The sequence below is a fragment of the Phoenix dactylifera genome, chromosome 16 (genome assembly GCF_009389715.1).
Source record: "Phoenix dactylifera cultivar Barhee BC4 chromosome 16, palm_55x_up_171113_PBpolish2nd_filt_p, whole genome shotgun sequence".
NCBI lineage: Eukaryota > Viridiplantae > Streptophyta > Magnoliopsida > Arecales > Arecaceae > Phoenix > Phoenix dactylifera.
The window spans coordinates 4,822,666-4,894,754 of record NC_052407.1 but is presented as its reverse complement, the minus strand read 5'-3'; the positions used below and the strand labels follow the sequence as shown (position 1 = coordinate 4,894,754).

General features: G+C 39.6%; 4 protein-coding genes and 1 long non-coding RNA gene across 5 annotated transcripts; 4 read left to right on the top strand and 1 right to left on the bottom strand.

Annotated features, from left to right (window-relative positions):
- Positions 1-13,812: 13,812 nt before the first annotated feature.
- LOC103713669 lies at positions 13,813-14,930 on the bottom strand. Its single transcript, XR_605089.4, has 2 exons — positions 14,805-14,930; positions 13,813-14,494 (listed from the first exon to the last, which is right to left on the bottom strand). It is a non-coding gene; the product is annotated as an uncharacterized LOC103713669 (long non-coding RNA).
- Positions 14,931-18,415: 3,485 nt separating this feature from the next.
- On the top strand, positions 18,416-19,073 carry LOC103713667 (pathogenesis-related protein 1-like). The gene has a single exon (XM_008800673.4). The coding sequence runs from the start codon at positions 18,473-18,475 to the stop codon at positions 18,959-18,961; it is 489 nt and encodes a 162-aa protein (XP_008798895.2). The 5' UTR covers positions 18,416-18,472; the 3' UTR covers positions 18,962-19,073.
- Positions 19,074-49,465: 30,392 nt separating this feature from the next.
- On the top strand, positions 49,466-50,286 carry LOC103713666 (pathogenesis-related protein PRB1-2-like). Its single transcript, XM_008800672.4, has one exon. It carries the CDS (start codon positions 49,513-49,515, stop codon positions 49,999-50,001), a length of 489 nt encoding a protein of 162 aa, XP_008798894.2. The 5' UTR covers positions 49,466-49,512; the 3' UTR covers positions 50,002-50,286.
- A 10,420-nt stretch (positions 50,287-60,706) lies between these two features.
- On the top strand, positions 60,707-61,618 carry LOC103713690 (pathogenesis-related protein PRB1-3-like). Its single transcript, XM_008800702.4, has one exon. The coding sequence runs from the start codon at positions 60,756-60,758 to the stop codon at positions 61,380-61,382; it is 627 nt and encodes a 208-aa protein (XP_008798924.2). The 5' UTR covers positions 60,707-60,755; the 3' UTR covers positions 61,383-61,618.
- A 2,232-nt stretch (positions 61,619-63,850) lies between these two features.
- LOC103713665 (pathogenesis-related protein 1B-like) lies at positions 63,851-64,763 on the top strand. The gene has a single exon (XM_008800671.3). The coding sequence runs from the start codon at positions 63,914-63,916 to the stop codon at positions 64,490-64,492; it is 579 nt and encodes a 192-aa protein (XP_008798893.2). The 5' UTR covers positions 63,851-63,913; the 3' UTR covers positions 64,493-64,763.
- The last annotated feature ends 7,326 nt before the right edge of the window (positions 64,764-72,089 follow it).

Below are 72,089 nucleotides of genomic sequence, written 5' to 3'. Positions count from 1 at the left end.
CATACAGTTAAGTTTTTCTGGCACGTAGTTAAGTAAGCTTGGTACATAGTTAAATAAGGATTGAACATAGTTAATCTAGTCTAGTACACACATAATATATCTTGGCACACATTTAATCAAAGCTTGCACATAGTTGATATCCTACCTAAACTTTACCTTGTTCGCACTTTTTTACATTGTTGATGAATTAGCAACAAAAATACAAGAACCAATATTTATGTTTGCTCAAATACAAAATAAAACAACCAGCTCCTCAACAATTTCATAAAGAAAAAATGTCGACGAGCTATAAGTTGAGAAGCAATATGATCACGCAGAATATCTATCTTACGGTTACCCAATATTTGCTTTGCTCTGCACTCAGTTCTTCCTATGGTTCATTAATCTCTAAACAATCAGAAGGGAATAGATCCTCATTATCATCATAAGGCTAAAATTTCAAATCTTTGATTGCATGATTTCTAATAAAATTATGAATAGCCATAGAAGCCACCATAATTTGGACTTGTTTATGATAAGAAAAGTTGAGCATGGTACTCAACATTTTCCATCTACTTTTCTAGCATCCGAATGTCCTCTTAATAGTGTATCTCAGGGAGGAATGTGCATGATTAAAGATTTCATACATACCCCTTGGTTGACTACCACGTTGAAAATCTGGTAAATGATACTTCTCCCCTTTGTAAGGCCCCATATATCCCGACATATGAGGATATATATATATATATATATATATATATATATATATATATATATATATATATATATATATATGAATTAGTATTTTACACTTATGCATGAAAGTTAAAAAAGTATACCTACGATCATAATATATTTAATTAATATGCATATATCTACATTATAATATATCTAATTAAAATGCATACCTCTAGGTGGGTGTGGAAATTGGAGCTCTTCTCTATGTATTGCATCTAAAAAAATATGAATATAATGAGCAGTAGCTTCCCATCTAGCACAAACAAAAATGAAACGCATGTCAAAATCACAACAAGCCATAACATTTTGTGTAGGAATTCCTTTTTGGCATATATATAGTACTTGTTTGGATAGAGAAAATTTTACTGGTATATGGATGCCATCAATTGCTCCAATAGAGTCCTTAAAATAAGGCCACCAATGACTATCATTGTGGATTTTAGTTGAAATATTTTTGAACTCTTTATCAAGCGGGCTAATAATATTCTTGGACATTCTTAAAACAACATTTAAAACATGGGTGAAATATCTACTAACTATTTCTCCGAAATGTTAAATTCTTTCTTGAACCATCCTATTCTCAAACCTATGTCCTAGAATCATCAAAAACATAGACACCAACTCCTCAATAGAAATATATCTAGAAGCCTTTAAACCATATTTGACTTTCAATTTCCTGCACAGATCAATAAACACATGTTTTTCCATTCAAAATTATTGTTGGCATCTATATGGATTGCCATGTAAATTTTTGATGTATCCGGTTTGATAGGAGGTCCTACAAGGCTCCTTCTCAATATATTTTGTATAATATTCGGTAACTGTACCAACAGTTGCAGTTAGTAGAACATAAAAATTATCATCATCAACTATCTCATCTTCACTGGAATAATTCTCCTCAGAACTATTGTCAATGCTACCCATACCTATAGAAAAAATATTATGCAAAAAATAAAACATCCATAACAAATAAAACAAAAGATATATAAATATGTAATGCAAATAGGACAAACAATATAAGAAAACACCAACACATAACATCTATAATATCCATAAAATCAATAGCATCCACAATCCATTATCCAAGAGATACCACAAATACACATAACTACTTCTGTGGGTTTGACATTCGCTTGAGCCATTCAATCTGAAGACAAATATCTTGGAGAGCCACAGCATCTCTCAATATTCTCTTTTAAGAAACACCTCAGTAGTAATCAAAAGCAGTTCAAGTTGTACTACCATCTCAGGCATCGCACGCACTACACCCATCACGTCATCGATACTACATCTAGGCTTATCAATCATCTTGGATGATACTGTACTCCTCTTCTCCACTGCATCAATAAGATGACTCAATTGCTGAGATAGTTGTGTAGCACCCTCTACCTTCTTGCATTTTTTATTATGCAAAGTAAGGCTAACTCTCTTTTTTCCTCTCTCCTCGATAGCATAAGATGCAAGAGTAGGGTTAACATTAAAATTATCAGTGGGAACGTCAATAATTTTATATGCAATCATATGAGGGTCCTTACCTGAGTCACCTAAGCCCTCAAACGTATAATTATTAACCCCATCCAACCTCTCATACACTCCAATTATGTTTTCAACATCCTCATCTTAGACATTTGTTCTTCTTACAATGCAACAACAAAGACATGAAATATTTTGTCAATCATAAGTCATGATTTCATCCATAATCATAAAGCACCTTGTAAAGCATATCTAAATATGTACAATTTACATACATATAGATTACGTACATATATATAACTTACTTTTTTGTTTTAGTTTGAACTCTTTTTTAACATATGGACCCTTAGAATCCTATATATTCATATATTAGTCATATTACTCCTTGTGGGTGAACCAAGAATCTACACATATAAATAAGATGCTATTGTTTAATTCACAAAACACATGTTACATGTCAATAGCTCTATGACTACGGTCAATAACTAAGATCCAATTTTTTGTTAATCAAGTATGATAATAAACAAAATCTAGCAATGCAGTCCACACATAAACGGAAACAAATAATATCTTGATTCGACATGTATATTAATTGTTTCCTAATAATTGAATAGCTTTACCAGTAAATATTATAGAGCCGATAAAGTAGGACATGGCCATATCCCCTCTCTATCTCTCTGTCTCTCTATTACAGAGTGTAACAGAGAGAGAACTCTCTCTCTGTAACAAGGAGAGATCCTCTCTCTGAAATAGAGAGATTTTTGTTATTATATTTTATTATGGATATTTTGGTCAAAAAAATAGTTTTCTGACGGGGCCTAAAAGTGCTTTTTTGAGAAGCTTCAAAATAGAGCTTCTCCCAAAAATCTGTTTTTAGCTTTCTAAAAAAGCTAACACAGTTTTCCAAATTTTTTACCAAATACATTTTTTTCTATCTAGAAGGGCTTTTGGAGGGCCAGAAAGTGTTTTTTGGCCCTCCAAAAACTCCTCCAAATGGGGCCTTAGGGATTAGAGGATCCCCATCGGATACTATCTGGCAAAAAGACTTCTATTTTTTCCATTCAATTTGGATCTGGTAACGGAGCAAGGGTTCAAGCACGATCTCCTCTGCCCAGCATCATCTCGGGAGCGACCAACGTTGGAGCTATTGCCACCCAAACACAACCACCACCACATCGCTATCTTAGAAACACATTGTGATTTTCAATCGAGCTTCACGATCTAAGCAGTTGATTGTCCGAGCTCTATCTCCAGCAGGTCAGCCAGCTTGGTGCCTTAGTAAGGCCGATTTCCAGTGGCAATAGATTGGCACTAGAGGAAGAGCTGTGATCTCATTACCTGGGATTTTACTAGACGTCAAACAACTTATAGCCATGAAGTCTCAACGAGCATAGGCAACACCCTCAACTGCCCAACAAGATGCACTGTAGAGTTTGATGGCTCTCTACATAGCCCTCGGAGAGCTCCGCCTCCTTTGGAGCTGCAGACAACAGCAGTGGTTACTGTCGAGCAATTTTAGCTTCGCATGAAATATCCTCATTATCTTCATTTGATGGAGCAGCAAAACAGCCACCCAGATTTATTAAGAAAGTAAAAATACAGGGAAGTTATAGGAAGAGGGGGGAGGTGGAAGAATAGAGGTTTGCAGGATCTGGAAACACTAAGATCAGAATAACAAAACAGAGGATCTGAAAACGCTATTGCAAGGCAAAAGTATACCAGTCTCTGAAATTTGGCTGAGTAAACATGAAGATCTAATTTCCTTTTACAGCACTGGATGATGCAATCAAGCGATCTTCATGTCATCTATACGACCTGTTAGTTAATTATTAACATGTTGTTTAAGCACACATTTAATGTTTCGGTCTATAACTCTTGTTACAATTGTTCCCTGAAATGTCTTTGTTGGTGCAAATCTCTGCGAGGAAGCAACTCACCTTGTATTCCTCCACACGGACTTAAAAAAAAGTCTATGGTTGCTAGCCATGCATCAGTGACAAGCTTTGTAATTAAGAGGTTTGCTAGTTCAGCTATTCCTATTGATCTCAGCTGGCCACCTATGACTTGCATCTGGGCTTATGCTATTAATATTTACTAGGTTTCTTGAGTTCTGACGGTACTATGTGTTTATAGATGCTTCAATAATTATGGTGCTAACTTCATGCTGCATTCGATTGTCTCAAATCCTTTCACAGGCACCAGTTCTGGATATTGTAATACAAGTTCGTTTCGTCGGTCACTTCCAATCCTAGAGCAACTTGGGGTCTACAGAACTTACACTAGGTCCCCTTGCGAATCTTCTTTCTATTTGGGAAGTGGAAACTTCACAGCCAATGAATTCTTCACATGGAAGCCGAGCTCTCCATGCAAGTCGAGCCTTATCTGAATCCACTGAAGTTGTTTCAAACCGTCCATTATCACCAAATCTGTCTCTAAAGAAGCCACAGCTGAGTGCAGCATATTCAATTCCACATTGTTTATTTGGAGCTGCTGTAGCATCCTCTATCTTGTTAATTCCTGCTGCTATGAAGTTTAGCCTTTTGTATGTTGTATGAAAGTCAATTTCTGAAGTTGCTTCCGAGAGAGCTTTTTCACAATCTGTTGAAACGAAATAACTGGATCTGTTTGCATATGATAAACCCAGGGAATGGCATTCAGACTGGACTTGTTCATGTTTTATTTGCAAATAACCATCCAGAATAAGTAGGAACCTGCTGCTAAAAATATCATTTTTCTAATTGTTTTTTCACTTTGGCTATTTATGTTTTTCATTGTGTTGAAATTAGATTGCACTCATTTTGTGAAAAACTTTGGCAATGCCAACAAGCGGATCAAAGTTCTGTTGGCTTTGGTCCACCCTTACCTTTTGCAGTTTTTCCCTCTCTAGATATGTATTCAGGTGCGGGGTTTGTGGGATGCAGGATATAAAAGTTACCTTGGCCCCAAGAATGGTCCACTAAACACTTGCTTGGTTTCCTACAGAGAGAAATGATCTGCTGGAATGCATTTCCATGACTTGAATTTTGAATTGAACATTTTGCTCGGAATTTTGAATTGAACACTCTTCTGGGGAAACTTTCCTGTGAAAACATGTTCATACTTCAGGAAGTCTGGTGAAATGGAAGCTTTCACTGCGTAAAATGGTTCTAGAAGAAACAATCGAGGCATCTGGTCATGAGAGAGAACTATGAGATAAGTGCTTTGTTCTTCCAGTATGACTGGGAAGTTGTTTTTGAGAATAACTAGTTTATATCCACAAACACTGCACTTTCATACTGCCATTTCTTTTAAATGCATGCTTATTTCTTTGAAATTTTGTGAAATGAATAATTGTTTTATTGGCTTTTTTTTTTTTTTTTTTTTTTTCTAGAGTCAGTGTTTCTTGTAAGCATGAATTTATAGCTTGGTGTCACCGAAAAGAGAATCCATCTATTGGTTCTCCATATTGCAATGCATCCATCCACTTTGCAAAAATTTCTTAGCAGCTAATGTCACGCCGTATACTTATAGGAAACTGTTCCCACAAGCATGCAAGGCATCCCAACATGATATCATAAATATGCAGCGGAACAATTTAATTAATAATAATCAAACTTTATTTAATTAACCAACTCAACTTACAATGTCTCACAATTCTAATATTAGTCTAAGGTAAAACATCAATTTAATAAACTCTAATATAAGATAACTTGTGCTATAGTTTTTTTAGTTACTCTCTCATATTAAAAATTTCGATAGGTTAGTTCTCTAAATTTGTAAAAAACAAAAGAAATCGTATAATGAGCTAGACAACCCAATAAGTAATGATCACTTTAGCTAAATAAATCAGGCAATCAGATAGATAATAATTTGCAAAAAATAAGCATTATGCAATACCAATATACGAATCATATTTTTCTTAAAATTTTAAAATATGTTCATGATTTCAAATTCTTCCAAATATTCATTTCATCTTATCGATCCTAAGTTATGACCACATTATTTTGTGGCAGGGTCATAACACGGACTAATCATCTTGAGATGAGCTATGCATCATCTTGCAACAAAGTCTTTCAGGACTGCTGATCTGCTGGCGATATGTCATTAATCATCCTGAACCCAACCTTTAGGACAAATCATATGCTAACATATTAGCCTCCATTGACGGAGTCCTCAACATAGCTAGGTCGAAATGCAAATAGTTCTACGTTTCATATTACAGTTCTAAAATCATGTGATGTAGAAATAAATCAATGATGTCCATTATAAGATTATATATCATTATAATATTTCAAAATAATATATTATATTGTAATATACTATCCATCAAATTCATGCATCATGAACAATACCATTCAAAGTTATGAATATAAAATAATTTAATGATTGCCGGTAAATTTAGAAAAATAAAATATTACTTATCTTGCAAACACAATCCAACTAATATATCCATTTAATTGCAAAAATTCTTTTGCGAGCCTAACATCCATAAATTATATTTTTTTCTTAGAATTTCATCATAATATATAAATAATACTTAAACTTTAACACCTTTACACAATTGACCAAGCGAGAGTGCCCGACACCCCAATTGGCCTAATCAAAGTGAAATTCATCGAATTATACTCGAACTAGGGCACATATGGTTCGACAAAGATCGGGACGATCAAATCTAATAGTGTTTGACAGAGGCAAGGGTAGGAGATAACACGCTGTCCGATGATCCTAGATCAGGACTCTCACCTAGGTCAATCCAGAATCACACAGAGAGGTACTATTCTAGATCCAACGCCTCTAGAGAGAGAAAGTTTAGTAGAGAGAATCAAGAGAGAGAAATTATGGCGAAGAGAGAGAAAGAGAGAGAACAAGCTTCTCTCTCTAACCAAAGAAGAGGAAGGAAGAAGGCCGCTGCAAGTGGTGCCTTAGGTCAGGAACTCACTACTAGCCAATAGGCGGCCGGTCATCGGCGGTGATTGGCGGCCGACAGTGCCAAAACCAACAAAATAGGAAAATCATTTGTTTTTTTGCCGTTGGCCGCTCATTAGCGGCCATTGCTTTACCGAGAAGGGTGTGTGAGAGGCCGGGGCAGTCAATCAAGGTTTGACATTAAGAGGCAGTGACGTCGATGGCCGGAAAAAAAACAGGCGGTTTTCACAAAAAACAGAGCATCCAATTCTTCACAAAAATCTATCGATCATCAGCCAGATTCAATCATTTAAGGGGTTCGAAAGAAATAGGAGAGGGGTAAATCAAAGGGGTCGGTTCTTTACTTGGTTTTCGGCGACATTGGTCGTCACAATAGTGCAAAAAGGCAGTCGACATTCGGAGGAAAAAAAGAATAAAGATTCCGGCGACGGCTCTGATCGAGGAACCTAGCCTCTCTGGTGAGATAAAAGAAAGGATTAGAGGGCTCTAAATGCGGTCGATGAAGACTGAAATCCAGCTCTTGGTCGGGTTCCTTCTGATGAGGTTGGGAGGAAGAAGACTCTCATCACACATGTTGAGCACACATGCGACCCCTTTTTTTTGGGCCAAAGTATACTTCTAGGCTGGTCAAATGGACCTTGCCCACTTCGTAATCAAGCTCTAAAAGGGCTTGGATTTTACAGCTAATCTGATGTCATTATTCAAGAAGAAACCCTTGAGACCTAGTCCATAGGCCTCCTAAGCTAACAATAAACCTGGTCCAATGACCGGCTTGGCTTGCAGCTTGGTGCCGGGGCATGGCCCATAACAGCTCATTCCTAAAGGGCAGAGTCCCCATTCAAGATGGAGATGGAGCCTCTGGCTCGCTCACTCGCTTCTCAGTTTTGTTTTGAAATTTTTGTCTCTGTTCTTCCTCCTTTTCGAGCGTTGCTTGGCCGCCGACATTGCTGTCGTCGATCGATGGCCTTCTAGTCGTGGAAGACCGACACCACCGGTCCTCCATCACTTCTTTTCCTCTCTCCTTTCTTCTTGTATGCTGTCACCTCAGTTGATGGTGGCGTCGATCTCCCCTCCTTGCCGGCCTCCTTCCCACTGAATAAAGAGGGCCTTCAAGAGGGAGGCCGATCTTGATCGCAGGCTCGAGGAGATGGACCGCCACCTTGAAACCTTGAGGCAACACCATGCCGAGCTCGGGAATGATGTTGAGTTCACTATCAAGCCCTTATTCTCGTTGAGGATCATCGAGGAGTCTCTTTCTTGTCGGTTCAAGATGCTGTAGTTGGAGACCTATGACTAGACTACCAACCTCTTGGATCATTTAGAGAGATTCAAAGCTCTCATGGGTCACCAATTTAGTCCAATACAGATCTTTCTTAGCTATTGTTTGGAAGGAAGCCCGGTTATGATATATCGGGCTCCAGCCAAACTTCGTCCATTCTTTAGAGTAGTTCAGTCAGACGTTTGCACCCTCTTCACCGTCAAAGAACGAGAGGATCTCTCAGAGGCTACAGTTTCAACGTGGAGGGGGGGGGGGGGGGGGGGGGGTGGTGATAATGAGAACGAGAGAGGCCGGAAAGCGAAGATAGAGAGAGAAGGAGAAGGAAAATAATGGACTCTCTCCTTCTCACGGACGCTCTTCTCCCCTCTTCCTTCTTGGGTTCGGTCCCCTCCCTTCCCCTCGGCCTCCGACGAATTGTTCCGGCCCCTCGCCCCGCCGTCTCACGGCGAACCCTCAGATTACGTTTCGCAGCTTCCGGCAGGCCGTCCTCCTTGGCCACGAACGGAGCCTTTGATGACCAATTCCATGTCGGTGAGTGGCCTCTGTTCCCTTTTACATGACCTCTTATTCCCTTTTATCTGTCCCATATTTCAATTTATGCCGTAGTGATAAATTTTCGTTTTTCTTTTTGATTTTATCTTTCTGGAATATTGGTTGTTGAACATTGGAATGATGCCTTTTGGACCGCCTTTGTTTAGTGGTTAATGTAACTTTATGAAAAAAATTGTTCTTTAGTATGATCTTGTGGTTTGGATGATAGCACTATATATGGAGAATGTAACTATCCATCACAGCTTTCTGTGATCAGCCTTTTTAGAGCAACGTATCATTCATAAAGTTTTGTTAATCTTTAATGACTAGCTAGAAACGTAACTTTAACCTTTTAAATTAACACAATACTTGGCCCGGGGAACTGTCCTTTTACTGTAACATAATTTAGGGTCATGTAGTTAGGTAATCTGTGTACAGCTATTACACTTCAAGGAGCACGTCTTGGTGAATAATATGCTAAACAACAGCATACTGGTGATGTTGAAATAATCGAGATTGTCAATGAGTTGAAAGTGGTATGCAGTATTAGGTGCATCGTTAACCTCTAAATCCTCGGATGATGCACAGGGGATCTATCAAGTGGGATATGATATTAGATTGGTGGAATTCTAGTTTGCAGACAGGCAGCAAGTATGTATGTGAAAGGATTGCAAGTAAATATATAGGCTTAGAGAATTGCAATGACCAACGTCATCATCTCTAATTGTGTTCATCAATTATTATATTATCTATGTAAAGAAGGCATAACTGTGAATAATGGTGGGGATGTACCTGACTTTATCATACTTTGCAGGAAATTAATTGATAATGTTGCTTGCTTCATTGATTTAACTTCTTAAGATGGGGACTGATGCAGAGAGAAGCGTGGGAAACAGATTAACAAGCGCCGAATCTGGGACAGAGTTCAGAAGAAAAGGAGATGCTGAAAATCACAAGCAAAACTCTGCTTGCTGAACCCGAAACAGAGCATGAAGCAGAGATGATGATGTTCAGAAAAACAGAACAAAGTTTTCTCTGGGTTTTCTTTTTCATTCCCTGGCGGCTGGAAAAACAAAACGATGAGCAGAAGCAAACACCCCTCAAACGATGCCTTATATAGGAGCGCATGAACACCCTAACAGAAGAAAAACAGTGGGACCCCAAACAGAAATCAATCCTAAATCAACATGGACTCCCTAATCCCAACTTAACTCGGAACCAAACATGAACTAATTTCAGCAATAAACAAAGACTCTAAACTGGCTTGATTAAACCAAAATCCAGAAGCAAACTAATCTGATTTGACTCTCCTTAAGCGTGGGATTGATCTCTCCTTGAATGGGATTGATCCAAACACCCCACGGAGAAGAGGCTTCAAATCTTCACGGCCGCAATTTCTTCACGGCTGCAATTTCTTCTCCCTGTTCCCCTGTTCCATGGCCCTGTTCCATGGAAGGGGACAAGGTGAGGAAGGCAAAGGTCGCCTATTGTGATCCACAAGTAAATTACACGAAGGGAAACGTTTTTATAACATGATTATATGGGTTTGCTAGCAAACCACCATGCAGTTGGTAATAGAATGCTTACTGTTTCCAGTAAGTGACCAAAGGTAAGTTTTCAGCATGATATGCGCCTTGCTCCTTGATTAAACTTTACACTGGTAATGCTGTGATGCTCAGTCTAGCTTAATGAGTGATTCTTGATCATGCATACATAATTACATGGTATGAGAACCTTACTGGTTGGGGAAGAGATCATAGTCAAGGAAGGCGCTGTTGCCAACGGCTAAATGCAGTCATGCGAGGAGGGTGGGGGTTTGCATTTACTAGGGGATAGAAGAAAAGGCGCTTAAAGAAATTTGTGCCATTAGATATTCGTGTTCAGTGCACGGGTGGATCATAGGATCAATATTTATTCTGTTCCCTAAGAAGATACATAGCCTAACAGCTTCATTTCAAAGGATGGTATTTATTTCTACTTTGTTTGTGAATGTTGTATATAAATAGGATTCAATATCCATCATCGGCAACTGAATGAAGACTGTAGCATCTGGTTACTCCTCTATATCTCTACATATCTGATTATGAATCTTTGATGGTACCCATATTTTTATCTTTCTTGATCTCATGGGCCGCACCTACATCCGTTGTGTGCGAGAGCCGTTGTACCAAAAAAAAATAGTACTCGGTGCCTAGTGCAGAAAATTTGCTCAGAGTCTCTTTCTTTGGGGACCAAAGCTGACTTTTTTTCTTTATCATTTTCCTTCATGATTTTATCATAGTTGCAACAGTGGGGAATGAATGCGACAAACAAGCAGAAAATGGTGCTAAAAAAAACAAAAAAAGGTGCAATGCAGAAAACAGGAAACAATCAGTATATAAAAAAATATAAAAATATATATATGAGAAGAAAACAGAGAAACCAAGGGAAAACCATCGAGAAATTTGTCATTTCGGAGCCCTATTTTATTAATTTTCACACATTTCATCTCTTTCATAAAATAGAAAGTTAAATCTACATGGCAGAGAGCTCTTCTTGTCATCATGTCTTTCAAAAGAGGACAAATGCCAATCCAACACATAACTCACAAAAAAAAAAAATACAACAAAGATATTGTGATCTTCTTATGGCTCACTTTTTTAATGGCATCAAACAAAATGCTGTAGCAGGGGGCTTTGGTGAAGTTATATATCAGGTAAGTAATGTTTTTCTTCAAAGAACCTTTCCCAACTTGGTTTCCTGAGAAACTCCCATTGGATTGGAAAACCTGTTTCTTGGCCTCTCTGGATTTTACTAAATGGCCTTCATTTTTCAAGTTGAATCCATGCATAACATGGGGTGGTGTTTTGATATTCTTGGTTTGTTGGTTTATAGCAAAGTGATGGCGTTTATACAGTTGGGGATTTTATGGCTGAAAAGGAAGATCTACAAGTTGTGAAGCCCACAACATCGGTTGACGAAGGTACCAAATTATATGTTACTTTGCATATTTGTAATTTTGATTAGTTTCTTACAATGCAGATTCATCATGACGCCAACAGCAACTCGAGATGCTAGTGGAGCATAGGATCACTGGCTTTCCTGTTATTGATGATGACTGGACATTGGTGTGTACTTTTTTCTTTTATTTCTTTCTATGGAGTTTTTTTTTTCTTGGCTGCTTAAACATAGATCTTAGTAACTTTTTCTGTTGCGAGCGATCTTGTATTGGAACTTTGTCATCATTTAACAGTTTTATTTTCTATATACTTTATAATTAACATGGTTATTGTGGTTATAAATACTATAGTTATACAGGCATAAGAACTTTTTGTTTGATTTTTTAAATCACTCTATCTCTCTTACCTGCGGTATTCAATGAACTAACTATATCATGAATATGAGAAACTAAGAATTTGGTGATATAAATGAACTATATCATTAGAGTATACAGAACTAAACAGTTTCACTGTTTCTTTTTATGTTAAGCTTGAGGAGAAATAAGGCAACCAGGTTGTAATTAATGGAACTAGATCTTGTTACATGCATAGCATGTGGTGGTAAGTTTTCCCCTTGAATATTGATGGAAGGTTGGTGCACTGCCAAGGCCCGGTGTTTTTTTTTCCTTTTTGGTTGGGGGTGTGGGGTGGTATTTATGGGGATGAACAACGACTGATGGGAGTGGCACCTAATTATCTTCCCCTTTTGTTTATAATTCTTTTATTGATCATATCGTGGCTTTTGCTTTCATAATACTAATCCTCCACTTTTTTTTTTTTTTTTTTTTGTGGGATTCTCAACCAAAGCACTAATCCCAAAATATAGAGTGATTCCAGTTCTCCCCGAACATTTGTTCATGAGACACTTGAGATGGTTGAACGTCCAAATGGATGCACGTTTGAGTTTTAATTATATATGGTATTAGGTGGATGGCCCTAGAAAATGAAGCCAGTTGCTCTGTAAAAATATGAACAAAATTTGCAGGTTTCATTGAGATTACGAGCATGACAATACGAACGGCATACAGCTCAAGAATGAGAATGAGGTCCTCCTTCAGTGGAGCTACTTTGATGGATACGCCAACAACTTGTACCATCGAGCCGAGACTAGTCAGGAGCAGCCTACTCTCAAGCTATAGATCGACACCAGCCATTTGCGGAGGTTATTAACACCATCTTGGATGGACTGATAGCTGGCGGAATAAGCTTGTTTGCATGAAGGACCTATGCTTGGGAAGCCCAGACAGGAAGCCTAACACCGAAGAGGTAGAGGATGGATAAGATCATCTCCTTCTCGGACTTCGATGCAGAAGGCGTGCAGACTCCTCATAATGATGCTATTGTAGTTTCTCTAATTATTGCTAAATTTGATGTAAAAAGAATTTTAGTAGATAATGAAAGCTCAATAGATGTCTTATTTTACAAAGTTTTTTGTAGAATGAATTACCGGTTGATTAGCTAAGGAAGATGGAAAGCGAGAGAAAGGGGAAGGGAAGGGTGGAGCTCGCCAGCTTGGATTGGTGGGCGGGGAGGAAAGGGAAGGAATGAAGAAAATTGGAAACAGGAGGTATGGCGTTGGCTGGCTTCCATGGCTGGCAGGGAAGAAGAAAAAAAAAGAAAGGAAGAGGATGAGAAGGAAAGAAGAGGGAGGGAAGGAGGAGGTATAGAGGAAGGGGCGCGTCTCACAAATGCTATTGAATTTTGGAGTACATCTGTAGTATATCTTGTAATATATCTTGCAGTCAAGGCAATCCTACAAGCATTCAAAAGTGCTTCAGGTCTGAAAGTCAATTTCCACAAGAGCCAAGTTATTTGCCCTGATGAATTGCTAGAAATTAGGGTACTCTTCCTCTTACTTATCTCGGATTGCCTCTGATAAAATATCCCAAAACAGTGTTGGATGCCTTTATTGGCTAAGTGGGCATAGAAATTACTAGCCAACTCTGGTACACTATGGTAGAACCAAATTAGAAGTGCTTACTACTCTAGAAAGAGATTTGGAATGAGAGTGAAGAAATGTCTAGTCAACCTATTGCCAATCTGGAAAAACGTAAGTAAGGAACTTGATCCTTTTTGGAATTGGACAGAACATCAATTTTGGGAGGATACCTGGGTTGGTTTGGACCATTTTCTCTTTTGTTTCCTAACTTATTCTCGAGAGCTGTGAAAGAGAATGTTTCAGTAGCATCCCAATGGAACTAGAGATCTCTTCATTAGAAAATTAAGCTCCAAGGACCACTCATCCAACAATAAACCATGCAATTGGAAAGTTTGATGGATCTACTCTCCCCTATTGACAAACTCTCAAGGATAGCCAAAATTCTAGTGTGGAAGCTCAACCTGTGATAACCGCCACGTTTTTAGGAGAAACGGGGGGAGAGGCCATTACCCCATCAATAGGCATCCGTAACCGCCTGATGGATGGCGGTTACAACTGTTCGTCTCCCCCAGCGATACAAGAAGCCCCGATTGGCGAGGCATTTCACCATCATCTTTCCTCTCCTCCACTGTCTCTCTGTCACACATTCCTCCCCAGTTGTCAGGACTTGGTATTAGGCCTGCGCCGCCGGAGCAAAAAGCCACATCGCCGAAGTAGGAGAAGAACGACCTCCTTCAAAGCAGGTAAAGCCCTTCCTCCTCATAATTTATTCTTTGTAGATCTAGCTTAGAGATTAAATCAAAATGGAAAGGAAGAAAATGAAGAAGAAAAGGGAGAAAAAAAGGGGGAGGCAAGCGTCGGCCACGAGCTGCGTCAGATGCAGGCCGTCGGCCACGAGCACAAGCTGTTCTGATCTCCCTTCCGCGGGAGAAGAAAGAAGGGGAGGAAGAAAAAGAGAAAAGGAGAGGAAGAAGAAGGGAATCGGGAAGGAAAAGAAGAAGAGAGAAAGAGGAAGAATAGAAAGAAGAAAAAAAATATTTACTGGTGGTTGATCTGTAGCCGTGGGTACCGCAGGCTGGCCGCCGGGCGTCTTTGACCGCTGCTCGTTCCTCCCGAGCCTCCCAAGCCGCTCTCCCTTTGCAGGAAATAATGAGGGAAGGAAAAAAATGAATGAAGAAGAGGGGAGGCTTTGGGAAGTAAGAAGAAAGGAAGCAGGGAGAAAAATAAGAAAGAAAAAGAAAAAGAAAAAAAAGGAAAAAGAGAAAGAAGAAAAGAAAAAGAAAAATAAGAAAAAGAAAAAGAAGAAAAGAAAAGAAAAATGCATAAATAAATAGTAAATAAATAAATAATGAATTAAGATAATAAATAAGTATAACTGAAATAAAATAATAATTAGCTCTATAACTGGACTTGGGCTGAGTCAAAGAAAAAACATATTTAGGCTACGGGCCTGATTGTAAACCTATTATTTAAGTTACTGGGCCTAAATAGAAACAAGCCCAATAAGTGAATCAGGCCAAGGGCTTGTTCTAGAAATAAATTAAGTTCCTGGTCTGAATACAAATGGACTCAGTAACTGAATTAGACCAGGGGCCTGATCCAGAATTGAATAAACTTTGGGCCTGAATGTAAATGAGCCTAGACCTAAACCAGAAATTTGGGTCAGATCTGAACTAGAAATTTAGTTAAACCTAAATCAGAAATTTGATTAGACTTGAACCAAAAAATTTGGGTCAGACCTGAAACAGAAAATTGGTTAGACCTGAATGAGGAATTTGACTAAACTTGAACCAGAAATTGAAATCGAATCAGGTTAGGAACCCGGAAATGAAATTAAGTCCTATGGATGGGTTGTAAATGGGTTAATTAAGAAAAGAGTATAAATAAATAGAAGTTGAACATACAAGTAACATGTAATTTGATGATATTGCTAGGTATTGGAAAATTGCCATCTAAACCTAGAATTTGGTGAGCAAATTTCTGTAAGTAACCATGGCACAATCTTGTTGATTTCAAATTACTGTTTAATTATAAGTATAAAATTATGAAATTGTATTTGATATGATGTAGTTTCTCAAAATTAGGATCAAGCATATGACTGCGTGTAATTTATGAATTTGATCAAATTGCATTCTTTCATGAATATATGATTGAGTATGAATTATGGCTATGATAAATTGTATGGAAATGATATTTGTGGCATAATCATGAATTTTATGCATAACGATGCCATTTATCATTTTTCAACTTATTTATGAAGGTATAATTTATGAAAAAAATGATTTATGAACTCTTAGATAGCTATGCCCGTCTTTAGAAATAGAGGCCAAACGACACCCTGGAGCTAGCATCCAATGAATATGACCCTCTGCTAACGGGTTAAAGTTGGTATCGAAAATGAATGAGTTATGAAACTTGTCGACTACGATTAAGAGGCCCTGTCACGGGATTATAGTGACCATATCCGCACATTCGTCTGAGAGCATGGTTTATAAAGTATGGATAAATGGTAACATTTTCATATGACTTGCATTATCATTATAAGTATAAACTTTCATGGATGGAGCATGCATTACTTTATAACCTGATTTGCGTATATAATCTATAAAATGATTTATTTTGCTATAATTGTTAGTTTCTTAAATACTGCATTGGCATAATTATGCTTGATCTAATAAGAAAGTATTTGGTTAGTTACTGAGTCATATAGCTCGTCTTTTTATTTATCTTTTTATTAAAGATGACTAAGACCACTAGAAGCAGGAAGCTTGATGTTAGGATTGGGGTAATTGAAATTGATATGTGATATTCAAATTTTAGAAGCTCTGTGCTGCTCCATGTTGAAGAAACATGAATGAAATTTTATAAATAAGATTTGTTCACTATTGATATGAATTCTAGAGCGGCTTCATGATATTGTGAGCAAAAGTTTGCAATAGCACGACCGTGTCATGGTTTGGATTTAGGGCACGACATTCAAATCCCAGATTCGAGGCGTGACACAACCTATCTAGCTCCTTGCAATGGAAATATACAAGTTCATTGATAGGAGTAGCTTGCTTTGCCCTTACTACAAGGTTATTTGGAAAGCAAGGGCATTGGAGAAGGTGAGAGTACATATGTGGCTCATCTTGAAGAATAAGCTCGACAAGGGAGAGGAGCAAGCAAAAAAAAGATGACCGATCAGTGGGAGTTGCCAACTATGTGGTTGTAATGTTGAATCTATTTCTCACCTATTTTTCAGATGCAGCTTTGTTAAATCTATTCAGCACACCTTGTAGACTTGCTTGAACATTTGCCGATGGCCAGCTAATCTGCTTGCCCTTTAGACTCATTGGAGATGTAAAAAAAATTAGCCACTAGTTAGAAAAGTTTGGGATCAGTCATTAATGGCTATGTTTTGGCACATTTGGTAAGAGAGGGAAGGTAGGATCTTCCTGTAAAGGAAAAGGTCTATTTACGCAGCTCGTCAAAAGATTCTTCCCACTTTTCGACTATGGGAGCAGCCGGATATCAAAAAGATTGTTCAAAGGCATAGTAAGATTTGGAGTTCCTTGTCATCCTTAATTTCTCCACAAACCCTTTAGATCATATGCTCCATGCCTCTTCTTCTTTTTATGCTGAGGTTCGTCTGGTTGGAATATATCAAATTAGGAATAATTTGACAGTTGCTGAAAATTATTTATCTAAAAAATAGTTGTAAGAAAAAATAAATTCTACCTCATTTGATTGGCGAAAAGATTACTCTAGAAAATAGTATTGAAAAAAATTATTATATTTGGTTGAAGGTAATCTTATATGGAAATATTGTCAAATTTTCAATAATGCTTTTGAATAAATAATTTAAATAATAATTTTTTTTCTCAGTCTATTTGTTAGCTATTTATGGCCTACTTTTATAAACGCCGTCAATATTGGCTGTTTCGAATATTCAAATAAATTTATATAAGTTAATAAATATTTTAAATTAGTTATATATATATTAGAAAATATTTTTCTTATTATAAATAAATTTAGTATATTTTGGTTTTAAATATATATAATTATTAATAAATCCTATGTTAGATCTATTGATAATCAATAAATATTTGTTAATTATTTTGTTAATATTTATTAATAAATATATTAATATGATAAATATATTATTTTTTTAAATATTAGTAATCAATATATTTATAATATATTAACATAATATTGATATAATCTATATTAATATAATTAGTATTAATTATATAATATTAATATAATACTTTTATATTACTTTTACTTGGTAATTCAGCGTAGAAAAATAAATGCCATCTTTCTTTGGTATTTGTTTTATCTTCTTCGTCTGAAAAATAAATATGGGACCCATCATTTATTTTACTATTTTTCTCGTCTATTTATTTTTCCATGCCTGATTAGCGCCACCCAACGTGGCGTTGAATGTGTCTTGAGGCATCCTTTACTTTTCTTTCCTTCCTTTTTTTAGTCGCATATCTTTCTCCAATTCAATAAATTGGTGGATTCCCCACCCAACCAAAAGAAAAAAGAGAATGCGGGAAGAACTAAAGAAGTTGGCGAAAATCAGTTACCTTAATTCCCGTATCAGGCTAATACGGGGGCAACACTTGCAGCTAGCTATAAATACCCCATTCACATGGCTCTTTCCCACCAAAGACTCGATCCGATTTCCGGAGAATTTCGAGTGTGAGAGCGAAGGAAGGCGCAATGGGGATGTCGAGCATAGCCTTATTTATGATCTCGGCCATGGCTCTTGCCATTGTCCCTATCAGCCATGCCCAGAACTCCCCACAAGACTTCATCAATCCCCACAACGCTGCCCGTGCTGCTGTTGGCGTCGGGCCGGTGTCATGGAACGCTACCGTCGCGGCCTATGCGCAGGACTACGCCAACAAGAGAAAAGCCGACTGCGAGCTCGTCCACTCCAATGGCCCCTACGGCGAGAACATCTTCTGGGGCGGCGGCCCAGGATGGACGGCGGCCGACGCCGTGAACGACTGGGTTTCGGAGAAGCAATACTATGACTACGCAAGCAACAGTTGTGCCCCATCGCAGGTCTGTGGGCACTACACTCAGGTAGTGTGGGCCAAATCGGTTTACATTGGTTGCGCTCGCGTGACATGCGATAATGGCGATACCTTCATCACATGCAACTATGATCCCCCCGGCAACTACGTGGGGGAGCGCCCCTATTAGTCTTAAACTTGCGCTGAATTGTTAGTAAGATGAAGGCTTGTGTTTTCTAAGCTCTGAAGTCTGCCGAACTTAAACATTCAGGGTTAATAAAAAGAGGCTTGTGTTTCATTAAGCTTTTCTTTCTGTTCAAGGGTTCATGCTTTCCCTTCTTCTTCTTCTTCTCCTCCTTCTGTTCTCATGTAATCTAGTCAGTCAGTGACTTTATTAGCTTAGGCACTCGTCCTTTTTGTATTGCTTTTCCGTCGCCTAGACAACTCCAGGGGGGCTGTGGTGATGGTGTGTTCCCTTGTACTAACAAGCCGTTGCCCCTATATATCCGTACGTGTTAAACTTGAGATGAATTGTTAGTAAGATGAAGGCTTGTGTTTTCTAAGCTCTGAAGTCTGCCGAATTTAACATTCAGACTTAATAAAAAGAGGCTTGTGTTTTATTAGGCTTTTTCTTCTGTTCAAGGGTTCATGCTTTTCCTTCTTCTTCTTCTCCTCCTTCTGATCTCATGTAATCTTAGTCAGTCCGTGACTTTATTGTCTTACGCACTCGTCCTTTTTGTATTGCTTTTCCGTCGCCTAGACAACTCCAGTGGGGCTGTGGTGATGGTGTGGCCCCTTATACTAACAAGCCGTTAATTTTGGAGCCTCACTGCTGGCCCGCCAATCTCTCTCCTCTAATCCCGCCGGAATTAGCGTCAACGTGTAATGGAGTCAAATGTCGTCTATTTGATTTTTAATTAATGGTCATCATTTTGCTTCTTGTGTTGTTATGACAGCTATAATTTTTATTTTTCATATTAGTAATTAGTAAAGTAATATATGCTAATTTGAGGAATGATTGTGAGCAGAAATTTTCGAGCAACTATATAAGGCACTATGTGCTTGCATGACACAAAATAGTAAGACAACTATTATATATGTGGGAGGACCCAAAATTATTTTCCGACTAGATTTTTTACATGAGGTTCTAAATTATGACAATATAATTCTTGGTTACATGATTAGCAATTAGTGTTATAAGTCAATAACAACTGAATAAAATAATGTAAATAATAGAACATAAAACTGGCACAGTATATATTAAGATTTAATATGATTTATCCAAAATCTAGAATGTAAAAAGATAAATACAAGAAGAGATATTTCTCAGAAATCAAATAAAGAAGCACGTCACCGAGAGACCGCCAAGATGGGGAGACCCAAAAACATAATTTTCTTTCCTCCTCTAACTTTTCTCCCTATTTCTCTGTAGCCCTCTTTTTCTTGTTCTTTTATCTCCATCATTGCTTACAGCCAAGTCATGGAACTCTTTCTTCACCCAGCTTTTACCACATGCCTCACCTCCCTCTTTTATAACAACAGAACTCTCCTATTCTTAATAGAAGTCTAAGAGAGCATCATCTCTTTTCAATGTAGGGTCTAAGGAATAGTGTCCTAAGCAGACTGTTCTGTTTCTTTTTCATGGTAAAAAGAAGCCAAAGACCCAACATTCTCCGCGTTAGCTTCAACTTCTAGGACAACATCTAGTTCAACTCCTAGCTCGTGATGGGCCCGGGAAATGCTCAAATTCACTCATATTGCCACTTGCAATTTTCTTCCGGAAACTCCTCGAGGAAAATCCGTTTGCAACTGTGGCAAAAATGATCCTACACGGCCGCTTGTCTCCGATTGCACCATCCGAAGCAGCATGTCTCGATCTCGTTATGCATACCATCGAACTCAACATATAACCATATGTTCATCTGCCATACTTCTCCTCCTTCATTAGTACCATGATGCCATATGCCACCTTCAGAACTATACCTCATGCTGAACATGCACATATAACCTTCGGGGTCCAGTATACTAAGCGAAATCAAACTCTTGGACATTTTTGGGATATTCAACACCCTTCTTGGTGTATAAACTGCTCCATTAAACATCTAGATCTTCATTGTCGCTACACCACCAATCTCAAAAACTAAACCATTAGCCAATTTAATAGTGCCTTCCTACCCCCGAGAGTAAACATGGTAAGAACTACCAGAATCCAAAATTCAAGCACCATTAGAAGTATCCATAACTTTGAAGATTGTAAAATCCTCTCCGACATCAGTTCATCAGTATGTTAACACGCTACTACCATAATCAAAGAACTACCATCATTCTTCTACTTTTGGGTACACTATGAACAGACTCATTTACCATGCTTCTAACATTGATAGTGAAGAAGGTACCATGAAAACAGAGGAAGAATGATAGAGAAGAAAGTTGTATATTTTTCCACATAAGATGACTCTAAGACGATAGCTTTATATAGAGCTATGTCTAAGAGATTGTTGAATTTGTTAGAGTCTAACAGACTCTGTTATAAACCCCGTTACATTACTAGGAATCAGTTGTGATTGTTACAATTGGTTTGAAGTGTTTCAACTGAAACGTTCTGAAATGGTATCCGATGGTATGGTAGAGCGCCTAGGAGATTCATCCAATGATATTTCTTTTGAGGCTCCGACGCTATGCTTCGAGACTGGTGAGCTAATATCCCCCGTCAAGCGGAATGGTCTGGTAGAACATGAAGCTTGGAGCAGATGAGAGAGTGTCGCTTCACTGGGAGAGCTTTGGTGAAGATGTCAACCAGCTGGTCTTGGGTGGAGATATGAGCAAGATGTACTTTCTTGGACTGAACTTTCTCACGTACAAAGTGGTAGTCTACTTCAATATGCTTTGTACGAGCATGAAATATAGGATTCGATGCTAAGGTCATGGCTGAGATATTATCACAGAACAGTTCAGTAGGAGAAGTGACAGGGATCTGCAGTTCTTGAAGAAGTCGTCGAAGCCAGATAAGTTCAGTTATTGTAATGGCTAGAGCCCTGTATTCAGCTTCGGTGGACGACCTGGCTACTGTTGGTTGCTTCTTCGCATACCAAGAGATAAGATTGGTGCCTAGAGAGATGCAATATCCTGTTGTGGACCGGCGATCAATATTGTTCCCTACCCAGTCGGAGTCACAATATGCAGACAGAGTCGGCTGGCTTGATTTGTAGAAGAGGGAATGAGCTAATGTTCCTTTAACATAACGGAGAATCCGTTTTAGCATGCAGTAATGAATCTGCAGTGGACAATGCATGAATTGACATATGTAATTGACAGCAAAGGAGATGTCTGGCCGAGTGATGGTAAGGTATTGTAGAGAACCTGCCAGACTTCGAAATAGTTCAGGATCTGAAAACAAAGTTGGGTCGGAGGTATGTTGCTGCTTTGAGGATAATGGTGCTTGTACTGGTTTGCAATCCAGCATACCAGCCTTATTCAGCAGAGCAATGGCATAGGTTGATTGGTTTAAGGCAACTCCAGATGGAGAGTAAGTGGCCTTAATTCCCAAGAAATGAGATAAGATTCCAAGATCTTTGATCTTGAATCTACCCTGCAGCTTGAGAAGGAGCTCAGTGATAGCCGTATTGCAGTTGCCGGTTATTAGGATGTCATCGACATAGATCAGAACATAGATTGCTATGTTTCCTTGATGAAGCAGGTACCGGGAAGGATCTGCTGTGCTTACCCGAAATCCCAGAGTTTGTAAAAAACTGGAGAATGTGGCAAACCATTGTCGAGGAGCTTGCTTTAGACCGTAGATAGCTTTCTTCAGTCTACAGACATGATCACTCCGAAGGGGGTCAGTGAATCCTCTGGGTTGCTCCATGAAAACTGTCTCATCAAGTTTGCCGTGGAGAAAGGCATTAGAGACGTCGAGTTGGCGAATGTCCCACTGAGATGATAGAGCAAGTGCGATCAACACTCGAATTGTTTGGAACTTGGCAACCGGACTGAAAGTTTCAACATAATCGATGCCATATTGTTGTTGAAAACCCTGAGCCACCAATCAAGCTTTAAATCTTGCTATTGAACCATCTGATTTGTGTTTAATCTTGTATGTCCATTTGCACCCAACGACGTGCTGTTCTGGAGACCGTGGAACCAATTCCCAGGTTCCCTGATCTAGTAGGGCATTGAACTCCTGGGACATTGCTGCCCTCCAGTGAGGATCGGCATGTGCAGTAGAAAAACAAGTTGGTTCAGTTGGGGAAGACACCTTGGTGAGTAAGGAAAGAATCCTTCACGGTCGAAGTGTTCCAGTTTGGGACCTTGTAACCATATGATGGCGGAGTGGAGGGCGAGTTGAAGATGGCCGTACTAAAGTAGAAATTTGATATATGTTTGTAGGCTGTTGTGGAAGTGAAATAGAGCTGTTGGGTGAAGGAAGGGAATGGGAAGAGGAATGAGATGTAGTAGAGGTGACTGGTGAAGAAGTGGGCAAACTTTGTGTTAAAAAAGGGTCAAACGCCTAGCCTTCTTCGTCCGACTCGCCATACCCCTCTCTCTCTAAAAGCAAAGACTTCTCTGATACTATGAAGAAGTTACCATGAAAACAAAGGAAGAATGATAGAGAAGAAAGTTGTATATATTTCCACACAAGATGACTCTCAGACGATAGCTTTATATAGAGCTATGTCTGAGAGATTGTTGAATTTGTTAGAGTCTAACAGACTCTGTTATAAACCCTATTACATTACTAGGAATCAGTTGTGATTGTTACAGTTGGTTTGAAGCATTTCAACTGAAACGTTCTGAAATGGTATTCGATGGTATGGTAGAGCGCCTGGGAGATTCATCCGATGATATTTCTTTTGAGGCTCCGATGCTATGCTTCGAGATTGGTGAGCTAATAGATAGCACTACACTTTGCCCTCATCTCTAGACTTTGATATCATCCATGCACTTGCAAATACTTTCACTAATGATCTTTCTCTCGCTATTAACAAACTAATTTAAGAAGCTACTTGACTACTCTTATGTCTATCACCTTGGTAAGCAATACCGACACCACCGAGTCCATGCTGAGAGTTGTCACACCATTAAGTTATATGATCGGACCATTCCACGAATCCGTCATCGAGTTAAGCAATATAGCAGCTTTCACATTATCTTCGATTATAGCCTCAATCACCACTAAGCTTATAAGTATGTTAAATTGATTCAGATGCTTGTGCAACGAATCTTCTCATACATCCTCAAGGTGTACAACTGCGTCCAAAGAAAATCTTATTTTGGCATAGATTTTTCCTTGTATATGCTCTTCAACCTTTCTCACAATCTTAGAAGTGGTTTATGAGGGAACATTAAATAGGACTGACTCATCAAGTGCCATGTAGATCAACCATCACCATTTTGTCTCTTTTAGCAAACTTTTTATCCACCATTTTAGTAGGTTTTTTTCTCTTTGCCTTTAATCATATTGCTCCCAACCTTCATCAATACAACCTGCATCTTTAGAATCCCGACTATAAAGTTGGTGCTACTAAATCTTGGAATTTCAAATTTAGTTGGACCAAGCACCACCACGAACAATCGATTTTTTTTTTCTTTGCCATACCTCTAAGATCTGGTACCAATTGTTATAACTGAGAAACAAGTGAAGAAAAATAATCAAGAAATAAAAATAATATGGGCACCATACATTAAAATTGAAATTTTGTTCACCCAAAATCTGAGCTATGCCCATTTGGGTGCAAGAAATCTAGCATATAATAAATAGAGGTTCTTTTAAAAAAAATTATCGAGTGAAAATAACCTAGAGAATATCAGAAAGATAAATACGAAAAGAGATTTTTCTAAGAAATCTAACATAGAAGAAGCACATCACCAAGAGATCACCGAGATGTTAAGATTGAAAAATAATTTTCTTTCCGCCTCTATCCCACCCCCCAGCTCGTAGTTTTCTTTCCTCTTCTAATAGAGAAGAAGCACATTATAACCAAGAGACAACCGAGATGAAAAATAATTTTCTTTCCTCCTCTATCCCTCTCCTTCTTCTTCTCTCTCGCTCTTTCTTTCTATTCTTTATATTTTTCTCTTTTGTCTCCACACACGCTCGTAGCGAGTCATTGGAAATTTTCCGCACCCAGCTTTTACTAGCACCCCTCCTACCTCTTGTAACAAGTGAACTCTCCTATTCATAATAGAAGTCCAGGCGAGCACCTTCTCTCTCTGTGTGTGTGTGTGTGGAAGAAATAAGCTTTTGAGATCCAACTAATTAAGATTACATGCACCCTTCGTGATAAATATTTCTCTTCCAGATTAGATATTCAATACATCAAATTGTCAATTGTCATGACAATGCTCATGTAATTAGCTGGAAAGCATGATAGGGTAGCCCAACCTGGGGGGCCTGCCAAATAGAGCTCACGTAGGCTTGCTCAATAGAGCTTGTGTATTAAAGCAAGGCTAGGTCGTTTTCTGGCTCCATGCCTGGTCGAGGTCTATCAGGCCTATCTTCAAGTTATTGCACATACGTTTGGGCTAGCAAATAATGAGCTAGCGAAGCTAACCTTTGTAATAACCCAGAACCTCACCAAAAATGTCACGCCCCAAATCCGGATCATGACACGGCCGTGCTATTGCAATCTTATGCACACAATAACACGAAGCCACTTAAAATTTCATAATGAAAATAAATAGTTTCATTTACTAATGTCATAACATTGTTCATGAAGTTGGAACAGTACAGAACTTCTAAAATTTAATTATTACATAATATTTTCAGTTACCCCAACCCTGAATAACACCAAGCTTCCTGCTCCTAGTAATCTTATTCCTCTGTAGAAAAAGAAGATAAAAAGATATGAGCTACACAGCTCAGTAAGTAACCAAGTACTATCTTATTGGATCAAGCATAATTATGCCAATGCAGTGTTTAAGAAGCTAACGGTTATGGCAAAATAAAGCATTTTATAGATGATATACACAAATCAGGTCATAAAGCAATGAAAGTTCATAAATATGAATATGCATCATATAAAATTCTTGCCATTATTCATGTTTTGAAATCCGTACTTATCATAATTCATGCTTTGAAATCCGTACTTGTCATAATTCATGCTTTGAAATCCGTACTTGTCATAATTCATGCTTTGAAAGCCGTACTTATCATAATTCATGCTTTAAAATCCGTACTTATCATAATTCATGCTTTGAAATTCGTGCTCTCAGATAATAGTGCAGCTATGGTCACTATTATTACCCGTGACAGGGCCATAATCTTTACCAACTATTATTCCCCGTTGGCAGGGTCTAAGCCAAGCAATTATGACCCACTGGCGAGGGCCATATGCCGAGCTACTATAACCCGCTGGCGAGGGCCATAATATTTACCAACAATTATTTCCCGTTGGCAGGGTCTACACCAAGCTACTATAACCCGCTGGCGAGGGCCGTATGCTGAGCTATTATAACCCGCTAGCGAGGGCCGTCTGCCGAGCTATTATAACCCGCTGGCGAGGGCCGTACATAGCAATCTGAGAGTTTATAAATCATTATTCTTTTTCTTTCATAAATCATAAGCATCATAAATAGGTTGGAAAATGATAAATGACATCATATAATTTAAAATGCATAAACATGCCTCAAATATCATTTTTTATGCAGTCTAATATAATCATAATTTCATAACTCATACAATATTAAATATTCATGAAGGATGCTCTTTAATCAAATTCATGAATCATATGCAATCATATACTTGATCCTAATTTTGAGAAAATATAGCATATCAAATACAATTTCATAATTTCATACTTACAAGTAAACAGTAAATTGGAAATCAATAAGATGGTGCCAGGGTTACTTACAGCAATTTGCTTTCCAATTTCTTACGTCCGGGTGACAAATCCTTGATCACCTAAATTAATCACATAAGGGTCACATTAATTCCTATTTATTTCATAATTTTCTAATTTATCATAACATGAATTTACTTGCTTGGATCTCAAGTCTAATTTACCTAATTTGGAGCCCTGGGGCTCGATTTAGAACCAAATTGGGTTCACGTATGTCAATTGGACTTTTAATTAAAGGATTAGGCTTGAGTCAGGATCAACCCGAGGCCAATTTGGTCTCAAATTAGTTGAATTGGGCTTGAATTGGGCCTGATTCATATTCAATTGGGTCTGCTAGAACTAACCCAGCTTAATTGGGTTCGAACTCAAATCAATTTGGGCTTAACTAGTTTCAGATCTGAACCCAGATCCAACCCATTAAGCCAGATCCATTAGGATCTTTTCTCTTTTTTTTTTCTTTTTCTTTTTCTTTTTCTTCCTTTTTTTTTTCTTTTCTTTTTGCTTTTCTTCCCCGTTTCTTTTCTTCTCTTCTCCTTTTTCCTTCCCGAAACTTCTTCTCCTCCTCTCTTCTTTCTTTTTCTTCTCCTCCTCTTCTCTTCTCCCTTATTCTTCTTCTCTTCCTTTCATCTCCTTCCCGAAGCTTTCCCTTCCCCATCTTCTCCCGCAATCAGGGGAGGGCGATGGAGTTCTCGGGAGGGGCCGACCCCAAGGCCGGCGGCACCGCAGTCAAGGATCCACTGCTAAGTGGCCTTTCCCTCCTCCTCCTTCTTCTTCCCTTCTTTTCTTCCTTTTGTTCTTCTCTTCTCCTTTTTTTTTTTTTTCTCTTCTCCCTTCCCTTCTTCTCCCACGGTTAGAGCAAGGAACAACCCCTTACCGGGGCTCGGGAGAGACGAGCAACGGCCGACGGCGCTCGGCGGCCGGCCTGCGGCGCCCACGGTCACGCCCGCGGCCGTGCCTGCAGTCATGCCCGTGGCTGTGCCCAGGGCCGCTTCGGCGGTCCGTGGCCGCGTCGGCGTCCCGCATCCCATGGCCCGCGGCCGAGCCGGGCGGTGCCTGTGGCCGAGGGTTGGACGCCGACGACCACAGGTACCTCGCTCAAAATAGCTAGCTGGAATTTGGGTTTTTTGATCTTGTATATAAGTATCCAAGATCTACCTAGCGAATAACTGATGTGAAATTAAATACATGCCCGCACGGATTATCACAATCTTCCCCAAGAACCTATTTCACAAATATGAAATAAGCCAGAAGTAATAGATCATGCCGATGCAACATGTATGAGAATTTCAGGTTTGCTGATTGTGGTACTCTTTCCTTCATAAAACAAGCAAAACATTGCAACCCAGACCTTAGTTTTGAATTCACCATATGGGACAAAATAGTGTGGTGGAGCTCTTAATCTTTTTTACTGGATTCTCATGTCCACATGACTTCCCTTACAACAAACTTGCGACTCTTTTAGTAGATTCAGAAGGGAAGATGCATTGATTTGGATGGGGATATACGATTAATTATGGTGACTTCAAGCCATTTATTCCTACATTGATGATTTTTTAGCAAACACAAAAAGGCACATTGCATTTGTAGAAATTTGCAGCAAGCACAAAAATTCACACCACATTTTTTATGAAAATGTTGTTTTTCAACCAAGGTTTGAAATATTGAGTGATTTAGTGCATATATTTTGGCAAAAAACATACCGAGGCCTCCTTGTAGTGAAGGCACTTCAGATAGAAATTGTTCAAATGTCTAAATTGAGGTGGATTGTGTAGTTCAAGGGCAAATCGATATTAGTTCGCCTTAAATCTACTTATCCTTCTAAAACCGTGTATTACACTTTGAAATTGAAGAGTGATTCTCTTTATTTTTTCATAGTTTGAAATTTAAAATAAGAGAAAGGAAGATAGATGAGCTGTTACAAGGGCTTTCATACTAGATTGATCAATCTACAACTATTCTAGCATTAGTTATACACATGATACCAAAATTTGATTTAACGTTAACATGATTTTAAGATGCCTATGTTTCACTTGATCGAGATCAAAATTTATCATATATTTTAAACTAATTATAATTTTAATTAATTAAATATATATGTTAAATCACCAAAGAAAAGAAGATAAGTTGATGAACTAAAGTGATAATGTAAATGCTCTTAAAAAATGCACACAACACACTTGCAATTTAGGACATAATATACATATTTTCAAAGATGAAAAAGTCAAAAAATATGGACATTGATGATTATAGCAATCATTTGAATGATTTTGAATTGCACATGCTACTATTATTAAATGATGTTATGAATTCAATTGTCAATTTTAAGGCAGATGACAAAGTAAGACCAATTGCAAAAGAGAGATTTGGACAACCCATAGAGTCTTGTCTTCAAGCCCAAGGCGAAAGGCGAATGCCGAAGGCGATTGAGGATCAAATCAAGCATTAAAGACATACCCGAACCGAGCTGCAAGCACAAAAGCCGTTACACTCGAACCAAGCGTTCTTTATGTTCGGCAACATGGAGAATCGGAATATTGTGACCTCTCTCCACTCCCTAGCGCATCTGGCCATACAGAACCTATAAGAAGAGAAGAGGCTTATAAATTGATGTTTATCATGTCTTGAGGTAAAGAAGAGGCCTTCGGTCAATGTTGCCGGAAGTGAAGGCCGTCGAATAGGATCCCTTTCGAAATACAGAACTATTAAGTACGCCAACGTTAGTCAGAAACAAAGGCAAGGGCTATTCGACTTAACAACGAGCCCTTCCCCAACTGTAAGACCAGAGGCTACTGCCTTATATGAACTAGTTGTGAAAGCAGCGAGTGCTGTAATATGATGTTATATGATATTTATGCATATTAATGATTTCAACATATATACAAAACCCCAACTAGGCATGTAATTCAATATTCCTATTTTATTTCTTGTGAAACTACAATATTTGGATAAAAAAATATGATAAAAAAAAACAAACTAGAGTTTGGAGGCAAGAAAAGGCTATGCAAAAGGCATTCAGGATGTATCTATGCATACTCATCAATACTCTTTGCCGATAAATTCTCGATGCCATGCATATGGTTCCTATCCTTTCTCTATTTGATACCTACTCTTTGTCTTGTCACTTTCCATACCTGTCTCTTGGGGTTGATCACATGACATGGTCGTACAATTTCTATGGTAGTGCCCTAGGGATCATAGAAGGCCTATAAGATGCACAAAACTTAATAACACCAAAAATTTAAATTAACACATAATTATTTTAATAAATCCAACTCAGTAAATCCATCATAATCATAACACATAATTGTCTTAATAAAACTAACTGAATATATCCAACTAGGTAAATCCACCATGATCAAATAATCAAGCTTAACCAATTACAAAACTTTCAAATGTTCATTTGGTATCAAAAAATAAACTAGCTAACTAATGACTCTATCGCTCGAACTCCATGCCCCAATCCAACCATGACTAAGTATCCCGCGACTCTAAAAGGAATAAGAAAGTGGTAGTGTGAGCTTTACATCTTAGTAAGAATTTCCACACACTCACACCATAATAATAATAATAATAATAATAATAATAAAAGAGAAATTATTAAATAATTATCTTATATATAAATTCCATGCCACAAAATACCATAATTATAAAACATGCATAGCGAACACAAATCTTTTTGTGTAATAAATAAAATTAAAAAATTATCTCAAATTAGCATATATCAGATTTGATAATTTTTAGGTTCTCAACTCTAGACTACCATAATCATATTTTTAGCCGTAGCTGGGCATCAACAATAATATATTTTTAGCCCATGGTGGGGCATCAATAGTACTATATTTTCGGGCTATGGTAGGGCATCAACAAGTACCACATTTGTGGCCCGTGGCGAGGCATCACTAGCATGGCTCGTCCATAGCACCCCAGTCCGTCATTCAGATATACAATTCAATTACATGCTTGTTAAGTAAATATAATTCCAGATCACACTCTTTTGCAAAATTTGATACACACAAGTACCAAAGTCTATGCAAATCAAAATGTAATATATGATACATTAATTCATAAAGAAGAGCATATACTTAGCAGATAAGTATATAATTTACAGTCATTATATACCACTAGAGCAAAATCACCTAAGCCCAGTACCCCCTCCCGGATTATTAGGGGTTCACTACCAATTTCCCTAGATCCATTCACCTAAGCCCTTAAATCAACTAGAGAGAGAAAGGAAGAGAGAGGTGAGAGAAAGAGAGAGAAGAAAGAAAACAAGACGGGCTCTCTCTTTCTTTCTCAAAATGAAGGGAAAGGAAGAAGGGACTCTATGGATGGCGACAGTTAGAGGAGGGTGATCCACTGCACCAGTGGCTGCAGCAGCAACCCCTAACAGTGACCAAAACGTGGCCATGCTTAGGACTTGGCATCCAGCGACTTGGCATCCCAAGACTGTAAAGAGGGTGGGGAAGAAAGATTTGGCCCTTAGTTCAACACTAGCAAGAGATCCTACGGCCGGATCAACGAAAAGTCTATAAGAAATCCTCAACTACGGAAGAGCTCAATGCACCACTCTGATCAGGAAATCTTCAAAGATGGATGCTAGAGAAGATGTGAGGGTCGCTTTTATACATAAAGTAAAGAGTTTAAAGAAAGAAATATAGGGCCCTAGAGTCATTCCGCTCAATGGGATTGGGGAGGAAGACGGACTCCTATCAGGGGTCTGCTTCCTCCTGTCCCTCGTGTGAAACACATGGGGATTCTTTTTGGCTTTTCCTTTTCTAACTCGCGCTAAGATTCATGCATCTCAATGGCCAGTCCATGGACCGGGCCCTTATAGGTATCTCAAAATCTTGGAATGAACTTTCTTTTCTAGGTGCCACAGCATAACGAACAAAATACCTACAACAACTTTGTGTATTATGCCTAGAGGCGCATAACTTTTCTGTTGAGAATGAGTTGGGTTATTATTTATGTTAATAGTGAAGCACAAATTTTGATTATATAGTATCCCTTGATAATGGATCTACTTAAAATTTTTATTATCATTATAATTTGATTTTTTTTCTAAAACCAACATTATAACAATACTATTATTTGTCTAGTAAGCTATTTGAGCAGATCCTTGAGAGATCATAATAGCTATTATAACAGCCATTTCTGGTTGTCAAAATAAAAATGATAAACAATAATAGAGAAATAATTTGACTTTTTTATTCGACTTCCACTTGATGTATAAAAAGAGACATTTGTTGAATTACTGGCAATTTTTTGAGTGCTCTGCTAGGATAATAATGACATGCAATTAGATTTTACTTCTTTGGAGTGCTCTCCTACGCACATGCTTTTCCTTCGTCTCTCCATTCCTATCCTTCCAAAATTCTCTTTCCATTTGTCTCTACTCCCGATTACTACCCCACAAGGCATTGGATCCTGGGGTTGGAGCATTGGATCTCATTCGTGGCGCCCTTGATATGCTTTGATGGAGCATGCGCATCCATTTCCTTGTCAATTGCATCCAAAAACATATATGGTTCTGATGGAATTATCTTCCGAGCTCCGACAATCCTTTCCTATTGCTTTGATAAATTAGAGTCATTTCATAACTCAATAAAGCAACAATTATTGGAAGCCAATTGTCAAAAATCTACACCATTTCATCAACTATAACTACACCATCCCCGAGCACCTCTCTCTTATTATCGAGTGGATTGCAATATAGAGAGAAATTAAGGTGCAGGAAGTAATGACCCTTTCAAGGCTAGCCCTGGCGGTGGTATGTGCCATGGCCTATAATTCCACCCTTGCCTAAAACTCCCCCCAAGACTACATATGGACGCCCACAACAAAGCTCGGCAGGTGGAGGCGGGCATGGGTCTGGTGGGCTGGAACACCACCATTGCGGCCTATGCCAAGAAGTATGCCAACAAATGAAAACATGACTGCCGCCTCGATCACTCGTACGGGCCCTACGACAAGAACCTCTTTTGGGGCTTTGGGAGGGATCGAGTACGCGTCGGCTGACGCCGTGGAGGCGCGCACGCGGGAGAGTGTGAGGGCACTACACGCAGGCGTTGTGGCGGGACTTAACCCAAATCGTGTGTGCTCATGTTAAGTGTTGCAGTGGTGCTTTCGTTATCACTTGCAAGTATTACCCACTAGGCAATGTCCAGGGGGAGAGCCCCCCCTCCACCATTTTTGATAAATCAGAAAGATCATACACATCTAGCATGAATACGCCCCTTAAAATTTGAACGCAATCCAAAGAGTGCCACCAGAATGCTGTGCAGTATAAGAGGCAACCCAATCCGCCGCTCTATTTGCCTTCTTGTAGATATGGAATGCTTGGAATGCACTACAATCTCTAGTCAATTTGAGATTGTCCTATAGTAGGGGGTGCCTGCACGACGTCCTGCAGTGACTTTGGATCCATTGAATCACAATAGTATAATCGCCTTCAAGCAGAATGCGATCAACTCTCAGGGTGAGTATGGCAAAGATGATACCCTCCCAAGCTGTCCTCAGTTCCGACCCTAGAACAGAGACATCAAAAATGCGGTTGCATCTAGCCGCCAACATCGTAGACTCAGGCCTTCTGATCACAAATTCGACTCCAGCTCGCCCAACAGGAGACTCAGATCTCTGCCATATAGCATGCTCCTGGTTGGCAGGCATCCCCATGCTACCTTCTAGAGAAACAAGGCCACTCGAGATTGAACACAGATTCTCTAAATCCAGCCATCGCCCAGCCTTCGAGTGGGTTCAGTCCTGTAAAGGTCATAGAGGTCACTAGCCCTCACACTTGATCTGCAAGAAGTCCTCCAAGCCTTCTATCAGGAGCATCCCCCAAGAAAATCGGCATAGCAAGAACTCTCTTAGTCAATTGGTCCCCAAAGATGTGATGGATGGTCTCTACATCCTATCTAGGAAGGAACACGTTGCATACCTCGAGTCCCTCAGCACTTTGAACATCAACCATGGTAGGCCAAGTATGCGGCGGTTGGTTGGACACCCAGACATTATCCATGACATCAATCGAGCACCCATCTCCAATCGACCATCTGATGCTAGCCAATACCAGTGGAGCAAGAGCGCACATATCCTCCATATGAAGGAACTATGCCGAGTCACCTGAAAATTCGATGCTCTAGAGTAGGCCCCATACTTAGCCCTCATTATGGAGCACCATAGGCCTTTCGGTTTGAGGAAGAACCTCACCACATCTAGTTGCAAGGGCCTCTCTCCTTATTTGAAGCGATAGAATACCCAAATCCCCACTACGAGTCGGCTGGCATACGACATCCCAGGCAACAAGATGCACTCCACTCCTACGCTTCTGTCTACCCCAAAGGTAGGTTTTGAACATCTGCTCTAGTTTCAATAGCGGGGCCTTAGGCAAGAGGGTGTTGGTCAATATGTAGACCAACATCGAACATAAGACTGCTTTCAGCAAAGTCACTCTGTCCATCATCAAGAGTGCCTTAGCGTGCCACCCCCTAACCTCTATCGGATGCTTTGCTCCATACTGCTACAATCAAGTCCCCACAGATGCCTACTCAACCACCCCCAGGATTTGCTTTATGCTGGATTTGAGTTGAAGAAGAGAATGAGCGATAAATGGAAGAAGTCCATCTAGGATGCAGTTGAGCAAATCATCATCATTTACTGGTGATCCACATGCAGCTAGCTTGTTGGAAAGAACTTTGAATTGCTGGAGATAATCTTGTATAGAGGATGATTCCTTTTTAATGTGATGAAACTATCGATCGTTTCATAGTCATGATATGAGAAGGAGCAAAGGAGGCAAAGCAGCGAGAGAGAGCATGCTAAGCTTGCTTAGCTGAGGTGACGCCAATTATATAAAGAAGTGATGATTTGAATAATGTAGATCATGCCGGGGAAGGAATTTTCCCTAGCCCGAGCCGCTTCCCCTGTAGTTGTCAGCTCGTTCTTGACAAATCCGATCGGGTGTTCATAATCTGGAGTAAAAGGATTCGAACCTTTGCATGCCGGTACCAAAAACCGATGCCTTACTACTTGGCTATACTTGATCCAAGAAAGCAGCATTTGATCATGTTCATACCATGAAGCACAGGTTGGATGTGTTGGAGAAGGTGGTGAAAATGAGCCATCAATGAAGGACATAAGCTTGTGTCCCCATAAAATTGGTTCAAAGAGAGACTTCCAAAGGAGATAGTTGCTGCCATCAAACTTAATTGAGACTAGATTTGAGATATTGGAGACTACAAGGGTTGTAGCTGGAGAGGATTTAAGTTCAGGTGAAGAATATGATGTTGTCGACATTGTTGGGATGGAAATTTCTAATATGAGAAGAAGAGCTGGGTTTGCAGAAGAAAGACAGTGATGCCAAGATGGGCTTTGATACCATGAAAGAAACACAATGCGATGGATAAAATCTTCTTTGATTGGTTGGGATTTCTTTGAGTTTGTATTGAATATATATAGGATATACAAGAATCGTTATAGGAGAAAAATTAGAAGAAAATTACAGTAACAATTCAAATTTAAAATTTGAATTTGAATTTGAATAGAGAGAAAGTAGGAGAGAAATAATGAGAAGATTACAACAATAATTTGATTTCAAAAATTGAATTTAAATGGAGGGATTTAAGGTATGTTATTATCCCCCTTGAGGTGGAATTAATGTGACGTCCGTGGCCTTTACCAAGAATACTCCAACAAAAGAAAAATATTAATTATTGCATATCATGTTGGAAAGGGCAGAAAAATATTCTCAGATACCTAAGCGCTTTGTGTTGATGAAAAAATGGTTCTCACTTAGATATGTTGTTTACCAGCTAGGTGCCAATTTGTCATTAATGGTCTGATCATGGATATGCGCATGCAATGATGTTTATATGTTGAAAAACTAGCTACTTAATTTGATCTTTATTTTTTTATTTTCTTTGAATAGGAAGTAAATTTGTGATGCCTATAAGAATCTCATGATTTGCATCTTAAAATCTGATACAATCAAAACTAGCATCTAGGAATGATGGTGGATGGAGGAGAGATGCATGTTGAGTGTAGTTGTTTGGCGGTCTCTTTTGAAACTTTTATCCTGACCAACTCCATTTTAATACAATTTGTTATTGCTAATTGCTTTTCATTTGATTTGGAGGGACTAATTAGAGGGTTCTAATTAAATAAAACTACAAGAGTAATAGAATAACTATGGTGAAAGCCAATTTTACAAAGCCAAATAAGAAAACTTTGAATCTACATTAGGAAAGAAGCTTGAATGAGTTCCCTTTTTTTCTTTTTTTATATTTTAAGTTTCTTATAAATAATAACCATAAACAATTTTTTTTTGAATCTTTTCATATTTTTTAAAAACTTTTTTGATTAATTAGTAATGAATGTTTGGACAAGGCCAATAGTCTAGTCCAAGTCATTTGTAGGGCTAAGTTTGGGCCAACAGCATCAGGCTCATCTTTAGCTCATGATGGGATCCGACTACTGAACACAAGCTAGCTAGGTAACCCAAAGTTAATGTTTTAATTGCACTTGTTTGTATTTATGTAAATATGCAGGTGACACCTTATCCCGCTTATTATATATTGAACAAAAATCCTCTGGTGCATGCACCAATTAAAGGAGATCGTCTAGAATTTTTTTATTTTTTATACTACATACTAATATGCATAGATCTTGAAGTAAAAATTAAAAGGCCGAGAGGGCAGAGATTCCTGCTAATAACTAATAATAACTAATAACGGAGTCTCTCCCACCTCCATTTTTTTCAAAAAAGAAAAAAATAGTTTCGAGGGATGTCCGACCATAGCTTTTGTTGTACCTCTCTTCTTTATCCTCCTCCCGAATCCTTCTTGATGTCTTCCTTTTCTCATCCTCAAGTGATCGTTCCAAATCATAGACTTCATATTAATGAACATTATAGTTTGGAAATTATATATCGATATTATTGGAAGTGTGTATTAGGTCATTGGATTGACTAACATACTGGGTATGTAGCCACCTCCACCCTCCCTCCCCTCACCCCCTCCACGTTTCTCCCACTTTAATCCCATAAAGTCCTCGGGCCACCAAGAAAAAGTAGTCGTCCTCAAGGCTTAGCCTCATCACCACCTTATTCCTTATGCTTAGCCTCATCACCACCTATGATTCTGTTCTTCTCAGTATAGGAGGCAATATGATTCTGTTATTTTATTGTTCTTTGGATTCACCGGAGGTGACTACATTATTATTTTATCTAGACTAGTACTATGCCTGTTACTTCTAATTCCGTCGATTCTGGCTGCAATAATGCACTGATTTGATGCATCATGTGTAGTAGTCAAGCCATGGGTCTTGCGCAATGGACGAATGTTTGGAAGAGCCACTGCCCTTACAGGCTTTGCCCTTATGGACACTGCAATTCAGTCACTGCCCTAATAAGCTTAATTTGCTTAAATCTTATGGATAAAATAGAAGTTCAAATTTCAACCCAGCCAGCTCTATAGCATTTGTTCGTGCCATGCTACCAGGGGTAGGATCTTTTTATCGTCCTATATTCTTAAGGGGGGTTGACCAAATCACATTATCCGGGATAAACTTGCAACTTCTAATTCCCCTCAATTTGGGCAACAATTAATGACGGGAACGATTAGAGTGGAGCTGTCCGGCTACTATTTCCATGCAAAGGACGAAGACTTGACCAAGGAGGGGACATGAGAGGCTCGTGGAGATGATAGGAAGGCATCTGGAATGTTTATGTGCTGTCGTGTTCTATCTCAAATGGACCCGGTCATTAACAACAAAACTGGATCACAATTTGGAGTTTCTTAGAATATGAGCCGATCTGACGAGGGCACTGCATGATATTTATTTTCAGGGTGGAGTAAGATCGAAATCTTACATTGGAAACTCATGAGAGCCTCTTCTCCAAAAGAAAGTTATTGTTGTGTAACTGTTGTGCTGCGCTTGAATGGGCAACTATGTTTTTACAATTCTAATTGAAACTCTAGCTGTAGAAACTCCTATCGTTGAAGAGTTTGAGGATTAGTATTTTGGGTGCTGGAAGATTAATTTGTTGGCTGGATTATTTTTTTTGGGCAGTTTTCTGTTTTGGAATATGCTCTTATTTACAAGAGAGTCATAAGAATTGAAAGATCCAACAAATCCACCAATCATAACTAATCTATTTATTAAGGGGGCATTTGGTGGTTATTATCTCAAGATCAAAGATGATATGGTGGAGGTGATGAAATTATTGGGTTTGGTAGCATCATGGTGGTCTTACATGGTAGTCATCTCAAATTACCTCCACTCCTCAAATCGCTATCCCAAGCCAGTGGTGGTATACCTATCTTTGAGATCGAGTATCCAGGGATCACCTTAGGAGAGTAATTTTGGACTGAAATTTGAGGATAAAAATATCCCTCAATCTAGAAAAAAAAATTGGTATATCAATATACCATTGATATATTATATGAATATCATATGTATTATATTATATTGATATTATATATTATATTATATTCTGAATCATATTGTTATCATATTATTATTTAAAGATAAACTTAAATGATAATAGAAATATATTATTGTGCTTTATATTGATACAATGAAGTCATTTAATATATTAGTTCTATTTACCCTATTTTTTAATCAAAATAAATATTACTATTAAAAATAATATATTATAAGTATGAATAAAAATATTAATTTGATATAAAAAATTAATATCTTCTTATTTGATTAATAATTTATGGCACTAATAAATATATTTTTATACAATAATATTAATAAATATATTAAAATTTTATTATAATATATTTTATATGATTAATAAATATATTTTTATGAAATATATCGAGGATAGTTTTGGTATTATATGGTTAGCGATCTTGAATTTTTATAGAATATTAAACAAAGTACTTATTGATAGCAAGGGATCTCTATTCACTAAAACATAGCATACCAAACACAGTAATTTTTAAATCATCGGAGATTAGATCACCTTGAGATAAAGATCACCAGTAATTAAAGATCACTTTGATTATCCCACTTGGGACACCAAATGCCACCCAAGGGTGATGGAAACCTACTGAAAAAAAGTGATATCATATTTTCTGAGAAATTTTTTTCATGGCCTTCTTTATTGAAATAAATTGGAATTAGACTATAAGAGCTAGAAGTTGGATAAGCTAGGAAAGCACTGACCAAATTCCCTTCATTATCTGGGATACCTGCTCCCTCTCTTTGTTAGTGTAATGCTATAGATCACAATTTCATAATTATCTAGGGACAAACTTTCCTTGTTGTGACAGGTAGGGAGAATAATAAAATAAGAAAAAAAAGCGAAAAGAAAATGATGAAGAAGAAAAAGAGACCCAATATCTATGTGTGGTTCAGTATGTTGATCTACATCTACGAGTAGAGACGATGCAAAAATTTTACTACATAACAAAAAACTGGAAATTATAGAGTATAGGATTTCTCATAAATCTTAGTCTCCAATACATCCGATATATAGGACACTATCATACACTCATATGTTCTCCTTGTTTAAGCATGATCTTCTCATAAAAAATGAGTCCACTTAGAAATACCATGATCGGATGAACCTATGCTACAATATCCTCTAGTGACATGGGCCACTGATTAAGTCACCTCTAATATTATTTAAAACAGCTTAAGATCCAAGACTCTCGGCATATATATGAGTGAAACTAAACATATGTCTGCACGATCCCCACAAGGAGAGTTGCTAAATAGGCGAATTGAACTCCTATAAATAAAAAATTTGATATAGCATAATTTAGAATTATTTTCTTAAAGAAATTAAGAATTACATGATGCAACATCTTATCTTGACCCTACAATCTAGATCCATAAAAAAATATATATATGTTGTTTTTAATTGAGACAGAATAAGTTGCCTTATCCTTTCAACACTTGCATCGGAAAGAGTATGGCAGAATAACAAATTTTTTTGAAGTAAAAGAAGAAAATAATTCTCTTAAAAGTTTCACTCTTGAAGGACATCTAGAGGATGGCGAGGGAAGCTGCGTCCTTCCTTCCGAAGCATATCTATCACGAGGCAAATGAGACTGTAGATTGGATAGCTTTCTATGTGGCGGAGCATTCGATGTGTTGTTGACCGACTTGACCCTCAAGGCATTTCAGGATATTTTACTTTTTTATATTTTTGGATATATTCATATTAGAATAATATGATTCACTTGTGCTAGAAAAAAAAAATTTGGTGCAAAGGAAGAATTTTTAAGGTGGTTTTCACAAAAACTTGCCTACACATAGTATCTTCTTCAATTTCGAAAAGGACGAGATTGTCTCGTGCGAGGTTCAAAGAGAAGCATTAAAAGCCAATTTTGGGTGCATGTGAATATGTGAATTATTTTCCTTCCATAAGGGAAGATTTTTTAAGGTAGTTTTCACAAAACTTGCCTGCTACACTCGCTTTTGGGTGCATGTGAATATGTGATTTATTTGTGTTTCATGAGCTAGGGTTTTAAAGATGGTTTTCCAAAGCTTGTCCGCACATAGCATCTTGTTCAATTATAGAGGGACTAGATTTTCCGACGCGAGGGGCAAAGCCGAACGACGTCGGAGGGTGACCGATCAAATCTCAGAAGATACAGTTAAAATTATCTATATTTTCAGGACAACCGATAAGGACCGCCGCATAAAAGGAAAAAAATCTCTTATTTAATTAATTTTTTTTAAAAAATAAAAATAGTATTTTTGTGAAAATAAAATTTTTATATTTTATAAAAAAATCTATAAGAGATATAAAAAAACTATTTTCTCACCGATTAAAAATCAAAATATATATATTTTTAAAATTACTCTTAAATTATTAAAATTTATGGGCAAGATCATTTCTTTATTAAAAATATAATAAATATTTCATATAATTTTTTTTTAAGGACATATTCGTAGTAAAAGTTCAAGTGACACCAAAATTAAGGAGATAATGCCCTTGACATCTTGATTCCACCGCCTCCATTGGAGCATATTACTTTCTTGATGCCCAAATTCCTCGAGATGAACACTGGACCCTGCCCTTATGGACCATTTTTTTTTTTTTTTTTTGTTTTTGGATGGAAGAAAAAAACTGCCCTTATAAGCTTTGCCTTTATGGACGCTGCGATTCAGTCAAATAAGCTTTGCCTTTTTCAGCAAAAATAAGCTTTGCCTAAATCTTATGGATGAAAGTAGCAGTTCAAATTCCAACGCAACCAGCCCGATAGCATTTGTTCGTGCCCTGCTTCCAGGGGCACGGTCTTCTTGTCGTCCTCTATTCTTACGGACGGTGACCACATAACTTTATCCAGGATAAACCTGCAACTTCTAATTCCCGTCAATTTTGGCACCCATGACGGGAACGGCTAGAGTGGAGCCGTTGGGCCACTCTTTCCATGCGGACGAAGACTTGAAGAGGGAGGGAGCATAAGTGACTCGTAGTGATAATCGCAAGGCATATTCCTTGGAAACATGGAATATGCCTTGCGTGATGTTTGTATTCCGTCACGATAGAGGTGGCAAAATATGATCCGATCCGCCAACCCGACTCGTGTTCGACCCGCCATAAACAGGTCTGGATTTGGCCTAAACAGATTCGGATCGTAAACAAATTGATCCGTTTAACTTGTTTATTAATTAGGTCGGATACATATTTTAGATGTCCGATCCGTTTAACTTGTATAACCTGTTTAACTGTTGGGTTGATAGATAAGGGCCACAAGACAAGGCTCAGGGCCGGCCCAACTCCCCGCCGCATGCCTGCATGGGCCGCATCGCACTTCGCCTCGGGCCCTCGACCGGATTTCACCACGAGGTCTGCGACTTGTCCTTAGGGTTAGGGTTTGTCCAATGGCGCCGCCCGAGCTCTCTTCCCTCAGTGTCCCGCTACCCTCTCCTCTCCTTCGGATTTTTCGCCTAGCGCCGCCCGAGCTCTCTTCCCTCAGTGCGACTTCGAGCACTGGTTCATCGTCATCGAGCCCCTCGATCCCAGTCTCACTCGGGATGAGATCATCGACGGCTACATCAAGACCCTCGCAACCTCGCTCAGGTCCTCGGAAGGTCAGGACCGCATGTCAAGGGAGTAGAGAGAGGAAGAGATGGGAAAGAAGGCCTGGCTCTAGCGGCGGTGGCGGCCGACCTTGCTCTCGAATCACTTCCTTGCCGAACTCGATCTTTCATTTTTGTGTCGTTGATCTCGGCCTCACCCTCTCCGCTGAGATCCAAGAATCGCCACCCCCGACCTCATCCCCGCCGACTACAGAGGCGTCCTCTCAATCAGTATGCCTCACTCCCTCTATCTTCCCCCCACCCCACAAACCCCACCACCAAACCCTCCTCCGGCGCCACCACCACCAGTCCATCCCCTTCAAGCCCTAAGCCCTGAGCCAGGCCTGATCTATCGAAGCTAGGGTTTCTCTTTTCTCTCCTGGAGCTCGATTCCTCCCCTTGAAACGATTCCAGTTCGATTCATCCAAATCTTGCTCTGATCTCTACTACAAATTTTTGCTGGTATATCGGAATAATCTTGTGCATTTATTCCTTCATCTTGGGCATTTATTCCTTAATCTTTTCAAATGAAGCGTTCTTTGTACCAGATCTGAGAAAAAATATGAGGCTTTTGGGGATTTATTTTTTGATGGGTTGGGCTAAATAAGTTAAATAGGTCGGGTCAGGTCGGGCTGGGTAAACAGGTTAAATAGGTCTGGTCGGGTTGGGCAAACAAGTTATCTGTTTATTAAATAGGTTAAACGGGTCAGGTCGGGTTACATATTTATTAAACATGATATGTTCGGATTGTAATTCCTAACCTATTTAATAAACAGATCGGGTTCAGGTTTATGATTTTCTGACCATACTTGCATCTGACCTGATCCATTTATGTCTGACCCGACCTGATTGCCACCCTTAATGCCGTCATGTTCTCTCAAATGGACCTAGTGATTAATGAAAAAAACAGATCACGACTTGAAGGTTTCTAGAATATGTGGCGATCAGACAGGTTACTGCACGCTATTTCTTTTCAGGTTGTGTAAGACGGAAATCTTACACGGAAAACGCATGAGAGCGTCTTCTGAAAAAGAAATGAGTGTGTAACTGCTCTATTGCACTTGAATGGACAACCATCTTTTTACGACTCTATTTGAAACTCTAGCCGTAGAAACTCCTATATTGAAGAGTCTAAGGATTAATATTTTGGGTGCTCGAAGATTAATTTGTTGGCTTGCTTCAGGCCATCTTCTATTCTGAAATATGCTTGTATTTACATGAGAGTAATAAAAATTGAAAGATCAAGTAAATCCACTAACCATAACTGATAGATCCCGAAATCGACCACAACCAATGTGGTAAACTAACCAATAAGAGTTCGCCACAAAGCCTCCGATCAACCAGTCAAAGCCCTCCATATGACCGATCAATGAGGACTCTCCACAAAGGTACACAGAGATTCCTTTAAAACGTCGTAGCTGGCAACAACTTGGCCATGATCGTGAAATATTTTCATAACTGCATGACGAACATGCAAAATGCGTGGTAGGAGATGCTCAGGCGAAACATCCGCACATGATCTTCGGGGTGTGCGATCAGTTACCAAAAACTATCGATCCATACATCGAAATTCCTCGGTGATGAGCGTCGACCCTTGCCTATATAAATTATTTCTAATGGATCCTCCAGTTAAGTGCTCTTAAGCCCTTGTACGTCCTTATGATGCTATTCTATTACTCTCACAACATCTCCACATATTTTCTACGAGTCCGTTTAATTTAGACATTGGAGGATCCCCTATCAAACACTCTTTGGCAAGAGGACTTTTCTATTTTTGCCGTTTGAAGTTGGATCCGACGTCAGAGTGAATGTTCGAGCAAAGTCTTTTTCTTCTAGCATCACCTCGGGAGCGATCAGCATTGGAGCTATTGCCACTCCGAGCACAATGGCCACCACATCGCCACCTCGGAGACATAATGATCTTTAGCTAATTTTCAGCTATAGCGGCTGCCCCTGATGCTGAGGGGGCCAGCGCCGACTCCACTGGTGTTGCGGTCATGGCCCCTTCATCGGTACCGGTGGGCATAGAGGCAGCTGACAGTGCTGTGACAGTGGGCTGCGTGCCGGCCCCCCTCAGTGGCATCGACCAATTCGTCCACAGATCAACGGTGAGCCGGGTGAGGGGTGCGGTGATGGGGAGTTGTTCGGATGCTGCAGGTGAGAGGTGTGATGTTGGGCCGTTCCAATTGGGAAGCCTGGGGGTGGACTCTCCTCGGGCCTCCGAGCATGGGCCTGATTTCTGGTATGATGCCGAGATGGCAGCAATGGGCGATGGTCCAGGCCGGGCAGGAGAGACCGTTCTCGGCAGCTAGTGGATTGAGACAGAGGAGGACACCGCTAGGGCCTGCGATGCAGAGATGCGGGGGCCCACATTACAAAGTAGTGGTTTATGAAGATTCTAGGATGGAATTGCAGGGGAGCGGCTAAGCCCTCCTTCAAATCATCCTTTAGACATCTGGTACATGTGCATGACCCGGACGTCTGTTTTTTGTGCAAAACTCGGTTGTTTGGCCACAACCTCAATCGGATTCAGAACCGCCTAGGGGTTGATTGGGAGTCCTTCGCAGTGGAGTCCCAGGGGCCATCAGGGGGCATCCTGCTCCTTTGGAATCAGGGGGTGGCGATGGTGGACGTGTTTCGGAACTCTCCCCAACAAATTGTTATGGTAATCTCTGAACTTAACGAGCCTCCTTGGATCTTATGTGGTGTTTGTGCTAGCACTAAATACGAGACGAGGAGAGTGTTGTAGAAGGAGATCTCGTGCTTGCTCTCCTTGGGGGTTCCGACTCTTGTGGCTAGTGATTTTAACTATGTTTTGGGCCGGACGAGAAACGGAGGGGTAGTGCCTACACCGACAAGGTAGAGAGGAGAGAGTTCCGTGAGTTCCTAGCTAGGAACGGACTGGTGGATCTTGGTTTTTTCAGTCCGCAGTTTACCTGATGTAATAATGGTGAAAGTCGAGCCAGAGTTTGGGAGCGAATTCATAGGGCGGTTGGGTCTCTATGCTGGATTCAGCGTTTTCCCACTTTTCTGGTATGTCATTTGGCCCGAATCGCATCTAACCACTGCCCGCTCCTGATCTCTACCGTAGATGACGTTGACCAACGACCCCCATTCAGGTTTGAGAAGATGTGGCTGGAATACCCCCAGTCCTGGGACGTTGTCCGGGAGGCTTGGGTGTTGCCGGTGCGGGGCGACGCCATGCAAAGAGTTTCGAGAAGGCTGGAGTTGACTAGACGCAGATTCCGAAGATGGAACCGAGAGGTAGTGGGAGATATCTTTAGGAGGCTGGAGGAGGTGAAAGAATCTATAAGCGAGCACCAAGGGAGGGAGGAGAGGTTGGGCGGGCTGTCGAAAGCTGACCTGGGCTCCCTCCGGCGGCATCTTGCTACACACCACTTACTGTTGCAGCAGCACGAGGTGTTCTGGAAACAAAAGTCTCGGGTACAATGGATGAAGGAGGGTGATAGAAACACCCACTTTTTCCACCAATCGACCATCGTTAGATGGTAGAGGAGCATAATTCGCTCCGTGAGAGTTGGGACTGGGAAGCGGGTGGAGGAGGAGAGCGTGATCCGTCGTACCATGGTGGACTTCTTTAGAGCTAGGTGGATGGAGGATGGCGGAGTTTGAGGCGACACCTCGCTCCCGCGACCAATGACCATGGTGGGGGCAACAGAGAATGCTGCCCTGATTAGGGCAGTCTCTGAGGAGGAAATAAGGAGGGAGGTTTGGGCTCTTAGGGAGGATAAAGCCCTAGGGCTCGATGGTTTTCCCCCCTTCTTTTTTTGAAGGTACTGGGGTATTGTTGGGCGGGCAGTGGTAGAGGCCGTCCAATTATTTTTCAGCTCGGCACTCATGGCGGAAGATTGGAAGGCTACCTTAGTCACACTGATCCCAAAACGGCGTGAGGTAGTTGAACCGGGCTATTATAGGCCTATTAGTCTCTGTACTACCGAGTTACGAAGATCTTTGTAGGCAGGATGAAGCCTTTGCTCGCTGACCTTATTTGTTAGGAACAGGAGGCTTTTATTGAAGGAAGAAGCATCTCAGATAATACTATGATTGCCCAGGAGATAATGTGGGATTTGCATCGAGCTTTGAGACATCGCGGCATTATGGCTGTCAAGCTTGACATGGGCCAAGTCTATGACAGAGTCCGATGGCCCTTCCTCAAGTAGGCATTGGAGAGCTTCGAATTCCACAGAACGTGGATCGATTGGGTACTTGGCTGTGTTTTGGGGCCTTCCTTCTCAATCCTGATCAATGGCACGTCGTCGCCCTTCTTTCGCTCGACCGTCGGGTTACGCCAGGGATGTTCCTTATCTCTGTATTTATTTATTATTTGTGCTGATGTAGTTTTTCGCTCATTGCGGGCTGCGTGTTGGGCACATGAGCTGGAGGCTTATGTCCCGGCCCCTGGGGCTCGGCCAATATCTCACCTCTTATTTGCTGACAATTGTCTAGGGTGTGGGTCCGGGATGCGCGTGCATTGAAGTAGATTTCGGAGACTTATTACGGGGCGTCTGGGCAGCGGGTGAACTTCCACAAGTCCGCCATCTGCTTCAGCCCGAGTATAGAGTTGCGGGTTTGGCAGGAGATCCATGCACTCTTTTGCGATGAGAGAGTTGGAGGGGTCGTGGTGCTACTTAGGTGTCCCTATCTCCGGGAGGAGACTACGTGTGTCCGAGTGCCAGGAGGTGGTGCAGCATATCAAGGAGCGGCTGGAGGGTTGGAGAGCGATGCCGTTCTCCATGATGGGTAGAGTCATCCTGGTCAGATCGGTCCTATTCTCCATGCCAGTCTATCTCATGTCTCACACTGTTATCCCAAAAACAGTGCTGACTAGGATCGAGTGCCTTCTCCGGAGATTCATCTAGGGGTCCCTCAGCGGGAGCCACGGGGTGCACCTTGCAGCTTGGGAGTCGATTTGTCTTCCGATCCGAGCTAGAGGGCTGGGCGTGCAGTCTCTTTTGACGAGGAGAGAGACTCTGATCGTCTGGCATGCGGCCAGATTCAACCTGGAGCCCGTATGTTTTTGGAGTCAGATGATGGCGTCCACGATATAGTTCGGCTCGGATTGGCGAGTCTCAAGCTAGGAGACGGCGTTGCTTCCCCTTATGGCGGGAGATCGACAGGAATGTGCTTTTGATTTTGTCCCATTGCAGGTGGCTGATATGTGACGGATAGAATGTGGACGCGGTGGCAGACTCCTAGGTGGACTCGCTTCTAGTAGGGCGGTGGCCGACTATGGTTATTATCGACGCCCTGGGAGCGCTGCGAGTTTGTGACCTCCTGCAGCCTGGTGGGGCGGGCTGGGATATGACCCGCTTAGCCCAGTTGTTTGTGACCAGCTTGCGGAGAGGATCTGATCAATACTAATTCTAGATTCTCCCTGCCCTGATGTGCGGGTATGGAGCTCAACATGCAGATCGAGAGTCAGGGTCAGCGATGTTCTCGGCCTTCTTCGGAGTATGCAGGACACAGGGGTCGACTGCACATGGGTCTGAGGTTTCGATCTGCATCCGAAAGTGGTTTTGTTTCTCTAGAGATTGCTTGGGGTAGGCTATCGACGAAAATAGTCTGGAGTAGTAGGGGTCTGTAGATTCCTCCCCAATGCCCCTTCTGCTAGGAGGTTGAGTCTGTGGACCATACTCTATTCCAGTGCCATTGTGCGAGGTGGATCTGGAAGCTTGCTAGGGTCCCCCCAGAGGCTGGCGTGACTCGACGTCCTTTCTACAGATGACCAGATGATGGGTGGCATCACCGCACTCTAGGCAAGCAGCTACTGTGGTGACCTATACGGCATATCAGATCTGGCTATCCAGAAATGCTTGGATGTTTGGCGAGAGCTGTCCCCCTCTGCGATTTGTAGTTGAGTGGGCCTGGAGCCAGGCAGTTGAGGTTATTCAGTCGCATCTATCGGATGGACCTTTGATAGCTCGGAATACCTTGGGCTCCTCTTTTGCTCATGGAGCGTTCCGTACGGTGTTCTTCACCTATGAGCCCCCACCTCCGAGTTTTTTTAAGGTAAACTTCGACAGATGTGTACTGGATGGCGGAAGCAGAGGAGGGGCGGATTTCGTCATCAGAGGTCTTAGACTTCAGGGTGATTGCGGCTGGTGGCTGCCAGATCTTCGACATATCGGTTTTGGGGACAAAGTTAAGGGCGATAGGCATCCACTGTTCAGGGATATCGGGCTATGGTGTGTGGGAGGGATGGTCGTTCAGGCGAAGCATGTGTACCGCGAGGCTAACCATTCTGGGAAGACCCTTTGGCTGGGCGAGGAGGACTTATCCGGAGCGCTCTGGGAACTGTTATCTTTTGATTTTTTTGGGTGTATTCATACCCGCCATGTATGATGCATCCGCTTTAGCAAAAATTAAAAATAAAGAAAGAAAAAGGTGATTTCTTAAGAAAGTTTTTCTGTAGCTTTCTTTATTGAAATTAACTGGAATTTAGACTATAAGAGTAGGAAGTTGGATGAGCAAGAAAAGCACGGACCACATCTTCTTCAGCTATGATACCTACTCCATTCCTTCGTTAGTGTAATGCTATGGATCACCAATTTCATAATTATCTAGGGATAGACTTCTCCCTAAGTGGAGAATAATGGCCCAAAACTTCACCCAAAAGGGCCGACAATAAGATTATTAATTAGAATTGTTACTTAAGTATCCAAAATCTCTCCATTGCATACTTGATGTGGGACCATACACACATCTATATACGTCCTAACATACTAGACCCTGGACATTCTTGTCAGGGCTGGAGTCAAATACAAAACACCATAATTGACTGGTAATTAACCCCCAAAAGACTAATACTGTAGTGTCTCTTAACCATGCAGCCTATGGATTAGGTTAGGTTTGATACCATTTGTATTGACACAGAATCTTACTTTGAAAGGCTAGCTATGGAAGTTACTAATTGAGATCCTTGGACTGTTTGTATACCCGAGAACTTCAAAAATGCGGACCAAACTAAAAAGCATGTTCCTATAACACCTCACATACTCTTCTTATTTAAGCTTAATATTTTCATAAAAAAGGATCCACTTAGAAATATCATGCATTGGCTCGTAGTCAATATTAAAAGAACTGATGCTACAATATCCTCTAATCACATAGGCCATGGATTAGCTTTAATATTATTTAAAACAACTCAATATTTTACTCAAAAATAGTTAATTAACAAATTATAAATCCAGATCCTTGGCTTTACTTAAATATCCAAAACTCTCACATATTTCCGAGTGAAACTAAACATATGTATAAACAATCCCCACAAGAAGAGTTTCCAAATAGCCGAACTGAATTCCTATAAATTCAGAATTTGATATCAGATCCATAAAATAAATATGTGGATAAGTTGCCTAATCTTTTTAAACCTTGCATCTTTTCACCGTTTGCATGGAAGAGAGTTTTAACGTGGGTGGGCAACCGGCCAAATCTCAGAAAAATGCAACCAAAGCTATCCGTATTGACAGGACAACCGTGAAGGGACTGCCAACAAGTGAATGCGCGCTCTTTAACGAGCTCGGTATTTCTGAACGATAACGAACTATCCGTATGAGAACCGTGACACAATCAACGCATGATCTTATCTATTTCTCGACAGGCAGACGTATGCACACATGCACCGCTCTCGTCCGCCACTTGCGGCAATTCTCCGAAGACTAGTTCTCACTGTGGAAATTAAGCGAGAGGCTTTTGATAATTCTAAGCAACGATGGATTTTTTTCCAAGCCCATCCTGGACTTTCACACCATGCCTCGACTATAAATACCCCCTCCCCCATGCTCTCGAATCACAGTAAACATTAAGAACTAGTTTGCAAGAGAGAAGCGAACCCATGAATTCCTCCAGCTTAGCCTTAGCGTTGGTTTGTGCCATGGCCTTGCGCATGGTCGGTACCACAATTGCCCAAAACTCCCCCGAAGATTTTGTTAGCGCCCACAACGCAGCCCGGGCAGCCGTCAACGTCGGCCCGGTGTCATGGGACAGCACCGTGGCGGCCTACGCCCAGAACTACGCGAACCAGCGGATCGGAGACTGCAAGCTCGTCCACTCCGGCGGGCCATATGGCGAGAACCTCGTCGGGGGACCCGGTGCCGAGGTCACGGCTGCCGACGCTGTGAAGTTATGGGTAGGTGAGAAGCAGTGGTATAACTACAACAGCAACACTTGCGCCGCTGGGAAGGTGTGCGGGCACTACACCCAGGTGGTGTGGCGTGCCTCGACCAGCATCGGCTGTGCTCGTGTGAAGTGCAGCGGTGGTGGCATCTTTATCACCTGCAACTATAAGCCTGCCGGCAACATCGTGGGGCAGCGCCCGTATTAATTAGACGTGGTCTTCTCATGCTAGGGAAAGTATTGTTATAGTAATAATTAAGAAATATGGTTTAGAAAATAAGAAGTGGAATAATGGTTCCTTGGCATGCATGAGGACGTTTGGGATTCGAGAACTTGTCATGATCCTTGTTGTCAATGAAATGAAAAGGTTTGGGTGATGTTGTGGGAACATACACTGAGAAGAAGATGCAGTACTATTGTTATATTGGACGATGTAAACTTTAATAAAACATGCTGTAACGAAGTAACGCCCATGCACGGTGTCTTTGGCATAAACCTTTGATTCCTAGTTCACCGAAATAATTATTTCGTTTTTTATTTCAGTGCAGAGCATTAGAAGTTCTTAATTAGGTCTAATCTTGTTGGCGCGCGTGAACGTACGATGTTTTTGTCCAAACTTTTCAGTCCCACGCTTCCAATCTCTATCTGTTAGGCGAAGTTGCTCGCCCATTGACAACTCTTGCAATATTGCATATCGTGATCAACTTTAGCTGGAGAATACCACGTACATTAGTTTGATACCCTGATATTTTAGTTTAAATTTGACTGTCTTCTTTGTATAGCATATGCAAATACGTACACAAGATTAGCGAAAGTGACCGATGGGCATATTTGCCGATCACGAAATCTTTTTGGTCGTTTAATTCAACCGAGATCAACGTTGTCAGGCTTGATTCTTTCCGCGCTTTGGCTTGATCCTTTTTTTCCTTCTTCCATCAGTTCCACTTCCTATGGAGAAGGAAAGAAAAAGAAAGGAAAAGATAAAGAAGGGGCATCTCAAAGGCTCTTTCTTGCACTTCCATCAAGAGCACATGAGGTGCCTGTTGCTTGCTTGGGGCAGGTTAGACGTGATGGTATAGACCCAGTTCAAGCTCAGACAAGATTGGTTGATGTTTGGGCCGAGCTCTGGTTTCTCTTAGTTGGCCTATGGCCAGGGCCGGCCCGACCCTTAGGCGACTGGCCTAAGGCTCCTGCTCGTAGAAAGGCCCACCATCGGGATCAAAGCATACGACGGCTGTAGGGACGTTGCAGAGGGTGGAGAGCTCGATTCTCGGAGGCTGCCTTCGCCAGGCTCGCTTTTCTCTTCCGGTAGGTGATCAACCGCCTTCTTCGGTTTTCTTTGAATTTTATCTTCCTCGGAGGAGCCATCGATGCGCTTGCTTCTTAGAGCTTCTGTCGTCAGGGGTGCTCACCAGGCGTTTGAGGAAAGTCCCAACCCGTCACACGGATTCTGAAGCACCTGCACCCGCTACTTCCAACCCAGCAATCCTTCCCAAGCGACGAACCGATGAAGCTTCGTGTCCGGTCCAGGACGACGAGGGAGACACTCCGGGCCGAGGCCCTCGACGCCTCCTCCCTTCACGACTTCAATAAACCTAATTGCCTCCAATCTCCCCCGATCCTCCCGACTCGATCCACAAAAATATAGATCAGAATTATTTGAGTGAAAAGTAATAAGTTATAACTGCTGTTATAACATAAATAAATTTTAATAACAAAAAAAGTTCTATGCTAATTGTCCAAATTATGTGCGGAAAATCTAGTTGACCAGCATGATCTATGTTTAGCATGAAAGAGTTCGTGTTATAAGAGGATTGACTAGAGTAATCCAAATACTACATCAAATCTAAGTTTAGGGTCCTGGTCTGTCCGGGTTAGCCGGTTCGACCGTTCGACCCACTAGGTAAAACAGTTTCGAAGAAAAAATCAAGTTTCTGAGCGACCCGATACAGTAGAGGTCTTGAGTGATGGTCCACCCAGATATCAGAACATTGCTTGAGACATCTAGCTACACCTTCACAAGTCAAATAAACAGCACCCTAGAATGCCACACACTGTGATAGCAAGGCCTCTGCATGCTCCTTCACCATCTTGATAGGGTTCCTATACACAAAGCAGATCAGATTAATGCAGGTATTTCACCTACTAGTGAATTACTAATTTCACTTGTATGCTCATAATATTTAGGTGAAAAAATAATAGTGATGGAAGATTTTAACCATAGTTTAAAAATAACATGTTGCCGTCTTATAGCTATCACATTTTAAATTCGGGATATAATACGGCTAGGGGTGCAAATAGGCCAGTCGGGTCAGATTGGGTCATGAGTGATCCCGATCTAACTCAGTTCCTTATTCAGGTCCTAATTTTGTACCTAGGCTCAACCTAATAGGAGATCGGATCGGATCGGTTCGAATCAGGGCCGGCTCAACCCTTAGACGAAGGAAGATTAAATGGATTAGCTATATTATCGATTGAAAATAGTATTTTAATGAATCTTGAGTACAAAAGTTTGATTAATAATTTTGCATCTCAAAAGGCTAGAGAAATTATTTTTAAATAAAATTTTAAAAGTATTTTACACTTATTAAAATTTTTCATTATTTTTTCAAAAAATAAAAACTCCTTAGTAAGTTCGCCTTAGGCCTCCAAATATATTAGGCCGCCCCTGCCTATGCCAAAGATTACGTTTGTTTGAAAGACAAGCTCCATGTTGATACAGTTTGAATATTATATCATTTGTGTGACTATATATGCTGCTTTAATAATCTCCTGCTAGAGCGTTATATTATTTCAGTTTTTCTTTTTTTTTTTTGTTTTTTAGAATTTTCTTTAATAAGACTCTTGCATTAGCCATCTATGCTGGTATTACTCCCAGTGTCTCTTGATTACAGTACTCATCCCAACTGCAGATAACCCCATTTAAGTGAAAGCTATTCCCACGTTTAGACCAGTTACATTCCCCTTTTAACCTTGTAATTAAAGGTCTTTCTTCGGCTTCTTTATTTTTTTGGGGCCTGTTTTCATAAATTTTAGCTGAAGAGTAGGGACGAAATGCCGTTTGGTACCTCATATATTCCCGGAAAACTCGGTTAAATACTTAAAAAGGAGTCCCCTCCAATATAATATATAAAAACAAAAGGTCTATTATACTTCTTTCTTTCCCATGTTAGATATGGGTCATATCTACTGTCAATGTGGATGCGATCCTTCCTCACCCAAGGCGTCATGCCAAAGCAATCCATGGGCTTAATGATAAAATAGATGTGTTTAAAGAAAACAGAGACACGAAATTGCCACATCTGTCACTAGTGCGGACATGCAAGATACCGACATGCTTTGAGGCTTGTGAGAAATTGTATCGTAACGTACCAACTCAGCAGTACACAAAGCTAATAAAATGCCTCCATATTAGCTGTGATTGCTACCAAATAAAAAGAAAGAAAACAATAGAGAAGATAAAGCTTTCCGAGAGGGATTTGGAGAAATGCGGGCTTCGATTGAAGAAGATTAGGGCTCGAGAGACGAGAGTGGAGGTAGAAGAATGCGGCACTTGGGCAGTAAGCGTGATGCATGTACCACTGGAGGAGGAAGACAGAGGAGAGGGAAAGGAGAAGTCGTCACTGATGATGCTTGTTGCCGCAGAATTTTAGACCGAGGTCGGAGCGTTGCTCGGCTAACTCTAAGGTTGGTGAGAACTGAGCTGAACGAGGCAGCCGAGATGTGGGGAAGCTGATCTCCTCCAGAGATAGTCAGTAAGAAGTATGTTTGTCGAAAAGTTTCTGGTAGAAATTTTTTAGGCCCCGTTTTCCAAAATTTTTACCAAACACCTCTATTTCATCTAAAAGTGCTTTTGGAGAGCCAAAAAACACTTAGTCAGAATAGAGAAGTATCCGCACAAAACTAGTCTGAACCATAACAATCTATCCATACAAAAAAAAGAAAGTAACGACATGGGTTGCATAAGACGAAAATCTTAGACAGGAAACTCATGAAAGCATCTTCTCAAAAAGAAATGAGTGTGTAACTGCTCTATTGCACGTGAATGGACAACTATCCTTTTTGCAACTCTAAATGAAACGCTAGCCGTACAAACTCTAGCTCAATTGCACTTGGTGCATTTTTTGGCATGCTCCGGTCCGATTTGTAGACAATTTTTCATCATTCAAAAAAGTCGACGAGAGGATCTATCCAGCTCAACTCGACAGTAGTGTTCATTACAAGGTCGGGCTCGTCAATGCTCGGCATCACCAGGACTTCAAGGTATGTGGCTTTGTCAAGTCGACAATCTCTGATGTGGCCAATTTTGACAGCAGATCGGTCCTTGCATTTTTCGTTCGAGAAATCTGTTGTATGTCAAAATTATGAAAGGCTAAGATAATGTCTTTTATCTTTTGTAGATATATGATTGTCAATGGCCCCCAAGCTTTGAATTCTCTTCGCACTTGGCCGACGACTAATTATGAGTTGCTGAAGACCTTTAGTTGCTGAACACCAAGCTTCTTAGAAAGCTTGAGCCGGGTGATGAGTGCTTCATATTCAGCTTCATTAGTTGACGTTGGAAATTTGAACCACGGTGCACACTTCATGATCACTCCATCTGGGTTGGTTAGTATGAGTCCAATTGCATTTCTCCCTGAGCCTGATGACCCATTAGGTTACTTACCTCTTTTTGCTTTAAATCCTACTTCAAGCAAACAAGTCAGTAGTCAGGTGCACCTGTTTAATATCATTAAAATATTATTAATTTTTAACATAATTTTAGAAGTTAAAATTAAATACTACGGTCTCATCTCCTCAGATTAGGTTGATCGAGTGACAGTGCCCGACTGCTCAGGTCAGTCCGAGCCAAGAGTATTCAATTGTTGAGAAAAATAAGACTATGCATGTGTGTTATAATATTTTAATGATCACAAAATTATTTGGTTCAAATATGACATATTATGTGTGTAATGTGTTTAACTCGGTCTTATGAAAAATTGTTTAAATTGTTTGGGCTTAATGATCTTATAATTTTGGACTAATCCATTGCGTTAGTCAACCTGCCCACTAATAAGATTCAGCCAGCCCATTAAGGTAAAACATGCTCCAATATGCTATGCCACTACATTATAATGTGTTTGCTAAAAAATGTACTTGCATTTGATTGATTTAATGTATACTCTTAGATTCAAGAGATTAATCAAAATATCAATGGTTGTCATTAAATTAGGATTGTGTCTAATAATTTTTATCCAACATAAAATATGGCAATAAATCATGCACACACTTGAGCACATATATATGAGACACACTTGAGCATCATATATATATATATATATCTTGCCAGATGTATTTAAATGAAACATAGACAACAAATTTGCACGTTTTCACAATTTTATTAGATTCTTAATGGAAGCATGGAAGATATCATATAAGTATGCTTAGGTGGCTCAATATAAACAAATCTTTCTGTAACTATAGATCTTAATTTCCACACACCACATTTTTGTCGTCCACTTGTCAAGAAATGTTATCCATCTGCTGTGCGCGCTAAAAATAGCTGCCAACTTGATACAATTATTCATAGATCATTAGCCAAACAATTGCAAATGGGAGGTACGGGATTGTCATACAATACAAATCCAAAGTCTTACTCCATGCAAATTTAAAAAAAGCCGACTTCTATGAGGTGTAATGGACGTAGACATCAAATAAAAAAGGTAGAGAGGATATGGATGAGGTGCTGCGGCGACTCTAAATGTTAGGATTAAGAATATCAAGTTTATTTTGGCACTTATGCTTGTCGAGTTCTTCCCTCTTTCCATCACCACGTAATGCCACCAAAGCACGCATAGTTTAGTACTAATCCTATTACAAGACTGAGGTTTGAAATTCTAGTAAGATGTTAGATTGGTATTTCCTAGATCTGTAGATATTGTACATATAATTTGGCTACAAGAGAAGCACTGTACGTGGCACCGTGCACAGTAGAACCCCTTACATTAACTAGTATTTTATGACAATGTCTGCTTGCTGCCCCAATCAATGCACTGAGACGGTGCATAATTATTCTCGTTCAAAGATCAACCTGTTGGTCCCATATTTTTTCCCCTTCGCAAAATATAAATGTTCTTTTCATTTTGTGAGAGGAAGAAAAAACCAAGAAAAAAAAAACTTCAGTCATTTGAAATATTGAAATAAGAAACCAGATTAAGAGAAATATATAACCAAGAGGCTCACTCAGCGGTTTGGTGACCTTTTCAAGGAAGAAATTAATCTAGATTCAAGTCTCATGCTGTGCATGTGGCACTTTGAGCTCCTCTAACTTTAGATGATGTACAGTTTTGCGTCACTTGAACAAAGTCTTGTAGACAATTGAGTCTGGTTAAATTAACTAATATGCAGGTCAATTGGATATGTAAGACAAGTAACGGAGTCCATAAAAAATGGATAAGATGGGCCATGCTTAAGCTTATACATCAGTAAACGGCTACATTGCTAGTATATTAGACACGTTCACACCAGTGTGTAGCATCATTTTTTTTGTTTGGATTTGCAAAAAGGGCTCAGTCCGCTCATCAGATCATTTGATGGCCCAATGCAGTATTATGATCTGGTCTAACGAGTCATAAGATGCACCAATAATAATAATAATAATTCATAGTTGCAAATACCAGAAAGTAGGGTTCTTTGTGAAGAGGATATGGTAAAACAAACTTGTATTAAACATGGAAAACAAAGAACACAAAATTTACATGAATCAACCTTGAGCATAGAGTCCACGAGAGAAGAGACTTGGGAATCCCGTATGGAAATGGTACAACGTATAACAAGTTTGACCTTAGCATGCAGTCTCAAATCCGGCCAAGTCAAAACCCCATTCAAGACATTCTCAAGAAACTCTTGCAAGCAGGATGGTATAATCATTAAGTTAACAAAATCGAAACAAACAAACAAACAAACAAACAGACCTATTTGAATCTAAATTGAGAGGCTTTTGCATAGCTCAAATAAAATAGATTTAAATTATGAGAGTAACTTAATGATGGTTTCAGCTATGCTAAAGGCTGAAACAGTTACGTGTGCATACTAACTACATTCTTAAATGAGCTCTGTTGAGGGTTTAAACATAAAGATCTACTGTGTGGCTTGCAAAACCGCTTTCCCTTGTCCTACGAAACGGGGCTGTAAATCCACATGAGATAAAAGCGAAAAGTACGCTATATGAAGGACTACGCGTATGGAGGCAAATGTAGACGTCCAGTTCTCTTCTGGCTTTTACGTATTGTTCTTAAGTGATGGTTGTAACCCAAAGTAGGTTGCTATGCTCCCTCAAACCAAGTTTTTAAATACTACGAGACGGAAGCATCCCGATTTTTCCATGAAATGAGATGCCCTGCTTACCAAATACTAGAGACTGTAGTTGTCCGTTTGTCCTTGCCTTTCATCTTTGCAAACCACTATTTTTATTTTTCTCATCTATGTAAACCTCTATTTCCTTTCTTTTCATCTTTTAGACCTTTATTTTATTGTGGAAACCAAGCAAGCAAAACAGATGACTGAAAGTGAGAGTTAAGCTGTTAGGTTGGAGCAAAGCTTGGCACCAGAGGTGCCAAGGCTCGCATGAAAGCAGCATGCATGGCTTTCCTTCCCTTTGTTGGAGCACAAGTTTCCACATCTTCAAGGAGATAACCTAACAAATCTCAACACAGTACTTCCAACAATCCTTATCTTAAAGAATCGTAATCCTACCTAACCATCTAGTTTACTGGAGCATAGACTGTTATGGCTATATAGATTAAACAGCAGTGATGGAAGACTACCTAACCTGGCAGAATTTGCCGCGATGTTAAAATAACAGCGATATTAAAATTTATGAAGGGAAGTATAAAATCTGCAAAAATAATGGAGGTTATAATATTATAACAATCCCTATAATGATTTTAAAAGGGGAATATATATAATGTTTGTATATTTTATCAATGAATACTAAAATAACAAAGATAATTAATTGCTAATCTATTATAAGAGCTGCTATATAATGAGAACAACAGCAATTATTTGGCATTTATATTGTTTTCCTAAATAATAAAAATTCAAATTTTCTTACCCATTATTTATCCAAAAATATATGTACCATTTGAGAAGTAAATAACTGTTTATTGAGTGAAAAGTGACTTGGACAATAACATTATTATTTTTTCAGTAACTTATGTTATTTTTTTATAATATTAATATTAATATATATTTTAATATTAAAAAATCTAAAACACGTAAGTTGGGGCAAATGTTGGCCGTCACAACTCTTGTAACGGTCCATATCAGTTTTTATATTATTTTCAAAACAATCAAAATTCAAATTTCTTACTCATTTTTTATCTAAGAATATATGTACCATTTGAGAAGAAAATAATTGTTTATTGATTGAAAAGTGACTTGGATAATAACATTATTATTTTTTCAGTACCTTATATTCTATTTTGTTATATTGTTTCCATAACAATATTATTTGAATATTAAAAAAATCTAAAACATACAAGATGGGTAAATAAACAGTCAATATCAGTTTTCATATTATTTTCCTAAATAAACAAAATTCAAATTTTTTTACTCTTTTTTTAATCCAAAGATATATGTACCACTTGAAAATTTAATAAGTGTTTATTGGTTGAAAAGTGAGTTGTATAATAACATTATTATTTTTTAGTACCTTATATTATATTTTTTTATAATGTTATTTTAACTATATTATTTTAATATTAAAAAATCTACATACAAGATGGGACAAATGTGGGCTATCAAAATTGTTGTAGCCGTTTGGACCAAAAAAAAAAAAAATTGTTGTAGCCGTCAATATCAATTTCTATGAGGGTTTGTAATATGATAGTGCAATTATTCAGACCTTGAGTAGAATCTCTCGGCATGTATATGCGAATATGCTATTCTAAGATGATCTGATATAACAAATCTCTTGCACCTATCCTAGTTCCGATGGCACGCAACTTCAGGCCAACTTGATAAGGGGAGTTATCTAAACGTGCTGTGAGAATTAAATACAAGTTGGCATGGCTTCCATGTGCGTTGCCCAAATGGAGGTCGGAAGCATGCATATCGATCTTTAAGGGATCGAGCCAAAGAAAAAGTCATCGGCTATAGTTCCAAAGTCTATCTCAAATATGGTTCCAAAGACTAGAATATAATAAGCATTTTTTTAAAAAAAATGAATATATACTCTTAAGATAGTGGTATAGCAGAGAGGATAATGATAATGGCGGTGGTGTGATGAAGGCGAGGCAATGGCCGCTGCTATGGTAATAGTGAGGGCACCAGTGATGTAATGGAGGTAACAGCTATGGTAGCGATAGTATAGTAGAAATAGTTATGTTATTGATAATGATGATGCTAGTGATGGTTGTGGAGGTGCTAGCAATGTGGCGGAGGTAGTGACGATGGTAGCGGCAGCATGTGGCGGTGGCAGAGGTATAGTTAGACATTTGTTAAAAATTTAAGAACTAGTAGAGGTAGTGAATGCTATGATTCTGATTATTTTGAATCCACTAGAATTGTTTATGAAACTTCTACACCTAACCAAAATAGAATGGTGTGACATAATGAAACATAGGGTGCTTACAGAATAGTTAATGCAATGCTTTCTAATTCTGGTTTAGGACAATTTTTAGAGTGAAACTATGTTTACAGCTTATTATATTAAATAGAGTTGTATTAGAAGCAATAAAATTCTTTATGAACTCTGAAAGAAAAGGAACCCTAATCTACACTACTTAAGAGTTTGAGGATGTAGAGCTATTCTAAGAATTTTTAAATCCAAAAAGAGAAATCTGGGTGAAAGAGGAATTGAATACATATATTTAAGATATGTACAAAATAGTAAGGCATATAGATTGACCGAAGTAGAACCTAATGTCTCAATAGCAGTTAATACTATAATTGAGTCAAGAGATATCATATTAGATGAAAATATGTTTAATTCAATTCCTAAACCTAAAGTATATATTTCAGAACAAAATCATCTTCCAAAAAGGAACACTTAGAGAATCACAAAGAAGAAAATCTTGAACCTAGAAGAAGTAAAAGAGTTAGAAAGGAAAAATTTTTTGGATTGGATTTTTGTATGCTCCTAGCAAATAGGACAAAAGGATCTTTGGTAAGAATGTACCATATTATTTAATACAGAAGCAGATCCTGCAACTTAGAAAGAGACAATGAAATGTCAAAATGCTGCGTTTGGGAAAGAAGCAATTAGTGAAAATAAGCCAATAGGTTGTAAATGGATTTTAAAGAAGAAAATGAAAGTAAACATTATGATAGCTTGATTTTGGGTGATGGTTGTAACCCAAAGTAGGTTGCTATTATCCCTCAAACCAAGTTTTTAAATACTACGGGCCGGGAGCATCCGGTTTTTCCATGAAATGTGATGTTCTGCATATATTGGAGACCGTAGATGTCCATCTGTCCTTGCCTTTCATCTTTGTAAATCTCTATTTTTAATTTTTTTCATCTTTGTAAACCTCTATATTCATTTCCTTTCATCTTTTAAACCTTTTTTTTACTCTGTAAACCAAGAAAGCGAAAATGATGACTGAGAGCAGAGCTGCCAGAGCTCGCGTAAGAGCAGCATGGCTTTCCTTCCCTTTGTTGAACACAAGTTTCCACATCTTCATGGAGATACCTTAACTAAGTCTCTACACAAAACTTCCAAGAACCCTTATCTTAAAGAATCATAAGCCTATATAACCATGTTTACTTGATTGGGAGCATCGATTGTTATGGCTATATAGATTAAACAGCAGTGATGGAAGACTACCTAACCTGGCAGAATTTGCCGCGAATAAAGGGCGCGATGCCCTCCACAGGATAGACTAAGTCTACCTAATAATTTTTCCTCCGCATCTATAAATACCACCAGCCACCCTCGCCTTCTCACCCATCACACACTCTTCCGCTCTTGCACCAACGACAATGGGGTTCTCGAAGCTTGCATTGGCTCTCGCTATAGTGAGTGCTATTTACGTTTCCACTGCCCACCTCGCCCAAGCCCAGGATAACCAACAAGAATATCTCCGCCCCCACAACGCCGCCCGAGCGGCAGTGCGCGTGGGCCCCCTGAAGTGGAACAGGACTCTGGAAAACTTTGCCCGGAGGTACGCCATGCAGCATGTCCGGGACTGCAGGAATGTTCCCCCACCCGGAAGCCGCTACGGCTCGAACATTTACATCGGCAGGGTCACCGCCTCCGCTGCGGTGGCGTCTTGGGTGAGCGAGAAGCGGAACTACCGCTGCCCCTCCAACACTTGTGCTGCGGGGAAGACATGCTCGCACTACACGCAGGTGGTGTGGAAAGCATCGACGCAGCTTGGTTGCGCACGCATTAGGTGCAAAAATGGTAACTACTTCATCATATGCGTCTACTTCCCCCCCGGCAACAGGCCAGGACAGCGGCCATACCCTTGCACCCGTGAGGAAGCAATGGAGGCTGCGGAAGGTGCCATGGAGGAGCTTGTTGAAGTGGCAGTGGAAGAAACCATGGAGATGGCCGAGGAAGAAGGTGTGGACGTGGTGGAGGACGTTGTTGCTCAAGTAGTGTGATAGGAGGGTGATATAGCCCCACCCCCTGTGCATCCCCTTTCTCGCTTGCTTGTTTAGTGAAGTTCGATTGCTGTGCTATGTAGCCGACCCGTACGTAGTGATGGGTTGAAGCTTATATAGCTGTCGTAACGTTGCTCTATGTGTGTGTATGCATATATCCCTCCTTGGTAGCATACCAAGGATTGTGTTTACGTATTTCCTCTCAAATAAATGAAAGGGGAGTTTATGGGTCCTTATGTGCCACGTGTAGGCTTGCATGGTCTCATAAGCAAAAAAACTATGCACGTGTAGGATTGCGTTTACGTATTTCCTCCAGCTGTCCTTCTACTAGTAAAATTTTAGGAGCACTTGCATTAGAACATGCGCCACCGGATCCAAAAACTTTGCATGAGAACAAAGGCACATGACGCATGATTCGAACGAGTGAGCTCGAGTTCTCAGTTATCGTGTGCTGTCATGTAAGTAGGGCCTAAGACGTGTATGTTAATTGCCGATGCCCTGCGGTGCATATTTTGCACCATAGAAGGCTGAGCATGTTTGAATCGGTGATGTGTTGACTACTTTAAAACTAGATGGCTGTTGCCCATCATGATAGCAAGCCAAACATAGTTGGCGTCTCGAACATAGTGTGCTATGTACTGCAACTATATATATATATATAAGTAAATTGAAGGGTCTCTGTATTTTCGATGTGCAATTATATAAGCTCTACATCCTGATATGAGTCAACGTTTTTTCTAAAAAGATAAATTAATGTCTCTCAACGTGCGGCGCCAATGTTGCGAAGTTATTACAAAGTTTGAAATGAGGGTCAACCTCTTTGTGAGAGTTTCTACCAGGGGACATCGTCAATTTGAGACGGTTTACATGAGAGAGACAGCTTCTTTGAGGATATATAATTGATCCATCTGTTGTCTTGTAAGAGGTCCTCTTACTTTAACTTTTAAGAGAGTGTTCTCCATGACTACTGTGAGGCAACCGTGCAGTTCTACCTTACTGCATTAGCATAGAGCGCAGTAAACAAAGAGAGAGCTTCAAGGGCCCCAGCCAGCTATCCTCCCAAAAGCGAATGTTCGTGTCCTTTCCCAATTTAAACTACAAGCAGTTCCAAAAGGCTTCAAGTTGTTTGCTGATGTTTTTCCAAATAGGGTACAAGCTTCTAAGAGTTTTTAAAATTCTCATCCCAAATTTCTTCCTCTGATAGTAAACTTTTTGAATAAGCTTCCACCAAGGAGAGCCAGTGACCTACAATAACTTCCAAGCCTATTTTGCAAGAAATGTTAGGTTCATCTGCTCAATATTTTTTATTCCCATCCCTTCTTGTTTCTTGGACCTACACACCAAATCTTAATTCACCAAGTAATGGAAGCCTCTAACTTTGCCCACTCCCTTCTAAAGGAATGCACGCCGCATCTAATCAATCCTCTTAAGGATCCATTTTAGTAATCTAAACACTGACATATAGCAAGATGGAAGAGCTCACATCACACTATTAATAAGGGTAAGCCAACCCCCAATAAGAGAAATCTTCCTTTTTCAAGTAGCCAATCTCCTACTTATCTTTCCTAATAGCGGAAGCCAACATTGTCTCATAAGTTTCTTGTCTAATAGTGGCAGGCCCAAGTAAGTAAAAGATAGGGTGTCTTTTTTGCAATTCATCAAAGCAGCTATCACATCCAATTTCTCCTCATCGCCGGCCTTAAGCTTCATAAATTTTTCTTTTAATTTAAAAACATTTAAAAATAAACTTCAAAAGCCTGCAGTACCTTGACCCATTGGGGCGGTAGCTATGCCTCCCAACTTGCAAAGTCACCCACTCCATGTTCCCACCATAATCATCCACATGGTTAGCCCCCTATAATCAAGTCAAAAAATTATGGTTTGACTGGATGTTTTATGGTGTTTGTCCTATTAACGACACTCATTAAGCCAATCAGTTAATACATGCATAACACTTGAACGTACTTGGGTGAGTTAATTATAGCACGACTTCGCAAAGGCCTGCTCCATCCTTCGTGACGACTATGCCCTTTTTATTGCATTAATCAGGAAAAGGCCACACACTTAACTTTCAAATTTTGTACCATCAAAACAAATAAAAACTTTATAATACTATATAAATCCGGGCCGGCCGGGCTCGAGCCGGGCTTTCAGAGCTAAACCCGAGTCCAGCCCTTTTAACAACCATGCTCGCATTTCAAGTCCGAACCAACTTGACGGACTTAAAATACAGGTCCAGATTCATCCGAAAAGTCTCAGACTTGTTTTATATCTTAAGCAACTATATTAAATTAAAAATAAAATAACTTATCCTTGTTGCAGCCGGAGAATACATAATCTTTTTTTCAAAAAAAAAAAAAGTTTGCGTGATGTAAGGCAACTTAACCTCCACGTAATTAGTGGCACAATTTGCCGCGAAGAGAGGAAAGAACATGCCTTGAAACCCGATCCATTGTTATAAAATCGCTCGAACTCGCAGCCTCGAGAAAGCAGTCTTCCTTCCTGGTATACTGCAAATATCGAACAAACGAATGGGGTTCTCGAAACTTGGCTTGGCCTTGGCAGCAATAAGTGCCATATGCCTCTCCTTCACCAATCCATCCGTCGCCCAGAACTCCCCCGAGGACTACCTCCGCCCCCACAACGATGCCCGAAGGGCCGTCGGCGCGCGCGTGCCCCCCATGAGATGGGACACCACCCTGGAGCGCTACGCTCTCAACTATGCTAACCAGAGGGCCCGCGACTGCCGGCTGATTCACTCCGGCGGCCGCTACGGCGAGAACCTCTACATGAGCTCCCCTAGCATCGCCACCGCGGCGCGTGCGGTGGGCGCATGGGTGGACGAGCGGCGGTTCTACAACTACCGGAGCAACACCTGCGCACGGGGGAAGGTCTGCGGTCACTACACTCAGGTGGTGTGGCGTGAGTCGGTGCGGGTCGGCTGCGCACGCGTGCGGTGCAACAATGGTAACTATTTCATCATATGCAGCTACAACCCCCCGGGCAACATATCCGGACGTCGCCCATATTTAAGCGATGCAGAAGAAGCTTTGGAGGCCCAAGAAGCCGCGGAGGTTGCGGAAGGGGCTCACGCCTTATCCTCTGAGTAGGGTGATGGGATATGGCCTGCCATGCCTTGGTTGCCCCTTGTTCGAGGCATTGGCAATTCGAGCAAGCTATTGATCCGGTTGGTCGTTCTAATGTGATGTTTGCTTGGTATGCTGCAAAGCTGATCTCATCTTGATGGGGCTGAACTTTGTTCCCCTCGTCGCTTGTTACATTGTAATATGTTTTTTGTTCCCGTTTCCCATGGTGGTTTACACCTGGAGTTGTATCAATCTACTTCAATAGATAAATAAAAGGGGGATCTGTGTTCTTAAACATGGCTATGTAAATAATGGATATGGAGTTGTATCCATTATTTGTATGTGTTATCAGCTGAGGATTTTGGTGTCATTGAAAATACTTATATATTTTTTTAAATAGTACTAAAATGTTGGGACACATAATCTATGTTAAATGCTAACCAGAAAGCATGTTATTCTGATTTCTTAGCCCTATATAATTTTTTAAGATCTATACAGTACATAGCTGATGTGAAACTAAACATATGCTCCTATGGGTTCTTATACACTTCCTCTATTTAAATCTTGACATCCTCGCCAGATTAAGGGTCTACATTAATTAGTTCAAATTCAAACACAACTACCATAGATCTAATCCCAAACACTACAATCAACTCATAGTCTATCCAAATAGACTCGTGCTATAGTGTTCCTTAGTCTACATAACTCATAGGTCGCATTTGCTCTAATACTATTTGTAACAACTCCGAATTTTAATCACGAAGGCTAGCCGGAAGGTAGTATTCAAGTTTTTGGCTCTATATAAGTACTCAAGATCTAAATAATGTGTAGACAATATGGGACTAAGCACACACACTACTCATATAAGGAGATCTTAGGTACTTATGTAACGCCAATGAATGAAATTAACACATTCTAACTAGTTTTTTTTTTGAGAGAGGTTGTAGGTTGCCACCCATAATGTCCAATTAGATTTGAATGGTGTATCATTGGATGAATCATTACCGAGAGCCTCCCCGAGATATTTACTCGTAATTTTTACTTTTGTGCCATTACCACTTCAGACGAGCTATCAAGACTTCCACGTGTGGTGCTCTGATTGGACAAATTCAATTGTAAGTTCGCGTAGGACAGCTGTATGCAGTAGAAAGTTCTCATTGTGGCTTCATTTTTCGTTCCCCACCCCCCCCCCCCCCCCCCCCCCCCCCTTATTTTCCACTATCACATTTCGAAATTCCGAAGCAGCACCATTATGAGAATTCATTGCGTGGAAATTACAATCTTAATCACAAGTCTCAATTTCATCTCTAATTCCCCCGAAGAGAACTAGAGATTACATTCCAATATTGCAGTGAAACTAAACCACTTCTAGCTATTATTTTCGATGTAATATCGCATGATCTTTCCTAATAATTGTATCTCTTATAACTTCTTAGAACTAATTTGAAAATGCTTCCCAATCCTCCTCTTCATGAACCTAAATGATATTAAACCTCTAAAATACTATAGTCAGTAAATTGGGTAGTGGACAAGGCTTCCATGGCCTAGGCCACCTAGAGATCAATTCACTTTCGAAGATCATAATTCAAAAATATAATATGCATAACGAGAATTTAGATAATGTCTAAAAAAGTATATATCCTCCTCTTAAGTTAGTAGAAAGCACCAACTTGCCGTTTTCAATACCAATTTATACCTCCACGTTGAAAAACGTGGGCTGCCAAAACCAACAATTGCCTTTCAAATTGCTGATGCTACCAATTCAATTGTTTGAAATATACAAGCAAAACTTAATAGCCAAATGGGAAGTTCTGACTTGTTTATATTCAATACTAACTCATTAGTTGATCTTATCCACTATAGTCCTACATGCAAAATATACAAAGGCAACTAGAACAGTTTTCTTTTTTAAAACATTGATGTCGGCAATAGAATTATTAGAACAAATATAAATAAGTTAGTAAGCATATATAAAGTATCGACTTGTTATTGATCAAACAATTTAGAAACTAGATCTAATCTTGCACCATCTTACATGATGCAAAAAAAAATAGATAGCTAGGATGATTATTTAATATTAGAAGTGTAAATGTCTACTAGCAGAGCGATCTTCACTTAATCAAAGTTGTTAGATGTAATCCACTATGCCTAAACAGATTATATACCAAAAATCAAATAATTTGGAGACTCTTAGTCTATGCATCAAGTGGCCAATAAATTTAATAGTTTATATTATTTTTGACCGGTAGATACATAGGCTCGGAATCTATATATAAATGACATATTTTTCATATGTAGATAGTTTATAAGTAGTAGATTACATTCAATTGCTCGAAACATCGACATAGAACTTCCATCATCAAACCTAAACCTGAGCAGGTCGTAGTAGATCTCTCTCTCTTTATATGTGTGCGGGTACGAATATATCTATATATATATATATATATATATATATATATGTAGGTATGCATGCTTTTTCGGCCGAGGCGTTGAATTTCTCAACCAAGGCCAACTTGTTTCCTTGCCCACCTTTTCATTTCTTTATTGGCCCAGCCTTCAACCATTAACCTCTCCTCTGTGCACCCTCTGATCAGCCCATAAACTCTCTCTCTTGGAAGGACAGTTATCTCCGTAAATAACCGAGACCACACAACTCCATTTACCAGAAATTTATTGAACCCTACAATGCATGCACTGATCCGATTGACCAATAACTGCAACCTGAACTGCACTCGGGTCCCAACACACCTGAAGAAAGCACTCGGGGAGCTCATATTCATATTGGAAAGGAAGGAGCTTGGACCAGTACTGTCTTCAATGGAGGGAAGGGGAAGCAGCCTACCTTATCGAGCTAGTTTATATGTGATTTATGTACCAAAAAAAGAGAGAGAGCAGATATGTGATTTCTTTAGCCATAAACCAAGCTAATTGGGGCAGCCAAATTAGTTTTAAGATCTCTAGAATTCTTACCAAGGAACCTGTTTCTAAAAATCAGAAATCTGGATGATATTTATGAATTATGGGCTATTTTATAGCAAATTCAACTAGAAAGAAACAAACTTATCTTTCAATCCAAAGTCAGTCAACCTTCAAATATCCGTGCTGGTATTTCTCTCTACTGGCTAGAGTGGCCCTCAATGGCTTTTGCATCTTCTCTTCCTAAGTTTCTGTATTTCAAATCTATGTGCTTGAACTGGTCATATCATGTATTTTCTCTGTTTTTATTTCCTTATGATATGAAGCAAAGAAGTAACCTATTTTTCTTCTTAAAATAAAAGTCTTAAGAGGGCCATATTGGTTTAACTTTTCTTTTTAATGCAAATATCTAAAGTTCCAAGATGAGGACTACCTAGAAGGTCATCTATCCCATGCTAACCATGAATTCTAAACGGGATTTAATTCTCTAATGCCGGTACGATCACATCCTTCTCAACTTGGCAAATGCTTAGAAAACCAATTAATGGAGCTTTTATTTTTTGGTAGTCCTATTTGTTTTTACTCTCCTTCCAGCCAGTTGTAATGATGCTCAAAGGTAACATCATATGTATGTCTTGCCAGATGTATTTAAATGAAACATAGACAACAAATTTGCACGTTTTCACAATTTTACTAGATTCTTAATGGAAGCATGGAAGATATCATATAAATATGCTTAGGTCGCTCAATATACACAAATCTTTCTGTAACTATATATCCTAATTTCTATGCACCGCATTTTTCTTGTCCACTTGTCAAGAAATGTTATCCATCTGGTGCGCGCGCTAAAAATAGCTGCCAACTTGATACAATTATTTATAGATCATTAGCCAAACAATTGCGAATGGGAGGTTAGGGGATTGTCATACAATACAAATCCAAAGTCTTACTTAATGCAAATTTAAAAAAAGTTGACTTCTATGAGGTATAATGGACGTAGACGTCAAATAAAAAAGTAGAGGATATGGATGAGGTGCTGCGGCGACCCTAAATGTCAGGATTAAGAATATCGAGTTTATTTTGGCACTTATGCTTGCTGAGTTCTTCCCTCTTTACATCACCACGTAATGCCACCAAAGCACTCATAGTTTAGTACTAATCCTATTACAAGACTGAGGTTTGAAATTCTAGTAAGATGTTAGCTTGGTATTTCCTAGATCTTTATATATTAATGTATACATAAGTTGGCTACAAGAGAAGCACTGTACGTGGCATCGTGCACGGTAGAACCCCTTACATTAACTAGTATTTTATGACAATGTCTGCTTGCTGCCCCAATCAATGCAATGAGACGGTGCGTAATTATTCTCGTTCAGCGATCAACCTGTTGGTCCCATATTTTTTTTCCCCCTTGCAAAATATAAATGTTCTTTTCTAAATATAAATGTTCCTTTCATTTTGTGAGAGGAAGAAAAACCGGAAAAAAAAAATCAGTCATTTGAAATATTGAAATAAGAAACCAGATTAAGAGAAATATATAACCAAGAGGCTCACTCTCAGCGGTTTGGTGACTTTTTCAAGGAAGAAATTAATCTAGATTCAAGTCTCATGCTGTGCATGTGGCACTTTGAGTTCCTCTAACTTTAGATGATGTATACAGTTTTGCATCACTTGAACAAAGTCTTGTAGACAATTGAGTCTGGTTAAATTAACTAATATGCAGGTCAATTGGATATGTAAGACAAGTAACGGAGTCTATAAAAAATGGATAAGATGGGCCATGTGTAAGCTTATGCATCAGTAAACGGCTACCTTGCTTGTATGTTAGACACGTTCACACCAGTGTGTGGCATCATTTTTTTCGTTTGGATTTGCGAAAAGGGCTCAGTACTCTCATCAGATCATTTGGTGGCCCAATTAATACAGTATTATGATCTGGTCTTACGAGTCAGAAGATGCACCAATAAGGATATTAATTCAAAGTTGCAAATACCAGAAAGTAGGGTTCTTTGTGAAGAGGATAGTAAAACAAACTTATACTAAACACGGAAAACAAAGAACACAAATTTACATGAATCAGCCTTGAGCATAGAGTCCACGAGAGAGAAGACTTGGGAATCCCGTATGGAAATGGTACAACGTATAAGAAGTTTGACCTTAGCATGCAATCTCAAATCCAAGTCAAACCCCATACAAGACATTCTCTAGAAACTCTTGCAAGCATAGGATGGTATAATCATTAAGTTAACAAAATCGAAACAAACAAACAAATAGACCTATTTGAATCTAAATTGAGAGGTTTTTGCATAGCTCAAATAAAATAGATTTAAATTCTGAGAGTAACTTAGTGGTGGTTTCAGCTATGCTAAAGGCTGAAACAGTTTACGTATGCATACTAACTTCATGCTTAAATGAGCTCTGTTGCGGGTTTAAACATAAAGATCTGCTGTGTGGCTTGCAAAACACCTTTCCCTTTTCCTACGAAACGGGGATGTAAATCCACTTGAGATAAAAGCGAAGAAAGTACGCTACATGATGGACTACGCGTACGTATGGGGACAAATATGCAGTTCTCTTCTGGCTTTTACGTATTGTTCTTGAGTGATGGCTGTAACCCAAAGTAGGTTGCTATGATCCCTTAAACCTAAGTTTTTAAATACTACGAGACGGAAGCATCCTGCTTTTTCCATGAAATGAGATGCTCTGCTTACAAAATAGGACTAGAGAGACTGTAGTTGTTCGTTTGTCCTTGTCTTTCTATTGAAATCCAATGGTTATGAGGTGTACATTGAACCAAAACAGCTTATATATATATCATCTGAACTTTCACAATTTTCAGTTCTCTATTCATTGCACTGTTCATGATACAGCTGATACGCCTGATATGCCACAGATATGCCACCATATATGCTGATGTGGATTACGATAAGGAGCTGGTGCTGAGCTGGAGCTTATGGGGATAAAGAGGAAGCTAACTAACAACTGAATTCAGTTGGTGGAGTTGTATCAACTGTGTACAGTAACTAAGTCCTGTTTATAAATAGAGATCCAATGCATGTAAGGTGTGACTTTTGGAGGAATAAAAGTAGTATTCTTCCTCTCATCATCTTCCTTCTCCTGTTCAGAAGTTCTCCTTCTTGATATATAACCTTCCTCCTCCTATCTTCCTCGTTCAGGAGTTCTCTTTTGATATACTATCAGAGCAAGTTTCAATGGCTAACGCTGCAGCCGACTCTTTTCACTCATCATCTCCTTCAAGCACATCTGATGATCAGGCAAGCTCGTACTTCCTGCACTATGGAGACAATCCAGGTACCATCTTAGTTTCACAAACACTTACTAGAGAAAATTATCCAAGCTGGTGCAGATCAATGGAAATGGCTTAAGTGCAAAAAATAAAATTGCATTTGTTTATGGATCACTTCTCAAACTAGATGCATCTAATCCATTACTTTCGTTATGGATTCGATGCAATGACATTGTCACTTCATAGATCGTCAACTTGATTTCAAAGGAACTAGCTGATAGTGTTTTATACACATCAATTCAGCTAAAGAAATCTGGAACGATATACGGAAAAGGTTCTCACAAGGTAATGGACCCAGAATATTTTAGATTCAAAAGTCCATTGCTTCTTTATCACAAAATCAATCTAGCGTAACTTCATGCTTCACCAAGTTTAAGGGTCTTTGGGAGGAGTTATAGAATTATAAACCAAATCCCATCTGTTCTTGTGGAGCAATGAAATAGTTAATAGAATATCAAAACCAAAAATGTACTATGCAATTTTTAATGGGATTAAATGATAGTTACTCATACATTCGAGGTCAGATTCTCTTGATCGACCCTCTTCCCTCCATAAACAAGGTATTCTCATTAGTGTTACAATAAAAAAAGCAAAGAGAGATCACATCCCTTGTCAGTCCAAGCATGATTATGGCAATGTTCCTGAGTAGAACAAATTACAACAATGCTTCATCATCTCCTACCAAGTCTGGAGCTAGAATAGGTCAATTTCAAAGGAAGGAACGACCCGTGTGGAGTCATTGTGGGGTGACTAGACATACAAAAGATAGATGCTACAAGTTACATGGATACCCTCGTGGATATAGGCCTAAGAATAGAGGATTTCAAATCTCTGCGAATCAAGCATCATCTCAGAATAGATCAAAACAATTCACTGGCATTCCATAGCTTCCTTTTACGGTGGAACAATGTCAGCAATTTTTAGCACTGATCAACTCTTCATCTTCATCGAAAGCTAGTCACAGTACCAGTTCCATAGCTCTCCAAAATCCTGGATTTTCTTCATCTGGTTCATTTAATGCCTCTACCTCTAAAGTTGGAAGTTCAAAGCTCAACATGGCAGGTACATCTCCTCTTTTTTAGCTTCTGCTTCTATTACATTTGCTGAACAGTGGATAATTGATACTGGTACAACGGATCATATGGTACATTCAACTTCTTTGCTAACAGCAATTACCTCTATAATTTCCATATTTGTTAAGCTTTTAAATGGAATCTCTGTTTCTGTAACACATACAAAAACTGTGAAAATTTCAAAGCACATCACTCTCACCAACGTTTGGTTGTTCCTTCATTTTCTTTCAATTTGATTTCAACCAGCTCTTTACTTAAACAGATGCCATGCTATTTAATCCTCCTATTTGATTACCTATTCATTCAGGACTTGTGCACCTAGACA

What these genes read in the sequence shown, in the direction of transcription:
- LOC103713667 (XM_008800673.4), top strand. Translation starts at nt 18,473, where the DNA reads ATGGGGATGTCGAGCATAGCCTTATTTATGATCTCGGCCATGGCTCTT.
- LOC103713666 (XM_008800672.4), top strand. Translation starts at nt 49,513, where the DNA reads ATGAATTCCTCCAGCTTAGCCTTAGCGTTGGTTTGTGCCATGGCCTTG.
- LOC103713665 (XM_008800671.3), top strand. Translation starts at nt 63,914, where the DNA reads ATGGGGTTCTCGAAACTTGGCTTGGCCTTGGCAGCAATAAGTGCCATA.
- LOC103713690 (XM_008800702.4), top strand. Translation starts at nt 60,756, where the DNA reads ATGGGGTTCTCGAAGCTTGCATTGGCTCTCGCTATAGTGAGTGCTATT.